This window comes from Phragmites australis, chromosome 8 (genome assembly GCF_958298935.1).
Source record: "Phragmites australis chromosome 8, lpPhrAust1.1, whole genome shotgun sequence".
Taxonomy (NCBI): domain Eukaryota; kingdom Viridiplantae; phylum Streptophyta; class Magnoliopsida; order Poales; family Poaceae; genus Phragmites; species Phragmites australis.
The window spans coordinates 36,268,397-36,328,354 of NC_084928.1; the positions used below are offsets into that span (position 1 = coordinate 36,268,397).

The following is a 59,958-nucleotide window of genomic DNA, read 5'->3' on the forward strand; positions in this document are numbered from 1 at the left end:
ATGTGCGACTGTAGCTATGCCTTGTAGCACTACTATAGCGCGTGATCTGTCTGTCGATCATGAAATGGACGAGTCAAATCGGAGCTAATGCAGAGGATAGTTCGAAAGACTCACACCCAAATAGGCAGAAAGAGAAATAGCTGACCTGTGACCTCCGACTCTCACTCTCGCTCTAACTATTAGAGTATATTTTTTAAAATTTATGAATCTCATTATTTTGAATTCTGAGATAGAATCTGCCTCCTACTTGCACCTCATCAAGTATATAGCTCTCGGCAGGAAGCAGATCACATATTAAACAATACTAAACCTATATAAATTTAAAAAAATAGGGATAGGAGCTGATAGTATTAGAGGTAGTAGGTAGCGCTCAATGTTAGAGCTGGCCTCGAGGTAAAGACACAAACAATAAGAAAAACTTTAACTTCCCCGAGGCTGCGGCAGCTGCAGCGGCACAAACCCAAGCAAACAAGAAACACAGCGGAAGCAGAGGAGAGAGAGAAACACCACAACACAGCACCCTACACGCATATCCACGCCTCCTCCTCCTCCTCTGTCCTCTACTCCTCTCTCTCTCTAGAGCCCTGGCCTAGACAAACAAGTCTTTGGTCTTCGTGTTGGCCGGTGTTGGCCTGCCTGCCTTGCCTTCTTGTGCTCGCTTCCTCCCCCGCCCCGCCTGCTCCCCTGTCCCTCTCGTGTCGGGGGGACACGCACGCACGCACGCGGGCGTGTGGGACGGCCTGCTACGACGGCGTCCTCGCCGGTCATGCGTGGGACCCGCTGAGCTCTCTCTCTCTCGCCGGCGAAACTATTGGTTGGTTTGGTGGGCGGGTTGCCGAAGACTCGGAGATGATCAAGCAGCAGCAGCCGGCGAGCTCCGCCGGGCCGGCGGCGACCGTCGTGGCGGCAGCGGCGGCAAGCGGATGCGAAGGTAGGAGCGCTTGCTAATGGCGGGTTGGAAATGGAATGATGGAATAGTGGCGTCTTGTTTTTGCTCTTTAGTCCCTGCTTTATCGCGGTATTACGTGATGGGGTTGGAAAAAGCTTATTTTCTTTCGCTGGGACTTTTGGGTGTCGTTGCTGCTGTAACAAAGCTCCGATTTTTCGTGTGCATTTCAAGGGTGTAAGATTCTGAGCTTTCTGGAGAGTTGAGGGATTTATGTGCAAAATACTCCGTTGGCCGGGCCGCCGCCGGCGACTGGCGGAGAACAGTACGAACGTGGGCAAAAGTGCACGATTATTCTGCATTTAAGCGCCTCGGTGTTTTAAGAAATCTCAGAGCACCCATCCGTTGAGTCATCAAGCTATGCGCATTCTCTTCTTCTTTTTGTAATACGTTGATCCTTGAGGGGGTCAAACAAACAAAAGTTACAACGGCAGCCATGGTGGTCGCCGGCTGGCGTAATGATGCGAGACGCCAGACGAAGGTGGAAGGGGTCGAATGCGTTTGGGTTCGAGTCCCCGTGTTTTCGGCGAGATTTTGGGGAAGGCTCTTCAGTTACTGATGGTGCCGTTGATTGTTTGGCCGTGCGTGCAGGGGAGAAGAAGGCGCCGGCGATCAACTCGGAGCTGTGGCACGCCTGCGCGGGGCCGCTGGTGTCGCTGCCGCCGGCGGGCAGCCTCGTCGTCTACTTCCCCCAAGGCCACAGCGAGCAGGTGAGTTCCTGCTTCTGAGCTTACCTCATGTTTGCTGCTGCTTGATGGTTCCTTGGACACCCTCGTTTTCGGATTTTTTTTAGTTTCTTCATGCTATCTTAGTACTTCCCGTGCAAAGACTACTTTTTATGTTTTTAGTCGGCAATTTTAGTTTTTGATGGTCCAGGCGTTAAAATATTCTACTTTTTCCAGGCCTTCTCGGTTCTCAGTTCTTGATAGGGGAAGATTGGTTTCTGTCATTCTGGGCATTTTAAAATTGATAAAAGTATCAAGATTGTGACTTGATTTGCTATTCTCCATATTGTTGAGTGGTGGTGCCAGTTGAGCTGATGGGATCTTTCGCTTTTTTGAGGTAGTTATTTTTTTCATATATTTGGCCTACTGTTTCCCCTCTTTCATGGGTTTCTGGTGTGCTGCACCATTCCCATGCTTGTTGTTTGGTGGATGAAGCAACCAAGTACGATGGAATTTTAGCTTTTATTGGTGATGCATTCAGTAACCTCTGTTGCAACTTTCTTGGATTTGGCACTAGAGTAGCTTGTTTTGAGCAAAAGTTTTAAAGGATGGTGATAAAATGTTTGGATCTGGAAAAAGATTCTTTGTGAAAAGCAAGCGATGGGAGGTGCCTAATTTTGATCCCCCCCCTCCTTTCTTCTCCATGATTGAGATGGCTTCATCGCACATGGTTGTGTGGGGAAAGAGTGGTTTTAATAGCTATTTGATGCAATGTATCTACTTATGCATGCTTTGGGCTGTCAAGTCCCAACTACCTTCCATCACGACTTTTCTATTTATCCTGTAGATACTTGTTCTACATTGTACTGGTGTTCAGGGATTTTCAATCTGATTCGATCATCTTCTTTCAGTGGCTTCTTTTTTATTATATTTCTCATTATAGATTTCATTCTTGATCGCTTACAGTACTATGGAATTTATTTCTGCATCCTTCAGAATTATATTAGATTGTCTTTATTTTTTCCTCGAAAAACTTATGTTTGAGTTGCTTGGAGTTCGAGATTTAAGTTCGTTTCTTATTGCAGGTTGCTGCTTCTATGCAAAAAGATGTTGACGCACATGTTCCAAGCTACCCAAATCTTCCATCAAAGTTGATTTGCCTTCTGCATAACGTCACATTACATGTAATATGCAGCTGTGTGCCCGTTCTATTGTCTTCTTCTTGATCATCTATGCTAAATGAATTTATTTATTTCACAGGCGGATCCAGAAACAGATGAAGTGTATGCACAAATGACTCTTCAACCAGTTACTTCAGTATGTATCCGATGCCATGCATGGATTCCCGTAAATTTTTCTACATTTCTTTTTTTTTGTTCTGGTTATTAATCCAAGTCATTGTATTTCAATTTATTGTGAATGGTGATCAGTATGGAAAAGAGACACTGCAGCTATCAGAGCTAGCACTAAAACAACCCAGGCCACAAACAGAATTCTTCTGTAAGACATTGACTGCAAGTGACACAAGCACTCATGGAGGCTTCTCTGTGCCTCGCCGATCTGCAGAGAAGATATTCCCACCCCTTGTATGTACCGATTAGAGTTTCACATGATTTTGTGCATTTTTTGAGTCCTTGCAATAAAATATTCTTGTGTCCTGCTGTAGGATTTCTTAATGCAACCACCTGCTCAAGAGATACGAGCCAGGGATTTACATGATAACATATGGACATTCCGTCACATATATCGAGGTAAAAAATGCAGCATTGAGGAAACTTGTCCTGCTGAAAATATATTATTAGTACCATTATAGAACTTTGCATGTAAATTTCCTGTTTTTTTGTGTCTTCGCCGAATACTTGTTTATGCTCAGTATGAAACATGATTCACTTGCGAATGCACTTGAGAATAGTACCTTTTACGCATTGTAGCTCATGTGCACAAATTTAAAAAATATGGTTCATTCAGATGTTTTTACATGGTTGTATTTTTTCCTCCACATACATACTTCACAGGATGTTTTTTTTGAACATCGGGCCCCTTTACCCGGAGCCTTCATTGGAGGCCATATGTTTGACCTTCCCTGTCTTTTCGAATGAACAGGTCAGCCAAAAAGACATCTGCTTACCACTGGCTGGAGTCTTTTTGTGAGCGGCAAGAGATTATTTGCTGGTGATTCTGTCATTTTTGTTAGGTACAGCGCAGGTTCTGACTATATATATTTGAAATTTGAGCTAAAAAAGAGCATATGAGAGATCATAGCCTCTTTTTTCATGTTCATGGTTGATTCAACGCTGACTATTCCTCTTTCTGTGTTTGTTTTTATGTCCTTTTAGGGATGAAAAGCAGCAACTTCTACTAGGAATCAGGCGTGCTAACAGACAGCCAACTAACATATCGTCATCTGTCCTTTCAAGTGACAGCATGCATATAGGAATTCTTGCAGCTGCAGCCCATGCTGCTGCCAATAATAGCCCATTTACAATATTTTATAATCCTAGGTCAGCTCTGAATTTTGACTTAATGTCCAATATTAACTATATGTGAGCTTATTTCTAGTAAATAGAATACTAGTGTCTGTCAAAATTTTATATTCAAAGCTTTTATTTTTCAGGGCCAGTCCTACAGAGTTTGTCGTACCGTTTGCTAAGTATCAGAAGGCAGTCTATGGTAATCAAATTTCTTTAGGAATGCGCTTTCGCATGATGTTTGAAACTGAGGAATTAGGCACAAGAAGGTATACTGTCGCTCATTTTACTTTTCTCTGCTTCAAGTTTATTGACTCCTCATATTTTATCTTTTTAAAAAATGATTATTTGGTGATACTTCCGTATTATTATAACTAGTAACCAAATTTTGCTATTTTGACAAAATGACAAAGTCTCTGAATAGTCTTTCATATCTCCAGTTTTTTTCGAAATTCCTTAATTATGTTGACATTTTGCAGATACATGGGTACAATAACTGGCATAAGTGATCTAGATCCAGTAAGATGGAAAAGCTCACAATGGCGCAACTTACAGGTTGGTTTTCTAATTAATTTCGGTAGCATCCTCTTCATCTCTCTATTCCCCTTTTCTGTTGCTATTACAGAGATTTTTTGGTGATCTAAAGAGTTTGTGTTTTTTCAATAGGTTGGCTGGGATGAGTCTGCAGCAGGCGAAAGGCGAAACAGGGTTTCAATCTGGGAAATTGAACCAGTTGCTGCTCCATTTTTCATATGCCCTCCACCATTTTTTGGTACAAAACGTCCCAGACAATTAGGTATGCTTGGTGGTTACATCAGCACTACTTACCTGACAGCAATTATTTTTATTTCTTAGATAGTTTGGTAGACCAGGGACAGTAGTCACAGTACTCATGCTCCAGTTACTACATCCTTGGGATAATACTACAATTGATCTGTAGGCTGTAGCCAAGGTAGATGACCATGCCAATAATCCACGAATGGTATGCAATGTTATATTATATACACTTATGTCTCTGACATGATCGTATGTCAGAATTTGATGATACCAGGTATCGAAAGTGCCGTACATGTCTTCAATCGTTAGATAGCTCGTGTTTTTAGTTCCTCTTAAGAACTAGTAACGTATGAAACTAGCAGAGTGTATGTCATATTACCTTTCATACAGTAGACATCCCAAGTAAACATATTTATGAGCGTGCAATATAGCTAGACTAGCCATTATTACATGGAGCCAAAATTGGATGTTGGGTAATCTTCTTTGGGTTATAAATGAGCTGTTCATGGAATTCTGGATATATCATCTGAGTTTAAGATGCAAGTTTGTGAGTCCTGATATAAGAAAATGCTTTATGAAGAGATTGTATGCATTCTTAATAAATGATCCCAGCTGTGTGCTTGCAGATGATGAGTCGTCAGAAATGGAGAATCTCTTTAAGAGGGCGATGCCTTGGCTCGGTGAGGAGATATGCATAAAGGACCCTCAGACGCAGAACACCATAATGCCTGGTCTGAGCTTGGTTCAATGGATGAACATGAATATGCAGCAGAACTCCTCATTTGCAAACACCGCGATGCAGTCTGAGTACCTACGATCACTAAGCAACCCCAACCTGCAAAATCTTGGTGCTGCCGATCTCTCGAGGCAGTTATGCCTGCAGAATCAGATTATGCAACAGAACAGCATTCAGTTTAATTCTCCCAAACTTCCTCAGCAAATGCAGCCGATCAATGAGTTGTCCAAGGCAGCACTTCCATTGAATCAGCTTGGTGTGGGTACCAAACCGCAAGAACAGACCCAAGATCCCAGCAATCTGCAGAGGCAACAACAGTCCTTGAATCAACTACTTCCCTTGAGTCAATCTCAGACCAGTCCTGTCCAGGCTCAGGTCCTTGTTCAGAATCAAATGCAGCAGCAGCAACCACCATCAGTGACTCAAAATCAACAGCCAGCTGCGAGCCAGCCGCTGCTCCTGCCCCAGCAGCAGCAGCAGCAGCAGCAGCAACAACAACAACAACAAAAGTTGCTACATCATCATCAGCAGCTTTTACTTCAGCAGCAGCAATTGCAACAACAGCAACAGAATCAGCAACAGCTAAATAAGATGGCTGCACAAGTACCAAATCTGGCAAACCAGCAGCTGCAACTGTCTGATCAGCAGTTTCAGCTGCAACTGTTACAAAAATTACAACAACAGCAGCAGTCATTGCTGTCACAACCAGCTGTTACTCTTGCACAATTACCTCTAATCCAAGAGCAGCAAAAACTGCTTCTTGATATGCAGCAGCAACTGTCAAATTCTCATTCACTTTCACAGCAACAAACGATGCCTCAACAAAGTACCAAAGTTCCATCACAGGCAACACCACCACCACCACCCATGCAACAAGAGTCACCGCAGAAGCTTCCACATAAGTACGTTGGGCTCACTGACTCATCACAAGCTGCCATTCCTCCGACTACATCAGTCAACGTCATTTCAGCAACTGGAAGTCCTTTGATGACAACTGGTGCTACACATTCTGTACTTACTGAAGAAATCCCTTCTTGCTCAACGTCACCTTCAACAGCTAATGGTAACCATCTTTTACCAGTCCTTGGAAGGAACGAACAATGTGGCATGATCAACAATGAGAAGGTTCCCCGGTCCACTGCTCCTATGTCAATAATTCCAAGCTCCCTTGAAGCTGTCACGGCGATGCCAAGAATGACCAAGGAATTGCCAAAGCTGAATTCCAATGTCAAACAAAGTTTAATGGCTTCAAAGTTACCAAATGCAGGGACTGGACCTCAGAATTTGGAAACAGCTTCATCAGCAACTTCAGTGTGGCTTTCCCAAACGGATGGACTTTTACATCAAGGTTTCCCCATATCTAACTTCAATCAGCAGCAAATGTACAAAGATGCGCCTCCTGAGACTGAAATTCAGGGTGCAGATCCTAGTAATAATGCATTGTTTGGAATAAACAGTGATGGTCAACTGGGCTTCCCCATGGGAGCAGATGGCTTTCTGTCGAATGGAATTGATGCTGCAAAATATGAGAATCATATTTCAACCGATATTGATGGCAACTACAGGATCCCAAAAGATGCTCAGCAAGAAATATCATCGTCCATGGTTTCACAGTCATTTGGTGCATCGGATATGGCATTTAATTCAATTGACTCTGCTATCAATGACGGTGCTTTCTTGAACAGAACTTCTTGGCCACCTGCTGCTCCCCTAAAGAGGATGAGGACATTTACCAAGGTTGGCACTTTTCTGTTTCTTCTACCTGAACATAATAGTATTTTGTGCCATAACTGCTATAAACTGAAGCATATACTGCTTTGTCATTCATGTGTGCTTTTATGTTGCCTCTTTTGCCTAACCTAGCAATTCTTGTAGGTGTATAAACGTGGAGCTGTAGGCCGGTCCATTGACATTTGTCAGTTCTCTGGATACGATGAGTTGAAGCATGCTCTGGCTCGCATGTTCAGTATTGAGGGGCAACTTGAGGAACGGCAAAGAATGGGCTGGAAGCTTGTCTACAAGGATCATGAGGATGACATCCTACTTCTTGGTGATGACCCTTGGGAGTAAGTTTAGCTCTTCCTTTGTTGTACCTGAATATATATTCTTGTTTAAAAAACTCCACTCTCAAAGTCTCTAATATATAAATACCCACATAAAATTGCAATAATGATCAATCAACATTATGATTCTGGATAATATATTCTTGCAACCCGTAGTGATGATGTAAAATATGTTCAGCTGGAATGATGATCAATTAACGAATATACAACCTGAAAACCATAAATTTGTTTGGATAGGGCTTACCCATGATTTTTCCTGACGAATTCTGTTGTTTGTCATACAGAGAATTTGTCAACTGTGTGAGGTGCATACGGATCCTGTCACCTCAGGAAGTGCAGCAGATGAGCTTGGATGGTGATCTGGGGAACAACATTCTCCCCAACCAGGCCTGCAGTAGCTCAGACGGCGGGAATGCTTGGAGGGCTCGCTGCGATCAGAACTCCGGTAACCCTTCTACCGGTTCATATGACCAATTCGAATGACCTAACTTGCCGGTCCATACATGCTGTGCTGTCAGTGCAAGTAGGCATCACCTGAACAGTGATAAGCGAAAGGCGTGCAGCGGCAGAATGTTGTAGATGTGTCGTCAGTTTACATCTGGGAGAGCAAATGGCTCGACGGATTAGTAGTGTTTTTGTTTATAGTAGGTTTTCTCACATGGAAGGAAGTAGGGATGGTAAATGAAGCTTACCTTGGGTGAAAGATGATGTTGTACTATGGAAAAGGCATGCTTTTGTAGTAAAAACTGCTGCTTCGGCTGTTTTGATGCCATTGTTAAAGATCTCCACGTATCTCAAATTGCAAGACGCGACAGCATTTCTTCTTTAACGCTTTGTTGTTTTCAAGTGTTACGTACAGTTCATTCTTCAGGAACTGAATGCAAGAACTCTTGCATCACATGCCTACAGTAACACACATTTTCACTGAAAGTGCTGTGCAAATTGGGTAAAATTATCTAAAGCCCACACAGAATGTTACCAAACTACACAGCTTTGAAAGTTGGTCAATTATCGACGAGTTATCACCAAGGTCCAACACATTTTTTTTATCAATTTCAATCAGGCCCAAAATGCAGTTCACTCATGCTCTGGAGTCAGAGTTTGATCAATAGAGCTTGAGATCTCAGATTGTTGATAGTACGTCAACAGTCAACATAGTCCTTGTGATCACAGGTTTACAGCATAGCAAGAATATAACCAGTTTTAAAAGCACCCAACCATTGGCAGAAGCAAGCCAAGAGCGCGGTTTAGTTTTGGCAGTAAATTCCTGAGTAACTGTAACTGCTAAATACATGATTCAGCATCAGACATGGGATCAACAGTGACCAACAATCAACAGAAATCTCTCGGAGCAAATTTTATTTGATATGTAATTATTATCGGACGATCCTTAAGATCTTATTCACAGATCATATAGGTGACTTATTACAGAACAAAGCCAACTACAAATACAATTCTTCCCGGAGAATGACCGGCAGATCAGCAGGTTTCAACCCTCAACCTGGGTCTCCAATTACTGTTGTTGCATGAATGACTGGTAGGTCCCGACCCGAGTCTTCGATTCAGGCTGTTCGAGTCCATGCATGAAACCATTTGTCATCGCGAGGAAATCCTTCATATGCAGTTTCGTCCACTCCTGCAGAGAAGACAAGATCTTTGCAGTTAGAAAGCAGAATCCTGCATGTAAGAGCACATTGAGAGCTGTCGGTGTAACGGATGGCGAAACAAATAGACGGTAGCATGGAAACCGAATAGTATGAAGATCTGTGAGGAGGTAAAGATGTTACAGAAAAATGTATTGATAAAGAGTGCATGATCCCTAAACCCTAAGCAATTTTCTCTTCAAATTGGGGGTAATAACATCGTTGTTGGCGTTAGGCCCTGTTTTCAAGATTTGAGCAAATTGCTACATGAGCTGTTCACACAGAGATAGTGTGGTTCTACCAGAGTTTTAGATCATGAGGAATTTGATATTGTTCAGCATTTTGAATATAATCACCAAGAGGTCCTAGTTGTTGTAGTTCTCCTATTGCCATAACTTGAGCGAAATCCACCTACATTCCTACTGATGAGAATAACTGAGAATAAAGAGACATCTCTCCCAAGGATCAAGTGTGGGGATGAAAGAATCAGAATGTTCATGTAGATTTAACGTCCGGGACTGTAGGAAATGGGACTATATGAATGAAAAATCCTCACCTCAAAATCCCATTCGCCATAAAGATTTGGATCCTCTGCATCGCTCCATACATAAGTGTCAGCCAGCATTGTCTCCAACGAATCCTACAAGGCCAAACCACCTTTCTTTTAGCAAAGCCATTCTATATGAGAAGTCACACTGCAAATAGTGCCACTATTTTTTGGGCAAAATAAGAAGCAAAACAATGGAAGATGGTTTTCCAGTTAAAATTTGCTACGGCATTCCAGGACGAAGAAATGAGGAAAAGCATACCAACTCATGTAAAATTTCTAGAGAACAAGGTAAATATTTCCCTCGAATATCCACATGGATCTCCTACTGGAAAAATTGGTGCCTTAAGAAGGAAGAGGACGATGCAATTTCTACTCCAGGGAAGACTAAAGCAACAGTAACACTGATAATAAGGTACCAGGTGTGATATGTATTATGGACAATCTTTCACAGCAATCAGGCTGTTTGGAAACAACCAAATTACCGGTAGCCTAGTGTCAGTGGTTCAATTACGAACAAAGTTATTACCATTTGCGTCCATGGCTCAGATGTACTTACGGTTAATGATATTTCAACTCTTCTCCTTGTGTACTCCACATCTTCAAATGCATCCAGAACTTGGAGTTCTTCGTCAGTAACACCCATGATAACCTGCGGAACAATTAGCACAAGTAAACCAAAGAGTAGTTGAGGCTCGAAGCTACAGGCTGGGTCCTGAGTGACAATAGTTAGCAGACCCTTCCAGCCACTTTCTTGTTTTCGACTGGCAGGATCGCTGGATAAATTCGGTCCTTGATGTTGAACCGGTGGCTGCAAAGAAATGCAATAAAACTTAATTTGCAGCTTGCAAGTAAATGAATACGAGGGACTGAGGGAGAGCAGAAGTACAGAAGAAGAAAAACTCCCCTAAAAATCACAATAAGCAGTCATCTATTTAGTAATTTCCAGTGTTTGCGTGCCTAGTGACGACATATATACATTGCTTGCACACATTGTGACATAAATATATTGCTTGCACATATGGCCACATGAGCTGCCCTGACTGGGATGCACCACAAATCTTTCACTTCATCTAAATTAAAAAGCTCTTTCATACGAGACTCCATGCCTTCTCATATACGATGAACCATAGAAAAATTAGCCTGCCCCAAATTGGCCGGTGCATCGCGGCTGTGTGTGGGTGAGTTACGATATGAATCGCTGCAAGATTGCAACTTGCAAAAGCAGTACGTTGTACGTACTGTACTAATTAGTGGTCAAACTCACGCAGCGACGCAGGCAGCATCACGTTTTGGCCGCCACTAAAAAAAGAAGAGGATCGAATATTATCGGGCGCCACGACGTCAACGGGCCAGCGCCGCCCGGAGAATATTATCTCGGGAGGGCGGCGAGAGCGACACCCCCAGAGAATCCGGAACAACCGAGACGGGGAAGGTGGAAGGGAAGGGTGGGGGGAGGAAAGGGTGGAGGGGCGCGGGCGTACTAGTTGGGGAGGAGGGCCGGGGCGGCGGGAGGGACGCGCTTGAGGATGGCGCGCACCACCTCGTCCGCCATCAGGCTCCCGTACACGAACACGATGTGCGCCCCGCCCTTGACAGCGGCGGCGGCGGCGGCCGGAGGAGGCGTGGGCGCCATGGCGAGTGGGCTCGTCCGTTGGCTGCCGCTTGTCGAGTGCTGTCAGGTTGCGGCGCGTGCTTCCTGACTCGCTGGAAGGCTGGCTTCGGTTGCGTGCGCGTTAAATATAAGAGGCATCACGATTGTCAAACGGATGAACACATATCTAATATTTATAAGCTAAGTAATATAAACCTGACTATAATATTATCCATAACTATTTAATATAAACTTAAATCTATATGTAATCGACTTTATACATATATTCGATGTATATTTTTTGACGAGATTCAGTCATCTTGACTGTATCCTCGAGACATGACTACAAACAATCTTACTCATATTTATCAGTTTATCATCTTAAGTTTATAGGACGATGCTCAGTATATATCGGCTAAGGAATATAAATCTAACTACAAAATTATTCCTTACCATCTAATTTAAACTCAAGTCTATCTGTAACTAACTTTATACGCATATTCTACACATATCTCAACACATGTATACCGTATAAAAATTAATCTGATATGATTATTTTTTTCGAGTAGAAAAATTCTAATTATATGGTGACGTGTAGGGTTGTTGTTATCCACGTCAGCACTTAAGTAAAACTTCTATTAGGAGCGAGTCTGCACAGCAGTCCGTACTAATCTACTGCAAGTATTAGCAGCAGATGATGAACGCAACTAGGAATGATCTGCACTACACTGCAAATCTGTTGTTAATTCAACTGGACTTGGCCGAAGGATCAGCAATGGCATTCTGACGGGGAGCTTTCCAACGTTGTTTCGCCAGTATCATCAAATTTTTCTATACCCATCTTCTAATAAGAGAATTCCTCATGAATTATCGAGGAACTGAGCCCTAACCTATTGCCATGATGCCATCCCTTATTTCGCCCGTATCTCCTCTCCACAAGTGCCAAAAGAAATCCGAGCATAACGGGTTGCTACCACCGCGTCCCAACTCAACTCGACCCAACTGCGATTTTTTTAAATACAAAAATTGCAAATATACGCATATACTCTGTGCCAATCCAATACGCATATATCCCGAATCCAGGTACGGGGATCACTTGGCTTCTACGGCTATTTTTCTCTCCATCTGATGCTGGGTTAGTTTGGAGGGGAGCTCACCTGTTGTTGCCGAAGTTTAGATTCTCTTCATTTCGCTGGGTTATTTTCTCTCATCTCTAACAGTTTTTCTTCGAGCGGAATCGCGAAGTAAAAGGAGAGAGAATACCGTCTTGAAGGAAATGACCTTGTCGGAGGATTAACTCCTGTCGCAGGGATCCCGAGAGACCCCTTTTTAGAGATTCGGCCGGGAGTGATGATCATGAATAAGTTCGCCGGAGAAATGAATGAGAGTAAATGCAACGGTCGGTGGTGGGGGTGATGACCTAGTGCAGAAAGAATTAAATGCACCGGAAAATTTAGACAGGTTCGGGCCGCACGGGGGCGTAATACCCTACTCCTGTGTGGATGTAATAACTGTCCTGAGGAAGTGTCCTGAGGAAGTCCCTCAAGGATGTTGTTGGTTACAAGAATATTGTGTCTAATTAAGAGCTTGAGGCTCCTTGTTCTTGAGCAGGGACTACGGTTTGGTTCTTGGTGCTTCTATGCTCGATGCTTGCGGTCTCTTGGACATCTCGGATGTATCTTTGGTCGGATTCTCTTTTTGGTCTATTCTTCGTTGATCCCGGGCCCCCTTTCCTTCTTGGGTGTGCCGACTCTTTTATGCACTCGCCGGCTGCGATATGCCTCGAACGGGAAGGAGGGGGCACAAGTTCCAAGACGCCATAACTGGGAAAGGCGTCATCATTTCCTCTGGGCGAAGTGACCGGGGAGGTGGAAAACGCGACGCACGCCCGGTCACTTGTCACCATAAATGCCCTGGCAACGGGCACCGTAGAGAGGGCCCACCGGGCAGCCGCAGAGCAACCCGGCGTGCTTGCCCTGTCTTGTTTCTCTGCCACAGCAGGGTGGCAGACGGAACGCCTTGATCCTGACGATGTTATCCCGAAACACACCGGATGATACGGGACGGGACCCGTGCAATTAATGGCCCCCACGCCTCTCTGCCAAAGCATGGCAGGGACTGACACTACGGCGGGAGCAGTTGGGGATGTCAGGCCGCGCACGCTCATTAAATGCGGCCTCGGACCTCTGACTGGTTGACACCTGATCGGCGGGCCCCTCGGGGGCCTTTTCGGGTCCTCGGGGCACCGGGTGCTTGGGGGCACTGTTTACCTCCCCGAGCACTCTCGCACGAACCTTTGGGGAACCGAGTGCTCGGGGGCTGCCACGTGCAACCCCGAGCACTCTCTCCCGAGCACTTTTGCACAGACCTTTCGGGGAACCAAGAGCCCGGGGGCTGCCACGCGCAGCCCCGAGCACTCTCTCCCGAGCACTTTCACACTGACCCTCGGGGAACCGGGCGCAGCCCCCGAGCACTCTCTCCCGGAACTTAGCTTTTCTGATCGTCGGGGGACTAGGGCGTTCGGGGGTGACCGGGCACCTTCCCGAGCACTTTCTTCCCGGTACTTAGACTCTGCGGATCATCGGGGAACTGGGGTGCTCGGGGACCAGGGACTGTGGCCCCGAGCACCTTCTCTCGGAACTTGGACTTTCCTCACCCCGCAGGAGGGACCTTGCGGGATGGTGACACGTAGCGGATGGCTGGCCTGGCCTCGGAACTCAGGGACCCCCGGTTCCAGATACACCGACAGACCCTGAGAATCCCGTCGTGAAAGGAAACCGTTGGAGCGCTGAAGGGAACGAAAATCCCTTCACGACAGAATTTTTATCCCGAAGGAAAACCATTAGGCGTAGCCTTACAGAGCTGCTCATGTCACATCAGAGGATGGCCTGACCTTGAGCTTGAGGGCGCGGGCACAATTGCCATCCCATCCAAGCTGAAGATGTGGTGAGCTTTCTCCTATGCCGATAGATTTCTTCCACTCTTCTTGCCCTCTTACCTGTAGGTTTTGGGTGCCCGTCTTTTGAGCTTGAATTTTCACCCATCAGTCTTTATAGGTGTGGCTTGGGTAATAATTTTTTTGATAGTCGAGTGTGTATCTGCTCCACTCATATCGGACTCAATCTATTGACATCCCTAATTAGTCTTAGTATACAGTTAAAACTTCCCACGTCTCTTACTTTACATATCGTTAGTCTTCGTGCAATATTCAAGATCATATCACGATAATAATGGTAACAAGTAAGAAACCTAAAGGAAGATTTTATAGCGAGCTTAGATTTGCGGTGTGCTAAATGTAACTATTTTACATGCAACTTAAAATAACTTGTATCTGGCTATTTGCAATTTAAACAAATGAAGAAAGAGAAAAGTAGACTGACCACGATTTATGAGCACTTGCAACAGAGCTCTTGCTCCCGTGACCCCACCTGTCAGTCAAACCATCGGCCGATTCATCGTCAAGGGCGCATATCTTCTTGCAGGCGTCACACGGACGAGCATCGCCTCCAGCCTCCGTCCACCGGAGCCCGCCCGCCACCCGAAGGAAATCTTCTCTCGCCGTCGTTGTCGCGCCGTCTCTCTCTCTCTCTCTCTCTTCCCAAAAGGTATTGGATTGGCGTGGAGTGGGAATCCATCCGGACTTGATAGATTTCTTTTTGTTTGTGAGGAACCCTAGCTTGCTTGCAATTTGCAAATTTTCTAAATTTTCACGGGCTGAAACCTATGCTCACGGTAGGTCTGCCCCTGTTGCGAGGTGGAGGCGGGAGGACCGAATGATGGAGGCCTCTGCCCAGGAATCCGGTCTCTGGAAGCAAATTGACGACGCCGAGTAGTAAGATTCCCCTTCCCTTCTTCTTGCTTCAGTTCTGTTTACGTGTCTTCTACCCATGTGGTTCGTGGTAATTAGGTTCCTGGGGTAGTCCTTCACCGTGCTTGGTTATTAGTCATGCAATTTAATTACACTGATTAGCTGTCCTGTTACTTTGTGTTTTGTTTTCCGACTCATTCCTGTTACATTACATTGGGTAGCAATCTAATATGATTTAGGAGTATCCTGTTTCATTCAGTTTGGAACTGTTAAAGGACGGGAAGCTTTCTCTTATTTTCTTGAAACTTTATTTTCTTCGGATTCTTGATGATTGTTGGAGCAGTTAGCCATGATGTGCTGTTGTGTTTCCATGATGCCTAAGCATGTAAGGTTACATTTGATCCGAAAAGGACGAGAGATGGAGACTTGTTTGCTTACCTTGTTATGATCCTCATGGCACAGCAATCTAGTCAGCGGATCGTTCGAGCAGGCGGTATCGACTGCTTTATCTGTTTCTGATCAAATACGATCGACTTCTTTGGAGAATGGATGGGAGCATGGTGAGCTCTTAGAGATGCATGAATCAGCAGGGATGGTACTTGTTCAGGCACTTAAAGAACTCAGGAGGTAAATCCTTTTCATTTCCTCCTTTTATTATGCTAATACATCATGCCTGAATTGAATTTGGATTTTGTTACATGCTGTAATGAGATAAATTGCTGATAAGGAAATTAGTATCTACATGCTGCTCCAAAAATAACAAAGCATTGGCTATCTTAATTGGATTGATCTGCCAAAGGAAAAGCATCATGTTCCTAAATACTGACGATGTAGTGATTCTTCATGTATGTCCCTAAATACTGACAATGTAGTGATTCTTCATGTGTGACATTTGCAGAGCTTCTACGCATGGTTTTTATTCTAGAGTCTTTAACACGCTATGCTAAATTTTCCAGGACATCTGAGATGTTTGTTCACCTTAAAGTGATGTTTGGTTCGGTGCCATCAGTATCTGCTAAAGTTTTCCTTACAGGGTAATTTTTACACAGAAGTCTCATGTACAATGTACTTAGTTTTACTTGTATTGTATCACTCTTTTTTTTTGTATCATTGACTTCTATCTTTCTCCTCATAGAGCTACCATGCAAATGGCAGCTGGATCTGGATCTGACCTTAGACCAATCTTTGAGGAGTACCTTGCTAAATGGAGATATACGAATGATGAGGTTTATGTTTTGAATGGACAAGACGACTCTTCAAATGGTTTTGTTGTTACATCTATTATGTCAAGTGAGCAGTACCTAGAGGTAGCAGAATTGTATGCGGTAACATTCCTTAGTATTGTCTCCCAAGATAGTGAAACTGCTATCTCATGGGCAAAAAAGGCAGAGTTGACTGAGCAAAATCGTGAGGTATTTTTTTTATTAATGTATTTTAATAATAGCACTACAGCATACCAACTTAGATTTTTTCAGTATTGTGTTTTCGTGGCAACTTGGGATTTTTCAGATTTCCAAATAATTTTCATGCTAACTTAGGAGTTAGGACTTTTTAGATTTTCAAAATCATTTCTTTCCTGAACTCCCACTACAGTATTTTTTCTCGCAAGTTTCACCGTTGCATTCTTCTACATCAAGTTGTTTATTAATGTTTCTCTACAGGACCTACTAAAAAAGCTTCATGTACTACAATCAGCTGCAAATAAAAAGTCATCCTCTGTTAAAGGGGTAAAACAAACAGCAGAAAGGAACCTTTCCACTTCTACGAATGGCTCAACACCATCACTACATGAGGATGCTCCAAACACAGTGCCTGTGTACAACGAACTCAAAAAGGGCTGTGTAAAGTCCACTCAACCTTCTATCCATCATGTCGCAAATCAATTTGATCCATTGTTTTGGTGGTTTCACTCCATTCGCTTAAAGTTTGGTAAAATACATATTGTTCTACCGAGTGGCAAGTTAATGCTTCTTTTCTCACTGCTGTTCTCGACAATCTACGTGCTCCGGAGAAAAACTACTGGCTTGAAGAGGTAACAACTTGGCAATTGACATTCATATGATCCAAAGCACCTTGTCTGCTTTTGTGTTTTAACGATCCAAGTGAATGCTTTGCATATGAATCTGCTTGAACAGGACTGTGTTCCAGCATGTGTCATCTCTGCGACGAGCATTCTTTGATGCCCTGCAACTTGCGTTCTCTGTCCAGATGAACCCGCTAGCTGCTGTTCAACAAGTGCCACAAGCCCCTCGAGGAAGCTGGTGATAATGTGATCATCTATGCCGACATGTAACTTCCAATATCGATTATTGAAATTTGACTGGTGTAACACCTGATTTTGTGTCATGGGAAATGTAAAGATTACAGTGATTAATGCAGCATGATAATAATATAGTTTTTGGCATGCCCAGCTTTGAGGCTGAGGCTCAAATTGTTGGCTGGTTTCTTGTCGCTCCTTCAGTCCTGACTCCAGACTGCATCATCCAAAGTTCCAACCCTTTAGTCTGGACTTTATTCTGCTCTGTTTAGTCGTGCAGGTTTAGTTTCACCCAAGCTACCACTAACAACCTAGTCATGCTTGAAGAATTTTATGGACCGATCTATTTCAGCAACCAATGTTTCAGAAATCATTCCCAGAGTAATAAGCGGTCTGCATCGAAGTCCTCTAATGTTACCATAGCATATGATGAACTGATATACAATTGCACATGGGCTATGGCTGGGTCGTTCCTTTCGCAATGACTCGAAATGTTGGACGAACAGAATGGATTGTATGGCTTCACATTAACACTTACAAACTCACTGTTCCTAGCCTCCTAGCGATTCCCCAAAATATGTCACCCCAATTTTTAATACCGTTATCCAAAACTTTTGCTCGCTCAAGGAATTTCAAACATATCCTCGAACTATTCCAAGTATGTAATTTATGCATGTATGATACTCAAAACTGAATGACATGCTTCAGACTTAATTATAAATAACGCTTTTGACTTTGTCGGTGTCTACAAACACCCTCTTGGGCCAAATATCGAACTAGAGACACCCGATGAACACATAAATTTCTAGGGCCAACTGACCAAGTTAGAAGAGAACTCAAATTTTCTTGATGACTGGAAAACTATGAAAATCCGCCAAAAGATTTTGTGACTAATTGTGTTGGCATCATCATAGAATGCCTGACTTTTATGACGAACATTATATAAACATCATAAAATATTATGCATTTTGTGCCAAGAAGCTATAAATCGTCACACAGTAACTGCCCGGCCTGTGCAGCCAATATTTTGTGACCAAACCGAAAAATTGTCATTGATGATGCATTGTTTATGACATTTTGGCTTCTTGTCACGGAGGTTATGGTCATAAAAGGACAGATTTGTTATAGTGTTTGTTTCCAAATTTAGCTATTTATTAATCGTATTTGATATAAACTTTTTGATTTAATCTAGACTGTTAGATGTTTATAACAATGAGGGGTCTAGATCCTTTTCTTTTTTTAGACTAATGTGGTAATTTTATGGCCTTAAGAGCTAACATGGTATCTCCTTTCCCTCTCAAATATTAAGATAATAGATTTTGAAGCCTCCAAGTACCAAGTAATCACAAATGACTGGCACCGAGCATAAACGGAGCTTCTCTCTGTTATGCTCGGACTTGAGGTAGGAGCGATCGTTTCCAATACGTATACTTATCGTTATTGATTCCAACAGCCTTAATGATTGATTGTTGTTGGAGGTTATGAACAAACAATGATATCATATAACTGCTGGTTCTAGCCGAATAGAATCGACACTGATAGCTAGTTCTATAGTGGTGTGGCTTGATGCCTCCGGCCAGTCATCCGTCCCCTCCTGGCTCCTGCAGCTGCATGCCTCAGTTACAGTTGCACGAGCTGCTGGCTAGGCACATGGATCCAACACATTTCATGATCCTTTTGCAGCTGCAGATCGAGGGCAGATCACAGAGCCATGCAGGGAACCCATCAGTAGATCGAAAGTGGCATGCAGTCGCCCTCATCATATCCTGATCGAGAGCCCTACTGTACGGATAGATACACATACATATTACCTCGATCACATTATATTGATAAATGAAATGATTAGTCCAAACATCCATGGCCGCGCCGACCCGCCGTACCGTACGCGCCTAAACCGTCGACCCTACTTCTCGCCACGCCAATCGACCTCACCGAGCCGGAGCATCGGCCGCCGTGTCGTCGTCGGCGCCGGCGGCGAGGACGGCCTCGAGCGTCTTCACGGCCCTGGCCATGGCGGGGCGGACCTTGGGGTTCTGGCTGAGACAGTCGTAGGCGAGGCGGGCGACGCGCTCCATGCTCCGCGCCGTGTACTGCCCGGCCCCGAGCTCGCCCATCCGCCGGTCCACGATCCGCTCCAGCTTCTTGGGGCGGATCAGGATGGGCCGCGCCCAGTCCACGAGGCTGCCGTCGCGCGCGCCCGCGCGGATCGGCTCCAGTGCACGCCGCCCCACCAGCATCTCCAGCAGCACCACGCCGAAACCGTACACGTCGCTCATCGCCGTCAGGTGCCCTGCGACGTCGCATGTCAGTGACAGGGCGTGTACCGGTGCGTGCGTGCATGCATGCGACGGAGACGGAGGCGGAGGCGGCGGTGCCGTGGTGGGTTACGCACCGGTGGCCATGTACTCCGGCGCGGCGTAGCCGTAGGTGCCCATGACCCTCGTCGAGACGTGCGTCTTGCCGCCCATCGGCCCCTCCTTGGCGAGCCCGAAATCCGACAGCTTCGCGTTGAAATCCTGCAAAATGAAAGAAGATGGTCGATCGATGAGAGTATGTACGTGCTACAAACTTTTCTTTCTTCATATGCACAGCTGGTAAATTCTGGTACTCGTCGACGAGACGAACAGCGTCGAGCAAGATGTTTGAGGTCTTGAAGTCCCGGTAGATGATGGGCCGCTCGGCGCCGTGAAGGAAGGCTAGCCCCCTCGCCACGTCCAGCGCGATCTTCACCCGGGTCGTCCATGGCAGGTTGCACGCACGCCGGAAGAGGTGGTGCTCGAGGCTGCCCTTGGCCATGTACTCGTACACCAGCAGCCGGTGATCGTCCTCGCAGCAGTAGCCGATGAGCTCCACCAGGTTCGGGTGGCTGTACTGCCCTAGGTAACTCACCTCCGTCTGCATGCACGGCACACCATTCAACCAACATAGATCGATTTGGATGCAAAGAGGCATGCATGCAACTGATGAAGCTAATTACCGAATTACGTGTACATGCATGCAATGAGAATGATGTACAAGTGTATGTAGATGTACTGACCAGCCACTCCCTGTCCCCCTGGAGGCCCTCCGGATTGAGCTCCTTGACGGCGACATCCGTCGGCGGGTAGCCCTTGCGCACTGCGCCGTCGATCACCCCCCGGTAGACGACGCCGAAGCCGCCCTCGCCAACGATCTGCTCGGAGTCGAAGTCGCCGGTGGCCTGCTTGAGCTCGTCATACGTGAACAGCTTCAGGCTCCCGTACGCCGACATCGTCCTGAACTCCTCCACGTCCTTGGGCACGGCCAGCATCCCCTCCGACCCCACCTTCCTCAGCTTCGGAGGGGACGTCGTCGCCGGTCTCTGGGCATCGTCTGCACGCGCAGAAGCTCACAGAGAAATTAAATAATTCAGAGAATGCAAGACGTCGGAATCAAGATTGATCGTGCACGTGCACGTTGGATTCACAGTACGCACGCCCGTACCTCGACGGCGGCCTGGGCGCGACGGCCGCATGTCGCCGCAGCTGGCGATGATCCACCTATGCATTTTCGCACCTCACCTGCCGGGCGGTGGCGGGGGCAGCCAAAGGCAGCCTCCGACCACGCGCCTGGAGAGATGGGTGCGTCAGTGCGTGGGATGGGGAGGAGATCGATCGATGAGCTGGGAGAGAAGAGAGATAGCTAGAAGATGGAGACGACGGGAGGAATGGTCGGAGCAGCGGCGGCCCGAGCTTTTGGGTGGCCAACCGGCTTGCCTACCTTAATTTGGCCTGCAATGCAACGCATGCAGCAGATCGGCCGCACGCGACGCGCTCGCTCGTCTGTGCCTGTTGATTCAGGTCTCATCACGCGTCTGTGCGTGGCCTGTGGGTTCAGGTCTCGTCACGCGTCGCGACAACGCCATGCAACGCTCTCCCCGCCTCCACTGCATGCAAAGCTCACACGAAACAGTCGTATTAGTCAATCATCCATGGCCGGCTCTCCCAAGCTCTTGATTCCCTGCGGCCTCCATCCGCCGTGCGCCGCGGGACTTTTCTTCCGCGACGACGACGGTTGCCACGGCGGCCGGCGCGCTACTTTCTCCTGGGACGCGGGCATATCCCACGTGTTTCCATTATTTTATAAAAAGAAAAGTACGAAATTGCAAAATAGAAAAAAAAACCCCTGGAAGTAATATAGACTTTGATTTTCCTCCTTACAATTTAAAAGTTGGAGTTTGCCCCCTACTATTTTTCATGTGTTTTGAAAATTACCCATACATCATATTTTCATTCAAGTTGCAATGTTGTCATAATAGATGATCTCATCCGCCAACTAGAACCGACCTGCAGGCTGCATTGCAAATTTGCTCGGTGTGATTGTATTTGGTTTTACCCAAACCAAGTTAGCGGCTTAGCGGCAAACTAGAGGCCTTCTTCTCCAAGTCGAAGCGGCGACACATGGCCATGGGACGCATGGAAGCATATAGATGTATAGAAAGGTCGTCGTAGATCTGACCCGCACATCCTATCTTGGTTTGGGTTAAGCTAACCCGGTCAGATCGAGCCAGATACAATCAAACAGAGCCAATTTGTCAAGCAAGCTATCTATTATGCACCTGTCTGATTTGGCAGATCAAATCGTCTATGTCTGCAACGCTGCGGGTGATTTTCAAAACATCTAGAAATAGTAGGGGCAAAATGAAACTTTTAAGGGATAATAAAAATACACTACTTTCAGGGTCTTTTTTGCAATTTTTCCAAATAAAAAAAAGTTTGGATCACGGTGGTCTTATGAAGCCTTAGCTGTGGGGTATTAAAAAAAAAACCATAGTCGAAGGAAGAAAAATTTCAAAGGTCCTAGTTGGGTTAATTAGATCCATAATATTATAAATATCACAGTTTTAAAATATATCATTACAAATCTGGTATTTAAAAATATACTATTATAAATCTCTTCAAATTGGGTCCATGACATTACAAATCTTTTGAAAATTGTATCCAGACCATTACGAATGTCCTGAAATTTGAATTCATATCATTACAAATCTTTTGAAATTAGATCCATATCATTACAAAATGTTCCTGATTTGTAACGGTAATAGTATGGATAAAATTTCAAAAAAATTGTAATAGCATATTTCCAAATACCAGATTTGTAATAACATATTTCAAAACCACGATATGTAAAAATATTCCACCAGCCAAACTGTACTCGAAAATTTCGGGCCTTTAACCTGGCCCGTAGGCGCAATGGCCTGCTAGAGGGCCCAGCGTACTCACAAATCACTCCAGAGCCAGACGTACCGAAGAAGAAGAGGAGCCGTCGATGTTAGGGTCGGCGCTGGCGAGGGTGGTGCGGAGGGTGTCACCCGTGCGTGGTCAATGAAGCGCCGGCACGGCGCTTGGCCATGGCCTTGCGGTTGCGCGATGAGATGCGACGCCGGCGCGCGGCGGAAGAAGGTAATGTTCCTATTTATTTTATTTTATTTTTATTTTTGAAAGAGCATGTTCCTACATTTGGTCTCTTTGTATTTTACTAGTCAACAGGAGATCGAAGCAAGCCCGCGGGTACAATCTCCCAGCCAAACATGCTATCCCACGTCGGCTGAGACCGAGCTCAAGCTTTCAACTGATCCAGCATCAGGTAAGTTTATAAGTTTCTAAGCAATTTTTAGGGAGTTTCTAGCAAATGCTCGTTTGCTTTTTCTTAATGGATGTTATCTCTGTTAGCATTACTCCAAAATTGAAAGAATACCACATTTACTTATCCTCTTTTTTATTTTTTTTAAAACAACAAACGATCTAAATTGATTGAGCTTGCTACAGGTCATAAAGTACTCGAAATGGACATATGAATAGTAAAATGGGTTCGTCTCGACGAGATGAACGCAATTATGATCTCCGATCGTTCGTACAGCCACGGATCAAAAAGTCAAAATTTCGGTCAAATCTCTCTCTTTTTTTTCTAAAAAAATTTGGTATTACAAGTTGTGCTTTGTAACTACAGGTTCCAGGTTGATATGGAGTTTACGAATGCTAGATGCAGATGACAGAGAGAGAGAGCGAGAGAAAGAGAGGACCCGTGCCCCCCTGCTGTCGCTGCCGCTGCGCCGCGCCATTGCTTGCGCTGTCGCCGCGCCTGCTGCGCGCGGGCCGCGCGCCTGACCGGCCGCGCCGGGCGCCACTGCGTCGCGCGTCGCCGCTGCCGTGCGCTACGCGCTGCGTCGGGCCGCCGCCGCACAGCTCCTGCTCCGGCCGCCGCGCGCCTGCGCCGCTGTGCGCCGCTGCGCTGCAGCGCACGCCATCGCCGTCCTGCACACCGTCGTGCCCCTGCGCGCTGCTGCTGCGTGCTCCGTGCGGCTCTGTGTTGGCTGCTGTGAGAAAGAAGAAGCTAACCGAAGCAAGCAAAGAAAGAAAGAAGCAAGCACGCGGTAGAAAGTCAGGAAGGAAGAGAAGGAAAGAAAAAGAAAAGAAGAGGGAAGAAAGAGAAAAGGAAAAAAAAGGGAAGAAAAAAAAGAGAAGAAAAAGGAAAAAGTTGGAAATTTTGGATTTTCATTGGATTCGTCGTCAATTTTTCGAAGGTGATTTCTCGGTAATTTCTGAATATTTGTGGTTAGATTAAATCAATTCAATCAATTCATGTCGTATTATTTCATGTGATCAATAGTCTGTTTCGTTTCGATAATCATTATTGATTCGAAGATACGATATCCGAGTCGAAGTATTCATTTCGATCATCAGAGCGAAGTCTAATTAGTGAGATTTTAGTTCGACTCTGAATTGAAAATAGTGTATCATTTCATGTGATACAATTTCTGTTCAGTTTTTCGGAATGTAGGCGTTTATGCGACGTTTTCCGACGCAGAGTTGACGCTTCATATTTTATGTGTTTTAAATGTGTTTTAGTTCTAATAGCATACCTGCACAGGTGGTACTACTTCTGGGCGTTCTTGATCGATTTTTTTTTCGTCGCTTTTGGTAAAAGGCAAGTAACATGGGGGTGTGGGTTCCGTGCTATGTTTATATTCATGTCTTACTTCTTTTGCGAATAAAATTGAAGTATATGGTTTTCTTTTCTGATCCATTTAAATCATGGATGTCGTTGCATTCGATTATTTAAATCAATGCTTTACTTATTGATTTGGATTGTACCTGTCTTCATGAACCAGTTTGTCTTCATGAATTAGTTATGGTTTTTATCATGAGCTATTCAAAAAGGAATAAAGAATTGACGTCAATTCATATGCATACATATGCATTTATACACTTCATATGGTGATAAAGGCCGATCACTGCCATCGCGCGTGATTCGTACCGGTACATGGAGTTGCATGAGAAGTTGGCATCGTCAAACTCTCAAATGGAGTTGCATCATGGCATTCATACATTTTTTTATGATATCCGAAGAATACAGAATTCTGGAGTTGAATGCCATATTTTGGTGGGAGACCGGGTTGAAGTTTGTCGTTATTTTCTCGACAAATATTCTGAAATGATATTCTCTTTAAAACCAGGTGTTTTTTTGTGTCGTGAGAAGAATGTTTTGTTCCCTAATACTTTTGAACTGAGTGAGATATGTTTATACTCATAGCTGTTACTTGCTGAGTTCGTCTCACCCCCTGTTAAATCTTTACAGGTATGTTTAGCTGCTGACGTGCATTTTGGGGTTAGATCTGAGTAGTTGCACACACTATCTCATCACGATGTCGATAGCTCAACCGGTGTATATAAGTGGTGTGTCTGATGGTCTGTCATTTGCTTTTGTTTATGTTGTGGTACGACACTGGTAGCGTCGTGGCGGACTCTATATATATGCTGGTTATATCTGTTTCAGTCTACCTGTGATATTTCTTTTGGTTAGTTATACCTCTTTATAGAGGAAATACTGTTAAAATTTTCTACTCTCTTATAATTAGACTTAGTTGTATAGTAAGGTGTTACACAACTACAGAAATTGGCATGTTCATGTGCGCTATGCGCCTTATTTTGACACAAATAAGAACATCCTGAATTACCACATCGAACCATACAAACAATTACGAAATCAAATATTACAATTGTGCATAAACTCAGTCTTCCACACATTTGACACTGAACAACAGAGTGTCAAGCATAGCTTAGCTGTAATCCACCATCAGCTCATTATTTGGTTTCAATTTCATGACAACACTGATTCAGATGGACAGTAGTTTGCTCAGGAAAACAATATTTATTCATAATGGGATGCAAAGGCGTGTAGACGAGCAGAATTCAGGACAGCAGCAGACCTCCAGATCTTTTTTTGAGGAAACAGCAGACCTCCAGATCTTGAGCAGGGAGGAAATCCGTAGGTCGGAGATTACTGAAGTGCAAGCCTGGAATACATATAGAAAGCTTTTTCAGGGATTGGTGGCAAACCTGACACCTTTTGCAATGGAGGAGGAGAGATGTCATGGACTACAGACAGCTCCAATTGGCTGCTCACCTGCGCGGAGTGACGGGGTCGACGACAGTGTTTTTTATCTTCCTTCACTATCAGGTGGAGCGACAGTAGTCCTGGCGATTGTGGCTGGGCTTCCTTCACTAGTAGCAGGTGCGGGCATGGGTCCGTCGGTGGTGATCTCGTTCTCTTCAGTAGTAGCAGGTGGGGCAATGGGCTCGATGGCTGTGGTCTGGCTTCCTTCACTAGTAGCTCTGCTAAACTCATGGAAGTCCATCGGGACGTCCCGAATTATGTCACGAGGTACAATATCTTCCATCGCTTTGTAGAATTCGGGAAGCATTTGAGCCAGATGCACCTCCCGAAGAGACTGGATACCGCGAAGCCCTGCTGGTGGGCTCTTGAGTTTGCCACATTTAGCAAACACGAGCTCCTCGAGGTTCTTCAAGGCTCCTGGGCCAAATTTGCACTCCTTCAGGTTTTCCATGGAGATGATAGACAATTTCTTCAGTCTATGGTAGCCATTTGTACAGCCCAGTTCCTCCCCTGTGTAGGCGTTGTATAACGAGAGGAGGAGGAGGTGCTGAAGACCTTGCAGCCTAAGTAAGGGGTTATCTTGCAACTTGCTGTCCCAGAGATAGAGGTAGGTGATGGATTGCATCATTGAGAGGCGACTATCACAGAGTGCTCCCATATCACCACCCAGCTTTAGCTTACGAAGATTTTTTCCAATTTTCAGAGATCTTACACCAAACTGCTCCCCGTCACATGTAATGGTCAGTGATTGAAGGAACTCCATCTTGCCGATTGCACGACACACTCTTTCGGAGGATTCGCTTGGTGCCTTTTTAATTGACAGCTTCCTAAGGAACTGGAGGCATGATAGTTGCTGTTCGAAATTGGGAGACAGTCCGGGTTTAGCACCTGACAACGTTTGCAGATTAATCAAGAACTTTAGGCCGTTTAAGATATGGACAAACTTGTCACGAAAAGAGTTTGCAAGGAGGAGATGTCTCATTTCTGTAAATGCCGAAACATCTTCCAGTCTTGTTATGTTTGTGTCCCTGATATCAAGGCACATCAAGTTCTTGAGCCTCTGCCAAGATGAAGGAAGATACTCCAATTGTGTTCCCCGCAGGCCTAGATAGCGCAAGCAAACAAGGTACCCAATGCTGGATGGTAGACGGTCAAGATGGGCTCCCTGAAGTTCCAATGTCCGTAAAAGCTTGTATCTGCGCTGAAATGACAGTTCAAGCTTCCGACGTGCTGTCATCCCAGTTCTGAAATATAGCAGGGAGCGGAGTCGGATATCTTTGCCAAGTGCCGTTGCTGCCTCTTTAATACCTCCATCTCCATGCATGGCAAGCATGCGATAGCGGGTTGACAATGCTCTGTTCCTCCAGGGAAGAATGTTCAAGGACGACAATGTTGGAGAGGTATCTGTCCTGCTGGTGGGTGGGGATTCCTCACCACCATTGTCGGGCAAAAATCGGCAGAATTTCTGGTACTTGCACATGTTTAAAGCCAGGGTCCTGATGCCCTCATTGACACTGTACTTGAGCACCTTGCCATCGACGGCCCTCTTCTTTACCACGAGCAGTTTCCTCTTGATGAGTTCGTCCAGAAGTTCCTCTGCTTGTTGCTCTTGGATATGATGCAGGCTATCTTGCAGGAATCCTTCTGCCATCCACAGCCGGATAAGCTTTCTCTTGGGGATTCCAGCGTTTTCTGGGATTTCTGAGCTATCTGGGAAAGCCAGGCAGTACAAGAAGCCAAGCCGAATGTCACCAGGTGATTTGGCATCCTCTAGTTTTATAGTTGGAACACGTTCGGTACCAATTAGAATACCATCAACCCGCTCCTTGATTTTCCCCCATTTCTCATAATCGTAACCATTCTCACCAGAATAGGCACCAAGCAACGTCCCAATTGTCCGTAAGTTCCAAGGGTTGCCCTGGCATTTCGACAGGATGTTTTTCAGCATATCCTCCATCGGAACCAACTCTTTTGCAAGTAGACCCGACGGATGGCTTATGAGAGCATTACGAAATCCACCTTCTAGATCAGTACTAGTATAGTCGGGGAAAACTGCACTCCTGAATAACCTGAGTGCATCATCATCTTTAAGTTTGCCAATACGAACAACCTTACGCTTCTCATGTATATCATCTACTCTTGTCAGACAGATGATCTTTCCCTTTGAGTCTTTTAGGACGTGCATAAGGCTATACAATACACGAGTATCTTGGACATCATCTAGCACTATCAAGTAACGTTTGTCCTTGAAGGTATCATGGATCGTCTTCATTATCTCGAACTCATCAATGGCATCGGGGTCAACAGTTGATCCTTCCAGCACCTCTTTCAGTAAGCCAACCAGACCTCTAGTCTCTGATACATTCACCCTGGAACATAGGTTGAATTTGTTCTTGACATCACAGTCTTCAAACACCTTATCCATTAGGGTTGTCTTTCCCGAGCCCTGCCCTCCGATGATAAAGAGCACCTGGCGATCATCGTCACTTGCCAAAAAACCCTGTACCATTCTAGTTTCGTTGTCAAACATTGTGTCAGCCAACACAGGATGAGAATATCGCAAGGAATGGGAGATTTCAGAAACCTTAGCCATGATTTGCAGATCAATTGGCATGTTGTCTATATGAGTTTTGATATTCTTAGTGACTTCTTTGATTGACAACTTCCCGATAGCCGACTTCATAGCATATAACTGATATTCGTCGATACCCTGAATTGCATACATGTCAATCTGATCTTCCAAGCAAAAAGTATCCAGTTGGGCTTTGGTTATCCATTCGCTGAGCAGCTTGAGCTCGGCAGGATCCTTGACCCCTCGTGTAGCTACGATGAATGAAGCATCGTTGATGTACTTCTCTATTTCTCGCAGTTCTTGTTTGGCCAGGATCATCCGGTGCCCTCCTCCAGATCTGATTGCTCTCGTATCTTCATTTAGCAGCACTTCCAAAAGTTTCCGTACAGACGAGCCTGCTGCTAATATTGCGAGCTCCGCCATAGAGTTGATATGAGGATACGCCACGGCCTCAATACTAGTATCAAGCAGCTTCAACCTGAAACACGAGACACATCTAAGAGCACAACACTCGCTTGTTTTCGTCGGATATAGATATTGGAGCTGTTACAGTGCCTGTTAGCCTTTTATCCTGTTGCTGCAGCAGTGCAACAGCGAAATGTGTTTTACTGATGAAGAATTGCTATGCTGCAATGCAGCCTTCTATATGTCACAAATCACGGGAAATTGGGCTACTTTGTATTATTACCGTGTAACAAATTTGGATGGGCCCGAACGAAGATGTACGTAGCAAAGACTAAACAGAGTGCGTACAGATTTCTTGCATATTTTTTATTTGCAATAAATTTATTTCACTAAGATAGCTGGGTAATTGCGCGAGCAAGCCAGCTACTTATGCTATAATTCCCCATCCTAGACTAGGATCATTCAGAAGTGAGAAAATGGAATTAAGTATGGAAGGCAAAGGTGGACAACAAATGCAAACTTCATATTTGGCTTCTTCAGTATAAAACTCTGACGGCCGATAAGCTTCCTAGCCGGAGGATGGGAAGCTCACGCCATCTGCAGCTTGTGCCGAGCCCAGGACGAGTCTGCAGTCCACCTAGCTCTCAACCGCTCCTTCTCCATGGAAATTTGGCGCATAGTGGCCATCTTGATCGTTCGACCAATCCTTATGCGGATCAGCTCAGTTGAGGATCATACACACTATACACGTGGAGAGAGTAAGAATCGCATGGAGGTTGATGAACATGATGTGTTGACCAAGTCAAAGCGAGAGATGTTGGTGCAAGTGAGATGATGCCAAATTTGCATCATCATTTTAGTATTCTTTCAATGAAAACTGCTTCTATAATGCCTTTCTCCAACATAAGCTTTTATCGTAAATATTGCATAAAATTCTTTATTCATGTTTGTTACTTTAGCATTACATATATCATCATTCCATCATATTTTTATTAGTTTTTACATAACATAAAGGTGTTACGGAATCTCCATAAATGAACTACGATGAAACGAGACCGGAGGTATTTTGAGTGCCTAAAATTCAACATGAAGCTATTTGGGCACCTTAACGACCTCTAATGGAAAGAGTCACAATAAGAAAGTTTTAATCTCGTCGTGAGCTACAGTTTTCATATAAATATTATCTCTATCTAACTCTATATAATTTTTTACGATTTTTGGAAGATCAGCTGAGCATGGGAGCAAACAGAGCCGACAGCGGGACGACCGTATCCCTGACCGTATCTAAATTGGACGGGGCTCGGGAGCAACCCTAAAATGCCTATTTCTTCGCTGTTTCAAAGCCGATTTGCATGGGATTTGTTTTGTGAGTTTGCTTATGACTTAAGGAATATTTTGGAAAGGATAAAATCACCCATCAACCATTGGATTGCAATGACATCTCATCGGAAGGACAGGGAGTGCTCTCTATCCCTAAGTCGTCGTTACACACAAGGAGGATGCCCCACTCAGAGGGAAAGGGCTCCTCCCACTCCATTTACAAGCCGTCGCTACTGCTCAGCACCATCTCCATGCCGTCGCCACCGGTCGTCGTCTTCATCACGCCTCCACCTCGCTGGCGCCAATCTCCACCATCTCTACCGTGAGCCGTCTGCTTCCATTTGTAACAAGGGAGTCCTCGACAGCACCATACTTGTCTTTGCATGTTTATTTAATAATTCATTTGTGTCTTGTGTCGTCTTATATATTGTAAGGCTCTTGGTTGCGATCTATATGATATTGATATTGTGTTGCATTTTATTTACCTTTTACATGGCTGTCCAGATTATGCATGAATAATTGATTATAGTCTTAGGCTTATGGTGGTGTAGTATGAACTAGGGTTGTGTAGTGTTATTGCTTTATTATTCATTGTCTATTGTTGTCCGTTCGTTAAAAAAAAAATCGTCAGCGCGATCAAAGACGATCCGACGCTGTGGATTGCTGCAAGGGCTAAAGCACCTAGCCGGCCTGGTTGCACGGTCTACTTAGCATTAGCGAGTGTGCACGTGCGACTAATCGCTTCGGGGTATTTCATATCTGCATAATCCGATTGTGTAAACGTCCTGAACGGCGATCATCTTTGATGTATCACGTTGTTTAGGCCCTTGACCTTTTTCTACTTAATACAAATATATGCAGTTTTCATGCGTATTCTAAAAAAAATACAACGGTGGCGAAAACTAACCTCTCTAACCTGTGCAAGAAAGACTGTGTGTGCTACAAATTGCAATTTACACCCTTTGGAATTTATTGAAGGAGCGCAACAGGCTTCGAACAGGAGCAACTAGAAGAAGCCAAGGTCTGACAATACCGGATGGACATGATTGAAGAATTTTCAGAGTAATAGGTCACAGGTTTTTTCAGTTTGTTACTGGTTTCTTATGTAGTTGTTTGAGTTTTGTAGCTTTCTGAACATGCCTCCTAACCATGCCATACTTGTAATTACTTCTACTCTTCTATAACCACAAGGTAGAACAACTGCCAATTTTCCCAAAAAAAACATAAGTGATAAATTCTGAAGTTGACGGTACCGGAGGACTCACCTTTGAGATCAGACTGTTGAAGACTTGAACGTTGACACATCGACTTACTTCATCGCGATCCATCAGAGAGAATAGCAGCACGAACAGTGCGGTGCCGCCTTCCAGAGCTCCTGCAGGTGAGTTGGTTAGTCCCAACTCCGAACAGCATCAGCTCTTGAACATCCTGGGAATACCTCCAAAATTATATGGTAAAATAACACTAGCTGTTCTTAGATGGCCTGAAGGAATATACTAAATGAGATGTAATGTTTGCTAGATTAATTCATCAACCTTCTTTCCTATTCTTTTGGAAGAATATTCTCCCTATTGTACGTAATTCGCACATCAGAAAAGGGATAGTTCACTTCTTACCTATGTGATTATGTTCAGTTCCATCTGATGATATCAACTTTCGCGTAAAAGAATAAGACGGCTCTCATCTCACCACCCTTTTGAATATCTGTCTGTCTGCATTCTTTGCAACAATTGGATTTGCGTGCAGTACCTAGAAGAATCGAAATGGTGAGGCGAATGCTCTGAGCGGTTCATACAAAGCGTAATGGAGAGACCAGCGCGCGCACCTGAGATGATGGCTTGCTTGGGCCTGGGGCGTGGGAGCTGCCGGTAAGAAGAGTTGCCGGATAAACGAAGAGTGCTTCTCCCTTTCCGCTTTGGAGCTTGGATAATGGAATGCTAGCTAGCCTCAAGATAGGTGGATGATGAATTGGCGATGCCCGGCGATTGACTTTGAATAAGAACGCAAATATGAAATAGGACCACTTGCTGTTGTGTTTAAATTTAATCTACGTTAGGTCACTAGTTGGCATCTTCACTAACTAATTAACAATGATATCGTTATTTAGTGATAGACGGGAGCATCTTGGTAGTAATCAATTGGTTGCATGACCTCAAGATCCACATATAATATTAATATTCTTTTGAGGAACTAATGTGGTTTCTTTTCTAAAAAAAGTTAGTAAATTGTAACAATTTGAAGTGTTATTCCTTTGTATTCAAAATATAGGGGTTTTTTTCGAGCCATGAGCAGAGTACTGCTCTTTCATTTAAGTTGGAGAAGAAAAACTGAGTTTTACAACTGATTGTGGTTACACAATAAACTTAGAAATACTCCTCTAGAAACAACATAGGAAAAGAAAAACTCTAGGTCTGGTTGGCCGCATGCCAACTTTCTCAGAGCGATGTCCTCATCGATTAGCCTGAACACCTGTATCGGCAGCACGGATTTGTTGTCGAAGATTTGCCGGTTTCGCTCATTCCAAATGTGTCATGCAGTATACATGATGATGGTTGACTTCTTTCTCTGCCTTGCCGGCGTACTAGCTATGGAGATGTTCCACCAGTCTTGAATGGATTGAGCTTGACCTAACGGTGGTATGATCAGACCTTGCGTCCATGTCCTCACCAATTATGTAATGTAGCGAAAATATTCTTATTAGGTTATGATTGCGATTTTAGTGATTATTGACAATATAGTTAATATAACTAACATGTTTGTCAAGATTATATGCTAGTAGGTCTCACGAAGGCAATACATCAAGAAGCCATCGCAGTCGGGACAAAGTATGATTGCATTAGAGAAGTCCCAGGACATTTGAACTCACCGAAAGGTTCGGCGATCAGAAGAGATGTACACCGGACTATTTAACAGAAGCTTTGTATTTTCGGAGGAAATGGATTGTAAGGTACCGGATGATCCGGTGATGAGATGGATATCACACAGAGCATTTTGTGACTTGTGCCATGGTGCACAAGACTATAACTCACTGGATAGTCTGGTGATGAAGTGATGCATATTGGAGGCTTCACCGGAGCATTTAACAGATGGTGTGAAAAATCCAGAAAAGGAGAAGTTCTGCACACTGGAAGGTCTGGTGATGAAGACAGTACAGACCGGAGTATTTTGTGCAGAGAAGAAGTTTGGCGCTTTCTGGCTCAAGATAACTCACCGGATAGTCCGGTAACGAAGAGGATGTATACACCGGAGTATCCGGTGTTCAGAAGAACTCTGAGTGGAGTTCCAATAGCTAGTTTCTGAGAATATACACATCGGATGGTTCAGTGCTTGTACCTCTATTAACGTCGGATCATCCAGTGTTCACAGAATATTTGAGCCGTTAGGATAACGGCTAGTCCGCTGGGTTGAGGCTATAAATACCCCTCCACTTATTCATTTAAAGGAGTTGAAGTCCAAAGAAACCCTTGTACACCTAAGAAGACATCTAAGCTATCCAAGAGCATAAAGTGTTCATCCAAGACGATTAAACACACCATTAATGAGTGATTAGTGCTTATAGGCCTAGGGTGCTGCAACCTAGAGTGTGGATCAAGGAGTGATCCAAAAGTGTACCGAGAGGTACGCTGGCGCCTTAGAGTTTTTGTGACTCGTCGGTACCTTGTTGACCCTCCGATTTGGTGTGGAGCGGCGACAAGAGGATTGTGCAGGGACACGGAGGTCCTTGTTTTTGTGACTAAAGCTCCAAAGTGAAGACGAGTACAAGTGACTGGAAAAGAGGTTAGTGGTGAGACCTTGCCTTGGTGGCTTGGTGGCTCATCGTGCTTGAGGCCTTATTTTGGTGACTTGGTATCTCAAGAGCCATGACCGGAAGAGACTTGACGATCGGGAGCATATCCTTTGTGGAGCTCCAACGTGGACTAGGGGTGGTTTGTGTGCCACCGATACCACAGGATAAAAATCCCTCGTGCCGAGTTTACCTCTCTACCTTATTTACGTTTTCGTATTTACATACTTGCAATTTACCTTGCAATCCTTGAGTGGTAGAAGTAGACACACTAGATAAGCTTAAAGCACATTTAGATAGAAATTGAGATAGGTTTATCTTGTGAAAGTTTTGGAGCCAATAGTTTAAATGTCCTAATTCACCCCACCTCTTAGGACGTCCTCGATTCTCTTCAAATGGTATCAGAGCCTCATGCTCTTCAATTGGGCTTAAACGCTTAGAGTTGTGACGTCCGAGGTTAAGGATGGATATTAGTAGTGTTCCACACTTTGATAGCACTAATTTTCCCCGTTGAAAAATTCTTATAACATGATTTTTGAAGCAAAAGGTTTAGATGTTTGGAGGGTCACCGAAGAAGGGATGAAAGAACGCATCACCAAAGCGGAGAAACAATTTGATGCCTTAGCGAAGAGTATCATTTTATCATCTTTATGTGTTGATGCATTCAATAGAATATATTCTCTCACCAATGCACATGATATTTGGACTAATCCCATTGAAATACATGAAGGCACAAAGGATGTGCGTAATGAGAAATATCATGTTCTTGTGACTAAACTTAATAGTATCAAACAACTTGCCTGTGAAAATACTAATGATATGTACTCACGTATGAATATTCTTGCCAATGAGATCAATGTGCTAGGTTTGACAAAGATTGAATATGCTCAAGTGGTGAGAAGAATACTCTAAGCTCTTCTTCCAAAGTACAAGCTAATTGTCTTTATCATCGACGACAACCACGACATGAGCAAGATGACTCCAAGCCAAATTTTAGGTAAGATCATCGCCCATGAGATGACCATGAACATGGAGGTTGAAGCTTCTACCTCATCCGACGTCAAAAAACTTACCCTCGCAAGCAAGCAAGCATCATGTTCACATATAAAGGCGAAGATGAATAGACAAGAGCAAGAGTCAAGCTCAAGTAAATATGATGAAGATCAAGATAAAGAAAGCGAAGAAGATGATGATCGTGATGAAGAGATTGATGCCAAGATAGCAAAGCTCATGTTACAAGTGGAGAAAAACATCAAGAGGATCAATACAAAAATTGATCATCCAATCTTCTTGAAAAACTTGGTCAAAACAATTGATCATATCAAGAAAGAGAAGAAGACCAAGTACAAGAGGGAAACAAGAGGAAGAAGCAAAGTATTTGTAAGTATGGGAAGATGGGTGAGTGAAGATGAAGAGACAAGCTCAAGTAATGAAAGCTTTAACATTCACTCCTCCAAGAGAAGCTCTTCCTCAAGGTCATCATCACACAAGTCGTCATTGCGCAAGTCTTCTCACAAGTACCTTATAGCCAAAGGTATATAAAGCGATGTAAGTGATGATGAATTTGATGAGGATTCACTCTCTTAAGAAGAACTTCTTGATTTGATAAATGAGCAACAAATGGCCCTTAGAAAATAATCTAAAGAGCTTAAAAATTCAATACACTTAATGACATTCATGCTACCTTTGTTTCTAATTATGAATAATTATTGTGCAAATTCAATTTACTAAACAAGGATCATGAAGAGCTTAAGGTTAAATTTGAGTACATTGAATTTCAACCTGAGGTCTCTTTGAAGCAATCTACCTCTCTCTTTAATTTCAAACCTAAGGTAGATGCTTCCACTTCTTATGATGATTTAATTGATTTATCTAACTCACCTTTTTGCAATGAGAAATATATTGAGAATGTTATTGTAGAATCATCTAATGAACTCATTGCAAAAAAAAATTTGTGAGCTCAAGCAAGAAGTGGAGAAGCTCAAGAAGAATTTGGCAATACTAAAGGGTAAGAACCATGTCCAATCTCCTCAAGATAACCATGCTACCATTGTGAAGAAGCTTGCGAAGGGGTCCACCATGACATGCTTCAAGTGCCATCAAGAAGGTCACAAGTTCTTCCAATGCAAGCAAGTCAAGAAGGAGATAAGGAGAAGAAGAAGATAACAAACCTCTCCAAAAATACCTCCAACATTTATACCAAGCCCAACTATAAGAACAAGATCAAGAGCAACCACTACAAGCTCAAGAAGAAGAACAGTGGCAAAGTGGTTGCACACATGATTGGGAGAAAAGATCGGGGTAGAACCAACCCATTTGGGTGCCCAAGGAAGTCATCACCAATATGAAAGGGCCCAAATCGGTTTGGGTTCCAAAGAAGACTTAAAGTCCACAGGTCTTCGGGGATTTGGAGACTTGGCACATAAGATTAAGTGAAAATTCAAGCAAAAAGCCAAGTGTACAAGATTGGACGCATTGATGAAAATCATGATCATCATATACACAAATCCCCATCCAAAGGTAAAAGGTACTAGATATAAAATATTTTCAATTGGTATCTTTGCCTTGTCTAGGATTGCATGTGCTTATTTTAATTTATTACAATACCTAGTATATGTTTTCATATGGTAGGTTGCTTGTATTTCTTTCTTATCCTATGAGCAACCTACATAGTTTATTAGTTGTAGGTTTCCTTCATGGCACTAGTACTTCAATTGGTAATCTCTAGTTCTTAACTAGTATTCCTTATATGCCATGAACCAATCCATATGATATATTCTCATTGTTATCAATAACAAGTGCATATCTCTTATAAGTATTCAACACTTATATGCATACTTTTAGGGGGAGTATAACTTATGGGTTGTGATTTTGAGATTAACATGTGTTTTAAGTAATATGTTTTGTAGTCTCATGAAGTGATCAACAAGTCCCCGGAGATATGCAATGCTTAAAGATTCAATTGATATTATTATCAATTTATTTTCTACATTTAAGCTACCTCTATGCATGATATATCTTAAACTTTATTTCTTGTCATATTGTCTAGTTTTGCATATGTTTTACTCTCATCATATGAATGCACTCATATAGAAGGACTTTATATTATATAATATGAGTTTTATCATTTGTGATCCTTATTCGTCTTTTGTAATTGGTATCAATGTCTCATATTCTTTTAATTGGTATATCATTTCAATTGGTATCAATACCTCATGGATCATAACTTATGAAGCTCTCTCCTAAAATTCTCTAATGTTTTTTCCCTTAATCTCAACATAAGTTTGTAGCCTTTTTGAGATCGTTGACAAAGGGGGAGAATTTTAAGACCAAAGCAAGAAGCAAGAGAAAGCGAGATACAAGAACTATCTCGAGTAGATTGTTTGACAAAGGAGATGAAGAAGCCTTGCATGGGTCAATCATGGGAGATATAAAAAGAAGGGATATTGTAGCAAAACAGGAGATATAAATTGGTAAGAACATGATTGCCGTACAATTAGTATCATAATTTATTCTTACCATGCATTCAAACAAAGAGGTATGACCTTATGAACTTTTGAAATCATGTATTCTCTTAATTGATCTGAATTGGTATCATTTTTTCTCTTGCTTTGGTTGTGTTATCATCAATCACCCAAAAGGGAGAGATTGTAGCGAAAATAGCCTTATTAGGCTATGATTGTGATTTTGATGATTATTGACAACAGAGTCAATGTGACTAATATGTTTGTCAAGATTATATACTAGTAGGTCTCATGGATGCAATATATCAAGAAGCCACCGCAACCGGGACAAAGTATGGTTGAATTGGAGAAGTCCCAGGACATTTGCACTCACTGGAAGGTCTGGCTATCAGAAGAGATGTACACTGGACTATTTAACATAAGCTTTGTATTTTTGAAGGAAATGGATTATAAGGCACTGGATGATCTGGTGATGAGATGGATATCACACTGGAGCACTTTGTGACTTGTGTCATGGTGCAGAAGACTATAACTCACCGGATAGTCTGGTGATGAAGTGATGCACACCGGAGGTTTCACCAGAGCATTTAACAGAATATGTGGAAAATCTAGAAAATGAGAAGTTTTGCACACCGAAAGGTCCAATGATGAAGACAGTACACACTGGAGTATTTTGTTCAGAGAAGAAGTTTGGCGCGGTCTGGCTCAAGATAACTCACCGGATAGTCCGGTGATGAAGATGATGTATACATCAGAGTATTCGGTGTTTAGAAGAACTTTGAGTGGAGTTCCAACGATTAGTTTATGAGAATGTACACATCGGATGGTCTAGCGGTGTTCACAGAATATTTGAGCCGTTAGGATAACGACTAGTCCGCGGGGTTGAGGCTATAAATACCCCTCCACTTATTCATTTGGAGGAGCTGGAGTCCAGAGAAACCCTTGTACACCTAAGAAAACATTCAAGCCATCCAAGAGCATAAAATATTCATCCAAGGCGATTAAACACAACATTAGTGAGTGATTAGTGCTTATAGTCCTAGAGAGAAGAGTTGTTAAGTGCTACAACCTAGAGTGTGGATCAAGAACTGATCCAAAAATGTATCGAGAGGTACGCCGGCGTCTTGGAGTCTTTGTGACTCGTCGGTACCTTGTTGACCCTCCGACTTGGTGTGGAGCGACGATAAGAGGATTGTGCGGTGACGCGGAGGCCCTTGTCTTTGTGACTAAAGCTCCGAAGTGAAGATGATGTATAAGTGACCGAAAGAGAGGTGAGTGGTGAGATATCGCCTTGGTGGCTTAGTGGCTAATCGTGCTTGAGATCTTGTTTTGGTGACTTGGTATCTCAAAAGCTGTGATCGGAAGAGACTTGACGATCGGGAGCATATCCTTTATATAGCTCTAACGTGAACTAAAAATAGTTTGTATGCTACCAATACCATAAAATAAAAATCCCTCGTATCGAGTTTACCTCTTTACCTCGTTTACGTTGTGTAAACATCCTGAACGGCGATCATCTTTGATGTATCACGTTGTTTAGGCCCTTGTACTTTTTTTTCCACTTAATACAAATATATGCAGTTTTCATGCGTATTTAAAAAAAAATACAATGGTGGCGAAAACTAACTTCTCTCTAACCTGTGCAAGAAAGACTGTGTGTGCTACAAATTGCAATTTACACCCTTTGGAATTTATGGAAGGAGCGCAACAGGCTTCGAACAGGAGAAACTAGAAGAAGCCAAGGTCTGACAATACCGGATGGACATGATTGAAGAATTTTCAGAGTAATAGGTCACAGGTTTTTTCAGTTTGTTACTGGTTTCTTATGTAGTTGTTTGAGTTTTGTAGCTTTCTGAACATGCCTCCTAACCATGCCATACTTGTAATTACTTCTACTCTTCTATAACCACAAGGTAGAACAACTGCCAATTTTCTCAAAAAAAACAGAAGTGATAAATTCTGAAGTTGACGGTACCGGAGGAGTCACCTTTGAGATCAGACTGTTGAAGACTTGAACGTTGACACATCGACTTCATCGCGATCCATCAGAGAGAATAGCAGAACGAACAGTGCGGTGCCGCCTTCCAGAGCTCCTGCAGGTGAGTTGGTTAGTCCCAACTCCGAACAGCATCAGCTCTTGTACATCCTGGGAATACCTCCAAAATTATATGGTAAAATAACACTAGCTGTTCTTAGATGGCCTGAAGGAATACTAAATGAGATGTAATGCTTGCCACATTAATTCATCAACCTTCTTTCTTTTTCTTTTGGAAGAATATTCTACGTAATTCGCACATCAGAAAAGGGAATACTTCACTTCTTACCTATGTGATTATGTTCAGTTCCATCTGATGATATCAACTTTCGCGTAAAAGAATAAGACGGCTCTCATCTCACCACCCTTTCGAAGATCTGTCAGTCTGCGTTCTATGCAACAATTGGATTTGAGTGCAGTATCTAGAAGAATCAAAACGGTGAGGTGAATGCTCTGATCAGTTCTGTAATACTGAATTTTTTTGAGAGAAAAAAAAGGAGTTTTGACCAAAATTTGACTTTTTGATCTGTTGCTCGTATGGACGATCGGAGACCGTGGTTGCATTCATCTCGTCGAGACGAATCCATTTTGCTATTCATATGTCCGTTCCGGGCACTTTGTGACCCGTAGCAAGTCCAATAAATTTAGATCGTTCGTTGTTTAAAAAAAATAAAAAAAAAGATAAAGCTCCGGATGGATTGGTCGTCACCCCGACCCATCCAGAGTTTTCGTGCCGCCTCTCGTATTTTCTCTCTCTCTCTCTCTCTCTCTCTCCCCGTCGCCGTGACGTTTTGTCTCCGCGTGCCTGCGAGCCGGGCGCCGCCGTCGCGCCGGGCCGACTGCCGTGCGCCGCCGTCGCGCCGGGCCGGCTGCCGTGCGCCGCCGCCGGCCGCCGTGATCTCCCTCTCTCTGTGTGTCCTGACCGAGCAAGCAAACAGAGCTGGCCGAAGACCGCCAGGAAGAAGAAAAACAGGAGAAGAGAAAAAGAAAAGGAGAAAAGAAAACAAAAGAGAAGAAAAAGAAAAAAAAGGGAAGAAAGAGAAAAGGAAGAAAAAGGGAAAAGTTGAAAATTCCGTATTTTTGTCGGATTCGTCGTTAATCCTTCGAAGGTGATTCCTCGGTAATTCCTAGACGTTTATGGTTGAATCAAATCAATCAATTCCTGTTGTATTATTTCATGTGATCAATAGTCCGTTTCGTTTCGATAATCGTTATTGATTCGAAGATATGACATCCGAGTCGAAACATTCATTTCTTTCATCGGAGCAAAGTCTAATTAGTGAGAACTTTGATTCGACTCTGAATTGGAAATGGTGTATTATTTCATGTGATACAGTTTCTATTCGGTTTTCCGAAATATAGGCGTATATGCGACGTTTTCAGACGTAGGGTTGACGCTTCATATTTTATGTGTTTTAAATGTGTTGTAGTGCTAATAATATACCTGTACAGGTGGTACTACTTCTGGGCGTTCTTGATCGAAATTTCTTCGTCGCTTTTGGTAAAAGGCAAGTAACGTAGGGGGTGTGATTCCGTGCTATGTTTATATTCATGTCTTACTTCTTTTGCAAATAAAATTGAAGTATATGGCATTTTCTAATTCATTCAAATCACGGATGATATTGCATTTGATTATTTAAATCCATGCTTTTCTTATTGATTTGGATTGTACCTTTGTCTTCATGAATCGGTTGTGGTTTTTATCACGAGTCATTCAAAAAGGAAATTAAGAATTGACGTCAATTCACATGCATACATATGCATTTATGTACTTCATATGGTGATAAAGGTCGATCACTGCCATCGTGCGTGATTCGTACCGGTACTTGGAGTTGCATGAGATGTTGGCATCATCCAGCTCTCAAATGGAGTTGCATCATGGCATTCATACATTTTTTTTATGATATCTGAAGAATACATAATTCTGGGAGTTAAATGACATATTTTGTGGAAGACCGGATTGTAGTCTGTCGTTACTTTCTCGACACATACTCTGAAAAGATATTCTCTTTAAAACTATATGGTTTTTTTTACGTTGTGAGAAGAATATTTTATTCCCAAATACTTTTGAACTGAGTGAGATGTGTTTATATTCATAGATGTTACTTGTTGAGCTCGTCTCATCCCCTGTTAAATCTTTTACAGGTATGTTTAGAATGTTGACGTGTATTTTGGGGCTGGATCTTGGTAGTTGCACTGTTTGTTTTGTATATGTTGTGGTAAGACGCTGATAGCGTCGTGAAAATTTTTATATATATGTTGGTTATATCATATATTATCTGCCTGTGATCTTTTTTATGGTCAGTTATACCACCCTATAGAAAAAATACTGTTAAAATTTTCTATTTTTAAATAATTAAATTTAGTTGTAAAGTAGGGTGTTACAAGTTCTTACAAAGCATAATCGAGAGACCGGTGCGCGCACCTGAGATGATGGCTTGGGAGCTGCCGGCAAGAAGAGCACAGAGAAACGTACGGATAAACGAAAAGTGCTTCCCCCTTTCCGCTTTGGAGCTTGGATATTGGAATGCTAGCTAGCCTCACGTTAGGTGGATGGTGAATTGGCGATGCCCGGCTATTGACTTTGAATAAGACCACAGATATGAAATAGCCGCTTGCTGCTGCGTCTAAGTTTAATGTACGTTAGGTCACTTGTTGGTATCTTCACTCACTAGTTAACAATGATAGATGTTATTTAGTGACAGACGGGAGCATCTTGGTAGTAATAAATTGATTGCGTGACCTCCAGATCCACAAATAATATTAATATTTTTTTTGTGAGATGTGTGATGAAAAATTAGTTTAGTGATAAAATTGATAAAATAAAGTGATTTAGCATTATAACATATGTGATGTACATGCTCTAATATGTTGATTGGATATGCTCGTGGTAGCATAGTAATATTTGTGATTTTGATATATGTAATTGACGATGAATAGTATAAATCTAAAAAGAGAATCACCGGACGTATGAAAACCTTCCGCTTATGTCAAGATATCTCTTAAATAAATAAGTTATCCCTATGTTTAAAGATGACATAATCCTACTCGAAAAGTAGCCCAGATGCTACATAACACCCTCTTATATATGGAGCCAGGAGACCATGCGGAGGAGGACAATCCAAATTCAACGAGAGAACTAGAACCATCTAGACGCATTCAAAAGTGCATCCTAATCTACATCGCCAGACAACACGCAAGAAACCTTTGACTAGCTATAGATCCTATCTAGGCTAACCACGAGCATCTTGTAATCTGTCTTGAAGATCAATACAAGAACACATAACATATGGTTATTATCCTATGGAAGGTCGAACCTATATAAATCTCTGTCTTTCGGCGCTTGATTCGGCAAGAGTGTGTATCCCCTACTTTCATCACGTATTCATAAGATTGGCGGCTTACTAATCGTCGACAGCTGGCGCCGTCTGTGGGGATTATGACCAACAACGCCGAATTTTCCTCATTGCCTTCGTCGCCGACTCCACCAAAGACCATGTCAAAATCCAGCTACTCGGATGAAGGGTTCTACGACAACTTTGCCCTCTCGTCCGATAAAGATCCGATGATTGAACTGGTGGATCAAGGCAAAACAATTCCTAATGACGAATCCAACGATGACGTAAGTTGTTTTATGGACTAGTGTGTCAGGGCTTACGGTATTGAGCTCAAATCACCTGATAATCAAAACACTCGCGCAAGCAACGTGTGCCAAAAATCGGGATCTTCCCTCGTGGCTTTCAACAACTCAGATTGTTGAATAAACTTTCTGGAGATATCCTTTGATGATGACAGGTCTATGATGGACATAGACTCCTCTTCTACTGAAGCATAACCCCAAGAAGTTTTTACATTTAGGGACAGAAAGCTATACCCGGTCCAACCAGGATGATGACTCGACGAACCCAAACACTGTCGTTGATCCGGCCGGAGGAATTAGACTCTTCCCCCGCCGATGACAATGCCTCATGATCAGGTCCAAAACCCAGCTGAGCATCGATATCCTATTATCCTGTACCACCAACAAGGTGCTAGACGCTATAGATCTAGAGCTGCTCAGAGGCTCGTGGGTGTCCAAGACCTGCTCCGACAACCTCCCACGGCGGATCTTACTACCCCTGAGGGAAAGAAATGGCTCAACGACGTGGAAAATGTCATTCGACAAGCACAAGTGCAGGCCGAATCCTCTCATCAAGCGACGGCTGCCAACAGCTCCATTGGAGGGAAGACTCGCACCAACCCTTCTCATGATGACTCAAATCGAGAAAGACATAATCCTCGGAATCAGACTCTCCGGGAAGTCGACCAATCTCAGTATTGCCACATGACCTCGCCGATCCGAAATCACCCCATCTCGGATTTACGCAATATAATTGACGAGCGAAGATGCTCAAGGACCCCTCAGGACTAGTCACCTTCTCCTCAATGACCTAACCGAAGAACATCCTGGCACCGTAGTCGTTCGAGTCGGGGTCATGGCCGGTCTCCAACCCCTGCGAGCAGGGCGCCTGTGGCCACTCAGGGTGCCATCAATGGGTGGTAGGCTTTCTCTTCAGAGCTTAGGAGGGTCCGTTGGTGTGAGACCCCGTTCTCAGGATCCTGTGCCTCCTGTATCAGTCCTTAGATTAAGCAGCTGATACGCACAGTATAACAGTTGTAATATCACAATCAAACTTGAACATAAGTATTAAGATTACAGAGTACAAAAGGGGTACAAACCATAGCGTATATATTACAAACCTAGCCGAACGGCCAACAAAAGCACAGTGGAAAACAGAACCCAAACCACAGGCGGCTAAGGTGCGAACGCGATATTCCAAGGTGGAGAATTGTCTGTTGGGCTAGATTTTCAAGAAGTGCAGGAGATTTTGCTTTGTTTCGGACCCCTAGTGAGTCCCCATGAGCGAAAACTTAAATTTTCCCTCGATCCACACCTTATCGGGGCCCCGACCCGCCAGACCCACAGGTGCAATTTTACGCCCACACTCGCCCCCACTGGGCGCAGAATCCGCCGAGGACCCACACCCACCAGGTTCATTGCCATCCTACCCCTTACGCACTCGGCATCATCTCTTGTGCTTCCAGGGGGACGCCGATGCTGACGCCCAAGCGTTCGGGGCGGCCCTCCTGTAATCAAGGATAATCATGCGTCAGTGGCCTATTGGTTCAAGCCGTCACGCGTCGCAACAAAAACATACGCTGAGACGGCATCATCTCCACTTCGTAACCATCGATCTTCATTCATTGGAGCCGATTGATTGACTTTCAGTGAACAGCGATCGCTATAAGAAATACATAGAAGTTCTCCTAAATCTGTTCCTTTTCGTTACTACTATTCGAATTGGAAGTCTAAGAGCACGACTAACATTTTTCTTTCATTTAAATAAAGTCAAGATGTACCTTTCTCTACCTCAAGAAATTATTCCACCTCTATTCATAGGAGAACGCGTATGAGGAATGTTAGTCCAGGTTGTCACGCATTGATGCCGATGCATTGCCCTGGCCCTTCTTCTTCTTGGTTCGCGAGCGAGCCCCGCTGGAGTTGGAGCCGCCGTCGGGGCCTGGAGTCGTCAACGAGGTGGAGGGCTTGCGGCCGACAAACATGGCCTGCGCAACCTCCATCTTCATAGATTGCTCCATGTTCTGCTCCTCCAGAAGAAGGTTGGAGCGAGCACGGAGGAACTAGGGCAGTGGTTCCTTCGAAGTTAGGGCAAGGATGCAATTGCGGTATTTAAGGTTTAAGCCCCTCAGCATGTTGATCACCTGATTATCTTCATGAACCGGCTGACCGATGTCGCGAAGGCTGTCAGCAAGAGACTTCAGATTGGTGCAGTACTGCGTGATGTACATGTCGCCTTGGCACATGTTCCACAGCTCGGCTTCGATGTAGAAAACACGGGTGAGGCGATTGTCGTGGAAGTTGCCCTCGATGGCACTCCAGACAATGTAGGAGGTGTCATCGGGCTGCATCACGGTGTCCAACATCTGAGGCGTGATGGTGGTGTAGAGCCAGTTCACAATGCACTGGTGGATCATCACCCACTCTGGATCACGGTGAGGATGAGCACCGTGGTGATTGATGTGGTCCTGCAAGCCAAATTTCCCAAAAACAGTATAAAAAAAATCGACGTCATTGAGGGTAGTTGGAAGCCTCGAGGTCGAGGATGATCGGCACGTGGACGCGTATGTTGACGGACTAGACCTGAGCCGCCGTGGTGGCGGAGGGAGCGGAGGTGGCCGAGCGGCATGGCACATAAGTTCAGAGATGGGATCAGTGTAGGAAGAAACAGTGGGAGAGGATGGTTGGGAGGAGAAAACTCGGGAGGTATTGGAACTCATTGCAGCAGAAGCTCGAGAAGATTTAGGCGCAAATGGGTTCATGGATGAATCCAAAGGGCGTCTGATACCCTGAAGGAGGATTGAGAGCCAACACACCTTAATCTGTATTGATGCTCATGCTTTATAATACAAGACGGCAGCGGATAAGGAGCTAACCGTGAGCTAAGATCATCTCCAACCATATTCCCCTTCATTTCGTTCTCTTTGATTCACTTCCCCGTTCCCGTTCCTTTTATTTTCTCTGATCTCCAACAGCTTCCTTTCAAAAGGAATCGCGAAGTGAAAGGAGAGATAATCCTGTTCTGAAGGGAATAACCCTGGGAATCCCTTCGTGACGGGAACCGTGAAGAAAAACCATTGGAACGCTGAAGAGAAAAAAATTCCTTCACGACAAGATTTTTACTCGCCACACGAATCCCTTGCTTGGTCTAACCAACTCCCTAGTCTACAGGATCTAGCTAGAGAAAAGGAGAACGTGATCAGTGGTACACACGTACACGGTCAAGCCTTACATCTCGCTAACACCGACAACGACGTGCGCGCGGGAGCACTAATGCAAGTGCAACGCTCACCACGACGACACAACTGTACAGTCGTACTAGTTCCTTGCCACGGCGGCCGACGCGCTAGTTTCTCCTGGGGCGCGGACATGTCCTGCATATTTCCGTGAATTTTTAAAAAGAAAAGTACGAAATTGCAAAATAGAAAAAACCCTGGAAGTAATCTTTCAAACAGAAATCTAATAGTGCCAATTATGTATCACAAAATTCATAGTGTTGGACTAATTGTTGGTCTAAGATTAAAAAAAACTAATCATGTTATTATGGAGGGAGTACATACTCTGTTTCCTTATTTTTGAATTTGATGACGACTTGACGAGCTGCTTTGATAAGACGGCGTACCTGCTCGAGACTTGAGCTTCTTGTGGCGCAAAGCGTCGTCGTCGTCGCAGCTTCATCTCTCTCTATACTATAGTCTCTCTGTGCGTACACACGGCTCGAGTCCCGGCCTCACACACAGATAGAAGAGATGTCAGGGTATGGGCAGAGGTTGATCCAGCTTTGGAACGACTGGCAGCTCAGCGCGGCGGTGCTGCTAAGCCTCTCCCTGCAGCTCCTCCTCCTGAGCACCGCCGGCCTCCGGAGACGCACGCCACCTAGCTGGTGCAGTAAGTCCTACTTCTGGGCTCTTTACATCGGATCCAGGTTCATAGCCCCTTACGCCCTCGGCATCCTCTCCCGCGCTTCCAAGGGGGACGCCGACGCCGACATCCAAGCGTTCTGGGCGGCCCTCCTCCTGTTCCACCTCGGAGGCGTCGATGACTTCACCGCCTTGTCCCTGGAGGACAACAAGCTCTGGGTTCGGCGCGGCTTCGAGACGGCCATACATGTGCTCACCACCGGATATGTGTTCTTCCGCTACTTCCTGGACCCTGCATTCCGGCGCTTCATCGTGCCCTTCGCGCTCGTCTACTTGGCCGGATTGGTGAAGTACGTGGAGCAAGTCGTTGCCCTGAAGAGAGCAACGATGGAGGCGCTCATAGAGTCGGTCCTCGGGACTCCCGATGCTGGCCCGGACTACGACGACTTCATGGATCGTGTGAATGGGATCCTGAGATCCGGTGTCCTGCCGTCCCTCAACACCGGCAACGAAGGCGTTGACCGGCCGAACTCAGGTTCGTATCACCGTACATAACACATAACAGTCGTGCGCGTGTAGTATGCAATTTCAGCTGTCAAGAGTTGACCCCGATCTCAACTAATTAAAAAACAGGTGCAGATCTGCACAATGCCGACGCTCCGGTGACCACGGTAGCAGACCGTAGACAACTGCAAACGCCGGAGCAGGCCATGGAAATCGTCGCCTCAGCGCGCTTTCTGTACGGGATGTTCAAGGTACTTTTCGCTGATGGTATATTCAGCTTCAAGGAGAGGCGAGATGGTCAGGCTAAGTTCTCGGATCCAGATGCGAGCTGGCGGGCCTTCAAAGTCGTCGAGATCGAGCTCAGTTTCGTGTATGATCGGCTCTACACCAAGGCTTCGATGTCGCGCAACAGAGTCGGGCTGATTATCCGGGTCGCCAGCCTGCTGCTGACCCTTGCAGGCAGCCTCTACACATTGTTCACTACATGGCATGCAAGCCAGTACAAGCTGAGGCACCGATGTGTCACGTACACTCTACTTGCTGGTGCCGTGCTTGCTGACATTACCATACTTGTAGCTCGTGTCTTCAACATCCGATCACCACTGCTGGGAAGCAAGTGGCTGAAATGTGCAGCTCTGAGGTTGGTGAATCGCAGGAGATGGTCCGGTTACATGGCGCAGTCCAATCTGATCACGTTCTGCCTGCAAAATCTACCCTCGGAGTCAGAGTTGGTTGCTTTTATCCATCGGGTGACGAACATCTACCGTGGTACTCGAGGAGGGCGAACACCGGACCTTGGCCCCTTGGGAATGCAGGCGGCAGTGGTTTCTCCTCTTCTCAACTTAATTGTACAGGAGATCCAGGAAGCGGATGTTTTGCAGAGGTACTTTGAAAGGCGATCTCTAATTGATCAAATAAGATCAAGAAGCTTCTGGAAGTACTACAAGAAAACAAAGCACGTTCCGGTACGTGAGGAACTCAAAGACTTCATCTTCAAACAACTGAAGAAGAAGGAGAGCCAGTTCAATGCCTGGGAGCGGGAGAGACGTGGAAAGGCTAGATCAGGAACATCGGATAGCAGGGCAGAGGCTGGAGGAACATCGGGGGAGAACCGCAACCCCGTCACCGCCAGGGGTGACCAGGTTCTGAAGGAGAGAGGCATTGCCGGTCTAGAGTGGAGCCTACAGGAGAAAGAGTTTGACGAGAGCCTGCTCATATGGCACATCGCGACCGATTTGTGTTTCCGCCAAGAAGACAGCAACAACCAAGAAGGCAATCCCGAAACCATGGAAACCAGGAACCACTCCCACATGGAAATGGCAAGAGAGCTGTCAAATTATATGCTCTACATCATGGTGGTGCACCCGTTGATGCTATCCTCCTCCACCACCATGGCAACCAAGAGGTGCAGGGACACATGCGCAGAAGCCAGGAGGCACTTCTTGAAGAAGCACGTCGTTGCTATGGCTCGGTCTTCCGTCGCAAGAGATTCCAGAAGAAAGGAAGACGCAAAAGATGGTAACGAGGCGGTGGGTGAAAAGAACGCCCACGCCTCCCTGCTCGAAGTGGTCGAGGTCACCCCGCTGCAGGCGTCGGCGGTGAAGGGGGACAAGAGTAAGTCGGTGCTGTGGGATGGGTGCTTCCTCGCCAAGGAGCTGACGCAGATCATGGGCGACCCAAAGGAGAAGTGGGAGGTCATAAGCGAGGTGTGGGTGGAGATGCTGTGCTACGCGGCGGTGCACTGTGGAGGGTACCAGCACGCGGAGCGGCTCAAGGAGGGCGGGGAGCTCATCACCTTCGTCTGCCTCCTGATGACCCATCTGGGGATGGGGAAGCATTACAGGACCGAGGTCGGGGACGCGTATCCGCACGTGTCGCCTTATACTGCTTAGTAAGTTGCTCTCTCCCGGGCGACCCCTCCCCAAGCTGCCTCAAGGAACCCAGCAGAAATCATTCCACATGCCATGAAACTTCTCCTCAGGTTGTGATTCATTTGTGAATGGATTAGTGTCTACCACTTTGTTTGATGCGCTACGCAGATTGAGTATGCATGTACGTGCTGTGATTGTTCGTCCCTTATTCGTCTTCTTTCTTTGTTTGCTTGTTCCCGAAGCTGCTACTTAACTGTGTCTATCCTTCAGAGTATTTGTAAGTCTGAATAAAGTGGAAACCACCGCTGTTGAAAGTGTGCAATCGTATGCTTAGTTGCTTGCAGAGGTACATGTTTTTCCTCTCTTCTGTTTTTTAAAAAAATGTTAGATATATGTCAAATAATTATACTGAGCTAGTTACATATTTGATTTGAAGTTGTATTAGCGGTACATGGTGGAGATAAAGTATGACTTCTGTAACTTGGACTCATAAATATGATAGGAGGAACTAGTAGTCATGCTCTAGAGATGTAGGCTTCGTCTGAATCTCATTAATAAACGTTGTATCTTCATTTACATCGTCTCGATAGATCAATATGTCTTTTCCGTTGGCTAAATTTCCTAATAAATGGTATCAGAGTCAATGTTAGAGTGGATCTAGAGACGGGGTGGAAGATCATATAGAGTCACGAGGATTATACCTCTACAGAGTGCTATGCGATGCATAGGCAGTGTGAGGGCGGACACGGCGTAAGGTGGAGCATGACAGTGACCAATGCACACATGCCATGGTCGACGTGATCGTCGGTGGGACAAATACGTGGACATTGGCTGCTAACTTCGAGTGGCGCGATTGGGATGTCAAGTGGCGATGTGCTCGGTTGCAGGCATGTGGTAACAGCTGCGGGATAGCGAGATGGACGCCTTACACGCGATGCGCTTGTGTTGTAGCACGGCTCGGGCACTACTACAAAAACGTATAAGAGTGCCAATTGAAAAACGGCTTCAGTGTCGGTTGAAAAACCGGTACTCTTTACTCGGTACTGATATTTGGTTAGTACAAGTGCTGATTCCACAACCTACATAAAAACTCAGTATCACTGTCGGTTCGAGCCATGAACCGACAGTGATATGTGGATCCTAAGCCAAAAAAAGAAACGAGCTAGCTCGAAATCTAGATGGCTCGGCTGCCGGTACGCCAGCGTGCTCCACCGCCGCGTCACACGACCACCACCAGCTCCGTAGCTCGGCCACGTGTCATCCATCCTCGATGAGCACCTGCTCTCCTCTCTCCTTTGCTTTGTCGCTCCTCCGTCAACCTCTCCCGACATATGAACACAAGCACAAATCGACTTATCTCATCTATACGAACACACAATCAAATCCATACTAACTCACAATCAATCCATACAAGAACATATCAACTATCTCATCCATACGAACTCATCTCACAATCAAATCGAACACAAGACGACTCATCTCACAATGAAATCAAATCAAACACGAAGTTACGCCTTGCGCTTCTTGTCATCGCCGGCAGCGGCGGTGGAGCCGCACACCTGGTGCTGCTAGCGGGAGGATATGCTGTTGCTGCTGCTGAGAGGATCTGCTGTTGTCGGGAGCACCTGCTGCTGCAGCCAGATAGAGAGAGCAGGTGGCGGATGAGAGAGCTAGATGAGAGAGCAAGTGGAGACCTGTTGTTGTCCGTGTCTAGTGGATGAGAGAGCAAGTGGAGAGCGGACGGAAAGAGCAGGTGGAGAGCGGATGGCAGAGCTCCAGTGGATGAGCGGATAAGAGTAGAAGGATGAGTGGATAAGAGAGGAGGTGAAGAGCGGATGAGAGCTGACGAGCCGAACGTACGCGAGCTAAAAGTGGATTGAACAAAATATTCAGGTCCAAACTTCAGTGCTTGTTCGTAAATAGAATCACCATTGATATATGACTATCAGTGTCGGTCCTTAGCTGCTTCATCATTGTTCGAACGTGGAAGGTTAAGAACTTACAATGATATATTTTTACTGTAGATGGCAGCGCTAAGCTGTTATTTATGATATATTATGTAACAGTGGAAGTACAGGATGGGCTCAGTAACTTCCGGAGCGCGGGACACGCGTGAAGGCCTCGGTACTTATCCGACCGGGCGGCGCAGATAGTCTCGTGCTCGTGGATGTCGGCCGGCTCGGTACGGGAGTCAGACTCGGTGGCTGCTCGGTCAGACGTGACCAGATGGGCCATGGGGCGCACCGGGAGAGCGGAGGATTGAGCAGGCAGGGCGACTCGGCCTGGCATCACGTGCTAGAGGCTCCAGTGGCTCGGCCTGGCATCGTGTGCGGGCTACAGGCGGAGCAGCCCAGCATGCAGCAGGGCAATTGGCCCAGCGGACACGCGCGTGGTCGCGCTGGTTCGCGCGTGAGCGCGCGGTGGGCCAGGCACAGCGTGCCTGGAGAGGCCCAGGCGGGCGAAGGAGCTGGCGCGTGCATAGGGCAGTCGACTGTGTGGGCCGAAGCGGCACCGGCGGCCCATGGTGGACCGTGGCCTGGCGCGGATAGCCCAGGCGGGGCAGACATCCCGTAAGGGCGCTGGGCTCGCTGCTGCGGCCTGCTGCGGCTGGGAGACGCCAGGCCGGGTGGGTGGCTCGGCGGCCAAGTGGGCCTGCGGGCGAGCGGATGGCCCAGGTGGCTGTAGGTTGGCTCGGTTGCTGCGGGCTCGTGCAGATGCGCGTGCTGTGGTCTGGGAGTTTAGCTCGGCCGAGCGGCTTGACAAGGCGCCCAGCCACGCATGGGGCATGTGGCCCAGCTGATGTGCGGGAGGACTCAGCCCAGGAGGGTCACGATGGATGGTCGGCCCAGTCTGGCAAGGCAGCCCAAGTGCCAGGTGCGTGAGACGCACGACCGAGTGGGCCGGTGGAGCTGAGGAGGCCCATGAGGGCAGCAGGCTGGGAAGCACGGGAGTAGGCTAGTGGAATGACTGGCGGCCCAGGTAGGATAGCCTGTGAATGGCTACTTCGACGACGACAAGCGTTGTCAGCGACGGACCTAGGGAAATAGTTCGCTGCGAGGGTGAATAGTCTGTTGTTTGATGAGATCGAAATTTTAGTCAGCGTCAGACAGATCACGCTCGCGATGTGACGTGCAGGCACGCTCGCGAGATGCGCGGGTGTGAGAGCATGACAGGAGGTGGCACATGCTGATGAAAATGTGCAAAAGGGGAAGGAGGGGAGGCAATCAGCCAACTGGCTGAAACTCAGGCTGGTATCGCTGTGCTCTGCGACGAGGAGAGACTGTTGATGGTGTTTGATGATGGTGCACGTGGCAACTAACATGATGTCAATGGTGGTGTTTTCAGAGGGTGCTCAGCAGATCCATGTGGTCGAGGAGCAGAGTAGTCTATTGGCAGCAGAGTAGTCTATTGGCAGTTTGTCTAAGGCAGACAGATCGGGGTCAGACAGTTTGCGGACACATGACGGACAGTCTATAGAAGATGAACGGATAGTTTATTTGAAGGATGAACATAACGTGGTGCAGGGTAGATAGGCTGACAGCGATAGGCTACTCATACCATGGGTGACATAGGTAACGACGAGACTAGTAACAATGACATAGGAACATGAGAGTTGGTGGTGTTTGTTCTTTGTCCGTGGCAACACGGACAAAATATGGTGCAAGTCTAGGGTGCATGCTTGTATTGGAGAGTGCTTGTGTGTTTCTAAATCGGTAAGGGCGTGGATTGATTCAAGTTGCACATGCAGGTTTTTGAAGTGTGGATCGAATAACGTGGAGATGTATCAAGGGATGAATTAGAAGGAAGTAGAGACAAGAGAGTTCTCTACTAGCAACTGAAGTAATTCGGTTGGTCTGTAGCTGCAGTAGACTACGGTGTAAGACGTTAGATAATTGCAACCTAACAGCCAAGTGGAAGAACAATGTTAATGTTGCAATTTCTATGTGTAACTCGGACATCAATAATGAAGTTCTCAATATTAAGAATGCAATAAATTAGAAGTGTGGATGTAGGATTCAGTTGGCTCTTATCATGTGACACCCAACAAGATGTGGTTCTTTTCATGAAGTTTGGTGATTTTGATTTTACCTACTTGGTTAGTGACACAGGTTACTGTGCTATTAGAGTATGAGCTATCAAAATCAAGATCTATAATGGAGTTACATGTTTCGAGGTGTCAGCATATGTCAAGGCTAAAGAGGAATCTGATTTCGCTCGAATAGTCCGTGTTGATAGGAGAGAAAGGTGCACAGTTGCAGGTGGAGTCATAAAAGTTTGAACTTGCAAAGATAGTAATGTCTCTGAAAGACGGTGAGTATGAGTAAAGTCAAACTCATCAAGCAAATCTCGTTAAGCGGCAAATGCGATAACTCAAATCCGATGTACAGGGAGGTTCACGCATGATGGTTATGTATTGGATTTGAAGTTATATTAACGGTACATGATGAAGTTAGAATATAACTCTGTAACCTCACATCTTCATAAATATAAGAGAAAAACCATTGATATAACGATAACGGCATAACAACATGTTCGTAAGGGGTGGTAGAGGTTCTACCGAGACCTCAAAGCGGGTGATGTTGAAACCATGGGGAGGAGCGCCGTAATCATACACTAGATGTAGGTTTTGACTAAACCTTGTACACATGACCGGTCGACTTCCCCGTAATACCCGGCATATCACGAGGCCTGTACGGGACATGAAGCGCAGCCTCTCCACCTCCCCTCGCGACAATGGCAAGCGCCAGCTCCCGAGCTCGCTCTCGTTGCCGGTAGAACACCAGCGGGGCAATCAGCTCGCGAACCGTCACCAGGAGAGCCATGTGGAGCAGAGAGACAGAGATCCATGCGACAGCACACGCCAACCAAAACAAATAGCGGGAATGTATCTGAACGCATCGTGCAAAACAAACGCAACAGCACCATCAAGATGAAACCAAGCGTGATCTCACCCCAGATCATCTAGTGTTGGTGAAACAAGTCATCTCATGAACAGCCACGAATTTACTTTATCAGTTCTCTAATGGGATGGAAGAACAAAACCAACATTGATCCGTCACCAGATGACCTCCAATTATAGGACTGACATTGTGCAGAGACTGTCACTATCAAAAGCAGAGTAGCAGATTGTGATGAACTGACTAAATCACCTGTTCCCAGGGGATGCAGCATCAGTACATTTGTTTCACCAGTCAAAGGTGTCCGAATGCCTGAATCTGAGGGGGAGGGTCGTCTTGCCAGAAGCCTCCGGCATGCATGACCGGGTTGGTGATGGCAACGGTGGCGAGGGGCAGTACCGCACCAGCCTGCACATGAGAACTAGGCTGCTGGATGACGGTTGAACTTGAACCCCACGAACCGTTTGACAGAAGAGAGAGAGCACGCCCAATATCCGGGGCTCCATTCGACTCCGAAGCTTCCACACCTGAAATAGTAGCATAGAATTGTCGTACTGAGCTTCATCCTTAGATTACAAATCTGAATGATCCAACTGCTCAACAGAGCAATATTTTAGTTCCAAAGCCTGTAAGGTAAGAACATCCATGCAACTGGGATGAGTCAAACTCAGGCAACATTTAGCTGGCATGTTCAATCAATCTCTTTTATTTTCTGGGACCTAAATACTAGGATCAGATGGTACCAGGCTACCAGCCAGAATTTCTGGCAAGTGCATTATCAGCACAGTGCTGAGGCCATAAACCCAGTCCTGGGGCCCAAGTTGTTTGGCATTTGCACTTTCATTCCTTTTCTGATGGTGAAAGGCTCCATACAGAATGTGGAAGAGTTCAGATTGAAGTATTATAGCTCCTGTACTAGTATGCCACAGTACAATTATACACATGATTCAGCAAGTCTATAAACTTGCAGGAGAGGATTGGTGTCCGTGGTCTTTCTCCAGATGGTAGACTCGGGAAAAGCATCAAGTACGCAGGCACGTAAAAGGAATAGAAGTTACTGCAAAGGGGTGAGCAAATTTTTGGGTTTTTTCACAACCCAGAACGACATGCTTAACAAAAAAAAAATCATGGACAAGAATTTTATTACCTAGTAACAAATTCAAATTGATAAAATGCATAACATGACTGTTCCTATGCAAATTGGAACCACAAAGAACAAATGCTGCCTCGATGGCATGAAAGGTGAAACTGCTTAGAGCTACAACAGTAGTGTAGATACCCTATTGTGATAACACCTAAAAAACAGTGCTTACTAGAGCATAATCATTCAGATAAAATGCCCAAACTATCTGTGCAATTTCTCTTAGGAATTGTAAAACCTAAGCTTTATCAGATATTTCATCAAAGAATACAGTTAACATTTAAGTGCTGCTAGAGTTTATTTTTAAATTTTTAATTTAAGTTCAGTAAAAAATTGGTAGATTAGAAAAGTACCTTGGTTGAGGACCTTTGTGTCCATTCCCTTGAATGGCATGAGCCCATCGAAATTATGATAATGTACAGTGTGATCCACAACAGTATTTGATATCTGGGAGGTTGAGAAATGCAGCTCATCAAGACCTACCATTTTCGTTGGCTGCATCGACAGAAATTTTGTTTCCATAAATTTGAAGCCTCCCAAGTCATCCCATGAAGAAACTGCATTGCTTCTCAATTGGCCAAAAGGAGGTTGGCTAAAGAAAAGATTTGCCCGCTGGCTTGTATCTGCAAATGCAAACAATACCAGCATTAAGACTAATAAAGTGTTTCCTCACAAGCAAAAATACATCTAGAGAGAGAACAAGACTTTTCTAATAATTTAACAAGAATATCCTAAGGATAGTCCCGCCAAAAGAGACGTAATACAATCTACGGTACTTGTTAAAAGTGTCATGAAGTTGGGTTAAATCCCCTTCCAAATAGTTGACTAACTCTGTGAATACGCATCTGTGAAAATCTGAAGCGATACTTATTTATCATGCTTAAAGCAGTATCATCATCCTATTCAGAAGAATAAATTTGGTTAAACAATTTTGCATTCAGTCATCAATTTGACAATATGGAGAGAACAAGTTATAATAGCAGATAAACCATTTGGCACCTCTAGAAAGTGCTCTTTTAACATAAAAGGTTCAGAAATAGGGTTTTTGAGAATTATAGATACTCATGAACGAAGGGCTCAGTTCTACCATAAAGCATTGTCGAGAGTCGTGATGAACCAAAGGAAATTGTATCTGCCTGTGGTTTCCTCCTTCGCGCGTTATGATGAGTAAGACGCCTACGGCAGCTTCGTTTGTTCTGGTCAAACTCAGCTAAACCATGAAACCTACAAACCAATGAACGATTAAAGAAGAAAAGGAAATAAAGGTCCATTAGCCACTAAAAGATCAAACTGTAAGCGTTAGTTGTAATTAACTTATCTGAAATTTCACTTTTTAAGATATTGTATCAACACTCCACTTACAACATCTATAACAAACTAGTGCCAGAAAAAAGAAGAAGAGGAAATGCCAATTTTCTTCACTATTTATTTCACTCTAGTGCTCCTGTGTACCTTGATCAGCAAAGGAGATAAACCTCACAGACATCATGAAAGGCTCAGTCATGCACAATAATTAGGCATCATCTAATCATCTAGTAGTGGTTCATTCTACAATTAAAGAGGGTGGTATTGCTTTCAGCTGGTCACATTTTTAAAGCTCCCTACCTCTCTCATTAAGGATGCCAAAAAAAGTGATTAGGCAAATACAAAGAGGCATACTATGTAATGAAAATGCACTCAGTTTAAAGGCAAGGAAATCTCACCCACTACACTGTTGGCAAAAACGGCGGTCTAGACCAGCAACAACCACCTTGGGAGCTTTAGAATGAGCTTCACAGACTTTGTGCTTGCGATGGTAATCTTTAGCAGAAGACAGATCAACTCTGCAACCTTCAACCTGACAGTATGAGCTTTGTGAGTTCTGCTGAGACACCTTGGTCTTCTTGACAACGGTTGACGGAGAAGTCATGGCTGAAGGTGCAGAACCCTTGACATCCTGTCCTCCGCAGACATTTTCAAAGTAAGTCCTTTTTCCAAGCTTCAGGCTGATTAATGGCTCTCCATGGCTGAACGCCATCATTGATGATGGAGGAATCCCTGAGTCGTCAGCTCTACAATCCTTGTCCATGTTCTTACCATGACTTTTGACAGCAGCAAAATTGAACTCTAAGCTGTTCCCTACTTTGGACGCCGAATCAATGGATGCCGACATGGAGCTCTTGAATGAACCATGCCCTAGCTCTGAGCTAGAAGTGAGAGTACCACCAGATGAATTCACAGATCCATGCCGCATAGCTCTGTTCCTGGGATTTCCAGTTGCATTTGGGACAGACGGTGCTAAATTTTCCCAATCACTCACCATGGAGTTCTTCTGATTCCAGTTCATCCCAAAGGAACCCATGCCAGAATTAAAGATCTCCACTACTGCTCCCACCTGAACAGGTAAAAACTGCTAGCACTGCAAGAACGAGAAGAAAGAACAGATGTCACATACAAATTCCAGTTCGGATTTAAAAATTAAAAAGACCCTGGCAAGAATCATATATGCACCTAATTTATTGACGAATTCACAGTAAGAACAGAATTATAGTCGTCGTTGCAACTAGGGGGGGGGGGGTAAGAAACTCAAATCCCTTTTTCTGCCGACAAAAAAGAACACTGCGGATTCTTTTGGGGGAAAAGAACACTACGGATTCCTCCGCCTCTTCCTGAAAATCAGCGACCACGGTGCATCAATTGACTCACAACAGAAGCACCAGCGACGCCATTGACCTACACTGAGCTCTCACCTGGCCTTGAGCTCTCTATCCTATGCCTCTTTCTTCAACCTAAAAGATCAAAGCATCTAAGTCCAACCCTATCAAGGCTGGCCCAATCCATCATCACAAACTCCAATCATTCGCAGCAACTACCTCCAATCATACACTGTTCCCATCCACACATGAATCAATACAACACTTCATCGAAGCCGGTTGCTTTTTGGGAGGCAAAGCAGGACAGGAAAAAGGGGAAACTTTTATACAGGGAAAGGGAAAACGATGGATGCGATATCAAGAATCTCACCTCTTTTACTAACAAATCTTTATCCCCTTGAATAATTCTACCTGGCAGGCACGAGAAAATCAAGAGCCATGAGTTCAACAAGAAACGAAGAAGAACAAGAAGAGAAAGAGGCCACGACTCACAAAGATCCAACACACACACACACACACACAAGATGACAGGCAACCTTTCCCCTACTCTCCATAAACCCCACCTGAGGCAGGAAGAGGGTGAGGCCCAGGGGATGACTGCCTCCCCCACACAGCAACCATGCACATGACCCCAACAACTACTACTACTTCTGCCACTGCCTCTCTACTAGATAATCAGTAGTACTACTCCAACTACACCACTCAAAAGCAGCTTTCTTCAATCCTGTAAGAAAGGGGAGTACAGCCCCTTTGTCGTGGGTATCATTTACAGCCCACCTCCAAAGATGGCCGATTCCTCTTGCCCCATTGGAGGAAGTGTCTGAGTGAGCATGGGGGAAGAATCGCTCTTCTTTCCTCCACAAACAATACCATGCCATAAAAGATTCTGGTTTACAAAGAAAGCAATAATTCCTAACCTGATTGCAGGGAGCTATGCCATGGCCATGGGGCTACTTTTCTACCAATCCTCTTCAGAGTGCCAAAGGCTGCTCTAGGCTTTCTTTGTTCCAGGAATCCAGGGTGATCTTTGCAGCTGGTGTTTGGTTTCGATCATTGGTGCCATGGTCAGTGTATAAAAGAATTCAGAGGAGTGGCTAGAGGACAAAGCTACTACAGTTCTGAATCAGTGTGCACAACAGTAGGATCATGATCATGTGCAGGATGGGATCAATGATGAATCTCTTTCTTGCCAGGTGCATCCTTTCACAGTCACAAACCTTTACACTGTTGCATGTCGCCTCCAAATGGGCAATCAAAATGAGATGGCAGGAACTGTGCTGTCAGGTCAGCTGGTTAGTTTAAACTTTAAAGAGGCTTCTTTTTATTAAAAAAAATGAGAATAACAAGTACCAACGCTACTACTACTTTTTTTTTCCTGCAAAAATCTGGCCCTTGTATATTTTTCTAATGCATGAGTTAGGACAGGTCAGTGTCCCAATATGAGTTAGCACATGGAAAAAGTACTGTCTATTGTTATAATAGTCACTAGCTAAAACCAGGGGCCATAGCCGGATTTTTATTTTTTTCAAAAACTCATATACATGTCTGTAATACCCGGCCATCAGTGTTCTGATTTTGGTTCATGTAGCATAAATGTTTTAGTACAGTGGGCTTAATATTATTTTAGTAATTTAGATGGGTTAAAGTCAGATTATAAACATTCACGCTCTAAATATAGTAATTTGGATTAACTTTTTTTCACAAAATGATGATGAAAGGGCAAGAAAGGTGTTATACGTATGTAAGTCTGGTCTATAGGTAGCCTAAGCTATAAGTGAATTTTGGAGGCAAGATGTTACAGATGATATTCAGAGTCAACTCTTGATGCACGAGTGCATGCGTGTTGATATATGGAGTGGACCTAGTATGATGGTGACATCGAGAGATTATGTGTATTTTTTTATCGCTTACGCGATAAGCTGTTGAGTGCGTT

General features: G+C 44.7%; 8 protein-coding genes and 1 long non-coding RNA gene across 12 annotated transcripts; 3 read left to right on the forward strand and 6 right to left on the reverse strand.

The window, feature by feature from the left end:
• Window positions 1–379: 379 nt before the first annotated feature.
• LOC133927337 (auxin response factor 19) lies at window positions 380–8,454 on the forward strand. Its single transcript, XM_062373756.1, has 14 exons — window positions 380–931; window positions 1,538–1,656; window positions 2,697–2,795; window positions 2,872–2,928; window positions 3,042–3,197; window positions 3,278–3,362; window positions 3,715–3,805; window positions 3,948–4,112; window positions 4,226–4,348; window positions 4,559–4,634; window positions 4,746–4,875; window positions 5,483–7,329; window positions 7,468–7,658; window positions 7,940–8,454. The coding sequence occupies exons 1-14, from the start codon at window positions 850–852 to the stop codon at window positions 8,136–8,138; spliced, it is 3,420 nt and encodes a 1,139-aa protein (XP_062229740.1). The 5' UTR covers window positions 380–849; the 3' UTR covers window positions 8,139–8,454.
• A 535-nt stretch (window positions 8,455–8,989) lies between these two features.
• Window positions 8,990–11,581, reverse strand: LOC133927338 (AIG2-like protein D). Its single transcript, XM_062373757.1, has 5 exons — window positions 11,330–11,581; window positions 10,584–10,656; window positions 10,405–10,497; window positions 9,855–9,938; window positions 8,990–9,291 (listed from the first exon to the last, which is right to left on the reverse strand). The coding sequence occupies exons 1-5, from the start codon at window positions 11,479–11,481 to the stop codon at window positions 9,169–9,171; spliced, it is 525 nt and encodes a 174-aa protein (XP_062229741.1). The 5' UTR covers window positions 11,482–11,581; the 3' UTR covers window positions 8,990–9,168.
• A 3,258-nt stretch (window positions 11,582–14,839) lies between these two features.
• LOC133927339 (protein APEM9-like) lies at window positions 14,840–17,678 on the forward strand. The gene is made up of 7 exons (XM_062373758.1): window positions 14,840–15,044; window positions 15,176–15,271; window positions 15,710–15,874; window positions 16,204–16,281; window positions 16,383–16,659; window positions 16,909–17,279; window positions 17,383–17,678. The coding sequence occupies exons 2-7, from the start codon at window positions 15,213–15,215 to the stop codon at window positions 17,510–17,512; spliced, it is 1,080 nt and encodes a 359-aa protein (XP_062229742.1). The 5' UTR covers window positions 14,840–15,044; window positions 15,176–15,212; the 3' UTR covers window positions 17,513–17,678.
• A 1,652-nt stretch (window positions 17,679–19,330) lies between these two features.
• Window positions 19,331–21,104, reverse strand: LOC133926019 (probable serine/threonine-protein kinase PBL17). The gene is made up of 5 exons (XM_062371750.1): window positions 20,967–21,104; window positions 20,542–20,855; window positions 20,130–20,399; window positions 19,897–20,020; window positions 19,331–19,794 (listed from the first exon to the last, which is right to left on the reverse strand). The coding sequence occupies exons 1-5, from the start codon at window positions 21,028–21,030 to the stop codon at window positions 19,433–19,435; spliced, it is 1,134 nt and encodes a 377-aa protein (XP_062227734.1). The 5' UTR covers window positions 21,031–21,104; the 3' UTR covers window positions 19,331–19,432.
• Window positions 21,105–25,484: 4,380 nt separating this feature from the next.
• LOC133926020 (disease resistance protein RPM1-like) lies at window positions 25,485–28,893 on the reverse strand. The gene is made up of 2 exons (XM_062371752.1): window positions 25,929–28,893; window positions 25,485–25,818 (listed from the first exon to the last, which is right to left on the reverse strand). Exon 1 carries the CDS (start codon window positions 28,807–28,809, stop codon window positions 25,963–25,965), a length of 2,847 nt encoding a protein of 948 aa, XP_062227736.1. The 5' UTR covers window positions 28,810–28,893; the 3' UTR covers window positions 25,485–25,818; window positions 25,929–25,962.
• LOC133926021 (uncharacterized) lies at window positions 28,890–32,185 on the reverse strand. Its single transcript, XR_009911046.1, has 4 exons — window positions 32,042–32,185; window positions 31,833–31,965; window positions 31,482–31,591; window positions 28,890–28,969 (listed from the first exon to the last, which is right to left on the reverse strand). It is a non-coding gene; the product is annotated as an uncharacterized LOC133926021 (long non-coding RNA).
• A 12,774-nt stretch (window positions 32,186–44,959) lies between these two features.
• Window positions 44,960–45,747, reverse strand: LOC133927801 (uncharacterized). The gene is made up of 3 exons (XM_062374191.1): window positions 45,697–45,747; window positions 45,263–45,586; window positions 44,960–45,181 (listed from the first exon to the last, which is right to left on the reverse strand). The coding sequence occupies exons 1-3, from the start codon at window positions 45,745–45,747 to the stop codon at window positions 44,960–44,962; spliced, it is 597 nt and encodes a 198-aa protein (XP_062230175.1).
• A 1,031-nt stretch (window positions 45,748–46,778) lies between these two features.
• LOC133926022 (uncharacterized) lies at window positions 46,779–49,667 on the forward strand. The gene is made up of 2 exons (XM_062371753.1): window positions 46,779–47,513; window positions 47,618–49,667. The coding sequence occupies exons 1-2, from the start codon at window positions 46,868–46,870 to the stop codon at window positions 49,372–49,374; spliced, it is 2,403 nt and encodes an 800-aa protein (XP_062227737.1). The 5' UTR covers window positions 46,779–46,867; the 3' UTR covers window positions 49,375–49,667.
• Window positions 49,668–54,356: 4,689 nt separating this feature from the next.
• Window positions 54,357–59,496, reverse strand: LOC133927341 (squamosa promoter-binding-like protein 12). Of its 4 annotated transcripts, XM_062373759.1 has the most exons (7): window positions 59,370–59,496; window positions 58,943–59,328; window positions 58,396–58,436; window positions 57,096–57,790; window positions 56,480–56,616; window positions 55,746–56,015; window positions 54,357–54,778 (listed from the first exon to the last, which is right to left on the reverse strand). In XM_062373759.1, the coding sequence occupies exons 4-7, from the start codon at window positions 57,731–57,733 to the stop codon at window positions 54,546–54,548; spliced, it is 1,278 nt and encodes a 425-aa protein (XP_062229743.1). In that variant the 5' UTR covers window positions 57,734–57,790; window positions 58,396–58,436; window positions 58,943–59,328; window positions 59,370–59,496; the 3' UTR covers window positions 54,357–54,545. The 4 variants fall into 4 exon arrangements, with proteins under 4 accessions (XP_062229743.1, XP_062229744.1, XP_062229746.1 ...); XM_062373760.1 differs by lacking the exons at window positions 58,943–59,328; window positions 59,370–59,496 and adding an exon at window positions 58,589–58,931; XM_062373762.1 differs by lacking the exons at window positions 58,943–59,328; window positions 59,370–59,496 and having other exon boundaries at window positions 55,876–56,015; window positions 58,396–58,931.
• Between the last annotated feature and the right edge of the window lie 462 nt (window positions 59,497–59,958).

Coding starts and splice junctions, on each gene's coding strand:
- LOC133927337 (XM_062373756.1), top strand. CDS start 850: ATGATCAAGCAGCAGCAGCCGGCGAGCTCCGCCGGGCCGGCGGCGACC. Junction 3,198..3,277: donor AGAAGATATTCCCACCCCTT/GTATGTACCGAT, acceptor GTCCTGCTGTAG/GATTTCTTAATGCAACCACC. Junction 4,349..4,558: donor GAGGAATTAGGCACAAGAAG/GTATACTGTCGC, acceptor GACATTTTGCAG/ATACATGGGTACAATAACTG.
- LOC133927338 (XM_062373757.1), bottom strand. CDS start 11,481: ATGGCGCCCACGCCTCCTCCGGCCGCCGCCGCCGCCGCTGTCAAGGGC. Junction 9,939..10,404: donor GAGTTGAAATATCATTAACC/GTAAGTACATCT, acceptor TTGGCCTTGTAG/GATTCGTTGGAGACAATGCT. Junction 9,292..9,854: donor ATGGCGAATGGGATTTTGAG/GTGAGGATTTTT, acceptor TCTTCTCTGCAG/GAGTGGACGAAACTGCATAT.
- LOC133927339 (XM_062373758.1), top strand. CDS start 15,213: ATGATGGAGGCCTCTGCCCAGGAATCCGGTCTCTGGAAGCAAATTGAC. Junction 15,272..15,709: donor CAAATTGACGACGCCGAGTA/GTAAGATTCCCC, acceptor CTCATGGCACAG/CAATCTAGTCAGCGGATCGT. Junction 16,660..16,908: donor TGACTGAGCAAAATCGTGAG/GTATTTTTTTTA, acceptor GTTTCTCTACAG/GACCTACTAAAAAAGCTTCA.
- LOC133926019 (XM_062371750.1), bottom strand. CDS start 21,030: ATGCATAGGTGGATCATCGCCAGCTGCGGCGACATGCGGCCGTCGCGC. Junction 20,400..20,541: donor AGGGGGACAGGGAGTGGCTG/GTCAGTACATCT, acceptor CCGTGCATGCAG/ACGGAGGTGAGTTACCTAGG. Junction 20,021..20,129: donor CAAACATCTTGCTCGACGCT/GTTCGTCTCGTC, acceptor TTCATTTTGCAG/GATTTCAACGCGAAGCTGTC.
- LOC133926020 (XM_062371752.1), bottom strand. CDS start 28,809: ATGATCCTGGCCAAACAAGAACTGCGAGAAATAGAGAAGTACATCAAC.
- LOC133927801 (XM_062374191.1), bottom strand. CDS start 45,747: ATGCCGCTCGGCCACCTCCGCTCCCTCCGCCACCACGGCGGCTCAGGT. Junction 45,587..45,696: donor ACCACGGCGGCTCAGGTCTA/GTCCGTCAACAT, acceptor TTTGGCTTGCAG/GACCACATCAATCACCACGG. Junction 45,182..45,262: donor CGGTTCATGAAGATAATCAG/GTGATCAACATG, acceptor CCACTGCCCTAG/TTCCTCCGTGCTCGCTCCAA.
- LOC133926022 (XM_062371753.1), top strand. CDS start 46,868: ATGTCAGGGTATGGGCAGAGGTTGATCCAGCTTTGGAACGACTGGCAG. Junction 47,514..47,617: donor CGTTGACCGGCCGAACTCAG/GTTCGTATCACC, acceptor AAACAGGTGCAG/ATCTGCACAATGCCGACGCT.
- LOC133927341 (XM_062373759.1), bottom strand. CDS start 57,733: ATGGGTTCCTTTGGGATGAACTGGAATCAGAAGAACTCCATGGTGAGT. Junction 56,617..57,095: donor TTTTGCCAACAGTGTAGTGG/GTGAGATTTCCT, acceptor ATTGGTTTGTAG/GTTTCATGGTTTAGCTGAGT. Junction 54,779..55,745: donor CACAAAGGTCCTCAACCAAG/GTACTTTTCTAA, acceptor CTACTATTTCAG/GTGTGGAAGCTTCGGAGTCG.